Raw genomic sequence first — 71614 nt, 5'->3', positions numbered from 1 at the left:
TCAGTGTGTACGATATTGAGTATCAACCCCGAATGGCCATCAATCTTGGCAGACTTCGTGACCAACTTTGCACCAGCCCTCGTACTCGAGGTTGAAAAAGAACTATTATTAAAATTGGATACATCATCGGGGTTGTGGACCCTCTTCACAGACGGCGCTTCGAACGTGAAGGGGTCTGGTCTATGCATCGTTTTGAAGCCTCCCATAGGTAATACAATTAGGCAATCTATCAAAACTTCCAAGTTAACTAACAGAGGCCATGATTGCAGGCCTCGAGCTAGATAAGAGTTTGGGAGCAGAGGTCATCAAAGCCAAGTGTGACTCCTTGCTTATGGTAAACCAAGTCAACAGAACTTTTGAGGTTCGAGAAGGCCGAATGCAGAGGTATTTGGACAAACTACAGGTGGCCCTACATTGATTCAAAGAATAGACCCCACAGCACGTACCTTGAGAGCAAAACGGCGAGGCTGTCACTCTTGCAAATTTGGGGTCATTGGTCGAAGATGACGAGCTTATCTCGGGGAGTATCGTACAACTTTCGAAGTTAGTAATCGAAGAAGGTCACGCCGAAATAAACTCCACAAGCCTAACCTGGGATTGGAGGAATAAGTACATTGAATACCTAACCTTGGATGGACCTCTGCATTATGGTTGGGTCTCGGAGATACCGACTACATCCTACGAGAAATTCACGAGGGCACTTGCAGAAATCATTCCGGTGCTAAATCATTGGTTCAAAAAGTCATCAGAGTAGGATACTACTGGGCCAACATGGAAAAGGACACTAAAGAATTTATTCAATAGTGCGACAAATATCAAAGGTATGCGCCGATGATCCACCAACCCGGAGAGCAACTCCACTCGGTCATATCCCCATGGTCATTCATGAAATAGGGAATGGATATCGTCGGCCCTCTACCATCGGCCCCAGATAAAGGTAAATTCATTTTGTTTATGACTGATTATTTCTCTAAGAGGGTTGAAGCACAGGCCTTCGAGAAAGTCAGAGAAAGAGAAATCATAAACTTCATCTGGGACCACATTATATGCTGATTCGAGATACCAGCCGAGATCGTATAAAACAATGGAAAGCAATTCGTCGGCAGCAACGTGACAAAGTTTCTCAAAGACCAAAAAATAAAAACGATCCTGTCAACGCCGTATCATCCTAGTGGGAACGGACAGGTCGAATCGACAAACAAGAAAATCATACAACATCTAAAGAAAAGATTGAACGACGCTAAAAGAAAAAATGGAAAGAAATATTGCCCGAGGTCTTTTGGGCGTATCAAACAACATCAAAATCCAGTACGGGGGCAACATTATTCTCTTTAGTCTATGGTACCGAAGCTCTAATCCCGGTCGAAGTCGGGGAACCGAGCTTCCAGTTTTGGTATGCAACGAAAGAGTCAAATCACGAGGCTATGAATACGATCCTCGAACTGCTAGATAAAAGACGAAAAGCCGACCTCGTTCAAATGGTCGCACAAAAATAGTGGATTGAATGGTATTACAACCAAAGAGTCAATCTTCGACACTTTAAAATAGGAGACTTAGTTTTGAGAAAGGTCACCCTCAATACTTGAGACCCAAATGAAAGAAAACTTGGCCCGAACTGGGAGGGGCCGTATCAGGTCCTCGATATCATCAAGAAGGGATCCTACAAACTTGGCACAATGGACAGCGAGCAATTACCAAACAATTGGAACGTATCACTCCTCAAACGATATTACTACTAATACTAAGGTACGACCTTCTCCATTTTCATTTATATTTAATACCAAACAATTGCAGGTGTTCAATCGAATACATTGAAGGATTATTCATCACAAAGTCCTTAGGTCTGAAAGCACGCGTTGCACTCTTTTTCCCTTAGACCGGTTTTTGTCCCAAATGGGTTTTTCCAGTGAAGTTTTTAATGAGGCAACCATTGTTCGTGCTAACTTAGAGCAATTCAATAGTTTCTGAGGGTTCTTTACAATCAACCTCGAATACTAGGGTGCATTACCCTCTGATGTCAACTTTGTTACAAAGAAGATACTTCGTGTCAACTCGGTCTCGATAGGTAAAATTTTGTAAGGGTCAAACGGTCAAACAAATCATGGCCATGTAGATTACTCGAGCCCTAAAGACAAACATGTATGCATGTATAATCTATTGAGAGAAGTATTTTTCCTTGCCAAATATTTCATGACTTAGAGAAATTTTTACTTTACAATTTCATACTTTTGGTCTATTGTGGAAACAGGCTTAAGGGCCAATCACAACTGAAGCTCAAGCAACTTACCCCATACTCGGGGACTGCCGTCCCAAAAATCGACGTAATTGAATTATTAAAGTCTCGAGATCATAAGACCTTAAAAAGGCAACCCTCGTTTTTATAGGCTACGGTCCCTACTTGGGGACTAACACTTCGAACAAGTTCGAAGTGTAACAGGGAAATGAACCTAAGAGGCAAATTCCAAGCTAAAGGCCACGGCCAAACTGATATAGTTCGGAGATGTCCAAATTCCGTAATAAAATAGGCCTTCGAATATTTTCATAAAATTGATTTTAAAAAAAAGGCTACCCTCGGCAAAATTATAAGGGCTTATCAACCCTCGAAAACCATAAGGAGCACCGAATTGTTTGAACTCACGAACCATTTCATCTGTTTCATACTAAGGCATTACGAAACAAAGCGTTTCAATATCATCAGCCCTCGAAAACAATGGGATATGAATATAGATTTATCTCATGCTAAGGCATAACAAATTTTTGTTTGATTAACTTTTAAGCCAAAAAGGGTAGAAAGCATATGTATATTAAAACGATCGTTCTACAAAGGCTACATCAGCCTAATACAAAAGCCTAAGGATCATCTTTTGTTTTGAGTTCAAGGAACCGTCCTCACTCAATAAAAACCTAAGGGTTATCCTACTTCGAGTTCGAGCAAGTACTCACTCGGCACTAGTTCGGATTTGGTCCAAATTGCCTAAACCTCGAACCTATGAATGCAATTTCATAATGAAATAAAGTAAAAACAAGACAGAAAGGGAATGAAAAGACCTTTTATATATCAATAAGTTATTTACAAGGGCAACATGGCCCGATCAAAATTTACAAAAGGATCCTAAGCACTTAAACTTCTCCAGGAGCAACATCTTCATCCTCGGGGTCTTATCCGCTCTCGGACCCACTCATACTCCTGGAATCATCATCATCAAAAGAGACCAACACTTTGGTTTCTACTTCAAGCTCTTTTGAATTTTTGATCTTAGCAGCAAGATCGAAGCCACGAACGTGGATCTCATCGAGAGTCTCCCTTCGAGACTGGCACTTGGCAAGCTCAGCAACCCAGTATGCTCAATTCTGAGCAATATTAGCAATTTCCTTTGCTCGAGCTTGAGCGGCTTCAACGTCATATCAGTAGACAGCCAGAATTGCCTCAGCATCGGCCTTAGCCGTCTCAGCTTGAGATTTCGCCATAGCAAGTTCTGTGACCAACCGACCTGTAGCTCCTCAATTTTCTTGGCTTGTGCCAAGTTCTTCTCTTTCATTCCTTGGAGTTGGCTTTCAGCCGAGGATAACTAAGCTCGAGCATCCTCTTTCTCTGAAGCAAGGAGGTTCATATTTTTCTTCCACGCTATGGTTTCCGCCTTCACCGCATCTACCTCCCCACGGAGTTGCCCGATCATCTCGTGTAGCCGCTGAACCTATGAGATTAAATCTTTATCCATCACTTCCCAACCGATGTCGTAAGCTTCTAAGATTTTTATTACATGCTCGGTCAGTTCTTTTTGTTCACTCTAACCCGCGGCCAGCTCAGCTTGGAGGCCCTTGACTTCTTTTTCATTTTTCTCGCCGAGAAGCTTGAGAGCATTTTTCTCCTCAGTAAGACCTTGAATATCGGCCTCATATTGGCTCTGCTCTCCTCGATACCTAAAGAAAGCTTCATGATAAATCACCTCGGCCTACATCGATGGAAGGAAAAAATTAGGTAAGAAAAGAAAAACACAAGTAGGGAGATTGGTATTGGTAAAGAAAGTTAGGGCTTACCCGATTCAAAGCCTGCTGGGCCTCATTGATGAGACATGGTGCTCCCACCTCGTCTAGCAGAGCTTGGTCTTCCTCAGTGACCAGACTCCAAAGATAACTAGCAACCCCTACGGGGGTAGCAAAAAACTTGCACATCCTTTGAGATCAAAATAATGATTGTTCGTTTGCATTCGGGATTAACACTTGGGGCCGGAAATTGGCTGGTCAATCTGAAGCTCGAGGAAGATTCGCCCAAGCTCCTCCTTGGTATCTCCAAATCACTTAAGCCAGCAGCATCATCGACCCCAAAAAAATAACCTCGGAAAAGGTCCTCCCCTCTGAGGTCACCTTCTACTTGAGGAGTCTTAATGGCCCGAGCCTCCCGAACTTCTTCTTTGGAGAATGAAGGAAGCTATGGGGAGTCTCTGATTTCTATTGACCCAGGCAGATCCTTTGGGGCGCTCTCCTTATTTTGAGGAGCCGTGGGACTGGCCTCCACAGCTATTTCAGATGCCTTCTCACCCCGAGGTGAGGTACCTTCAGCTCCAGTCAACTTAGGGACTCCAACTGAATCCCCATCTTGGGCCTCACCAGATCGATGTAGAATACTTTCGGTTTTAATTGATCTGGTGGCCTTTTGACCCTCGATGTTGTCTCGTGTTAGAGCCAAACAGATCGAAATCATCCTTCTTTTCTTCTTCTTCCTACTCATCCCTTAAGAGTTGAAATGACTCCATGGGCAGGGGAGTCACATCCTTCTTGGACTTTCGAGCCGCTTTATTCTTAGGCCCTTGGAGGTCGAAGCCCTTTTTCTTGCTTTCCTTTGCCGACTTCGGTGCAGGGGATGAGTTTTCTTCTTCACCAGACGGAGGCCTCATTGGAGCATCTTTCCCAAGACCTACAGAAGAAGGATAAATGAGATCAAAAAGAAATCTGGACGGTAGTCGGAGTTATCAGATTACACGAAGACCTACCATGGTTTCGGGCCTCCTATCGACCCTTCGATAACTCGCACCATATGCGCTCGGCATGTTTCGATGTCGAAACAAGGCTCCTAATCTAGTTCTCGAGATGGGGAATCGCACCCGGCATCCAGGCAACAGTTGCGTTAAATAAAACGCTGATGAGAAAGGAGGAAAAAGTGAAGATAGTAAACAGAAGTTAAAAGATGGAATTAAACTTACGTTTCATAGTCCATTTCTCCGGAAATGGCATGCTTTTGGCCGGGATCAAGTTCGAGGTTTTTACTCAGATGAACCGGCCCATCCAACCTCAGTCCCTGTCCTTACCGATGCTCAAGAAGGCTGCCTTGTTGGCCCGACACTGAAGCTTCACAAATCCTCTCTGATAAAGTCGGGGGCTATACAGGCGAATGAGATGGTTGAGGGTGAAGAGAAGACCCTCGACCTTGCTCACAAAAAATCAAAGTAGTATCACTATCCTCCAAAAGGAAGGATGAATTTGGCCGAGGGTGACCTCTTACTTCTTGCAGAAATCCACGATAATTGGATCTAGAGGACCCAATGTAAAAGGTTAGGTGTAAATGTCACGCCTCGAGCCCAGGGGGCGAGACCGGCACCTAGTGCCTCATCTATCCTTGCGTACCACTTGTGACTAAGAGACTCTGAACATGTAATGTCATACTTTGGCTATGGGTCACATTACAAGATAATGTTTGATGCAAAATATAAAATTAAATGGAGACTAATACTGACTAATGTCAACATAAAGCTAGGTCGGTAAGGCCGTCATAATTACTACAACTGATAGGCCAACAAAATATACGTACAGGGCCTACAAGCCCAATATACTATACTAACCGACAGGATATGTCTACACGCCTCTACTGATAGATGAACTGTGATCGGAACAGGGCCCCTATCTGCCCATAACCTATATACATATATACACAAGATATACACCACACTACTAGACCTGGAAACTTCGAAAGAAGGGGAGCTTACCGATAAAGCTGAACTTGAGCAACACCTACTGAGGAGGTTGACCCGTCTGTCTGTCTGAACCTGCACGCATGAAATGCAGCGCCCCACAAAGGGATGTCAGTACGAAATAATGTACTGATGCAACGACCCGACTGGTCGTTTTGAGCAATTTTGCTTGATTCAGTAGTTTGAGGTCTCGAGCAGCTTCACATTATGTATATCGACTAGTGTGCATGGTTGGACTCGGTTTTCGGATGAATCAGAGTTGAACTAGAAGAAGGAACCTAGTTTTGGAAGTTTAAACAATGCAAATTTGATCAGAATTGGACTTTTGAGTAAACGGCCCCAGAATGGGTCGTGGGTGATCTCGACAGCTTTTTATGGTGATTTTGGACTTAGGCACGCGTCCGGATTCGGATTTGGAGGTCCGTAGGGTAAATTGAGACATTTCGGCGAAAGTTAGAAAAGTTGAAGTTTGGAAATGGAGAAGTTTGACCCATAGTTAACTTTTGTGATATCGGGGTCGGAATGTGATTGCAAGAGTTGGAGAAGCTCCGTCATGTCATTTTGGACTTGTCTGTAAAATTTGGCATCATTCCAGGTTGATTTGATCGGTTTCGGCACAAGTTTTCGAATTTGGAAGATTTAGAAGTTCATAGTTCGATTCATGGCGTGATTTGTCGTTTCAACATTGTTTGATGTGATTTGAGACCTCGAGCGAGTCAGTGTTAGGTTATGAGACTTGTTTGGGAGTTTAGACGGGGTCCCGGGGGCCTCGGGTGTGTTCCGGGTGTGTTCCGGGTGGGCTACGGGTATTTTTCCCCATTTTTGGAACTGCTGTTTTGCTGCTTCTGGTATCCTTCTTCACAATCGCGAACAGCCTCTCTCATTCGCGATGCCTTGTTGCTGACCATCTCGAAATCCTTCTTCGTGTTCATGCCCCTCCCTTCGCGTTCGCGAAGCCCTGCATTTTCCTTCTTCGCATTCGCGACATTCCCTACGCGTTCGCGTAGGTCCCTGCTTTTCTTCTCCGTGTTCGCGAGCTCATCATCGCGTTCGCGATGAGCGACCTGGCAGCCTTAACTTTTATTCTTCACAAACGCGGTCCTCTGTTCGCTTCGTGATGCACAAAAATCTGGGCAGATAGAATATATCCCAAAATCGAGGGTTTCACCATTTTCATCATATTTTGACTTCTAGAGCTCGGTTCTTGGCAATTTTTGGTGGGTTTTTCACGTAATTTGATTGGGTAAGTGTTCTTCAACTATAATTAAATATATTCTATGAATTTATCATTATTTTTATCATTTAAATTGTGTTTGGGGTTGGGGAAGGAGTTAGTTTTTGAAGAAAAATTCTAAAACAAAAAATCGTGATTTGAGGGACCAAATGGTATCGGAATTTGATAAAATTTGTATGGTTGAACTCATATCAGAATGAGTATTCAGTTTTTGTAAAATTTGTTGGGTTCCAAAGTGTGGGTCTGTGGGTCGATTTTTGGACCGATTTTTTTGAATTTGATCAAGATTAAAACTTTATGATCCGGAATGGTCTCTTATGTATTTTATTTGTACTTTAAAGTTAATTTGGTTAGATTTGAGCTGTCCGGAGGTCTTTTCACTCGAGAAGTGCATCTTAGAGTATCGGTTTGTCGTCTTTGAGGTAAGTATATTGCCTAACTTTGTGTAGGGGGCTTCCCCTTAGGAATTGAGTCTTCTATGTTAATTGTAGTCCATGCATGCAAGGTGACGAGTGTGTGCTCAGACTTATTTGTAGAAAATTTTCTTCTATGGTTCTTAGGTCCTTATGTGGAAAGTATCCGGTTATGATTGGGTTTCCTAGTTGCTTAAATTGCCTCTATATGCTCCATATGACGTTGTTAGCTTTCCTCTAATTCTTACGTGTTACATTGACCCTAAATTGCCTTATCACGTGCTTATTATGTCTTGTTGTGTAGTTGAGGTTTCATTGTGAAGTTAATTGTTGGTACAAGTTTGGTTATAGCTGATTCCCTTACTGGGACATATTTAATTATTATTGTTGGTTTTCTTGCCGGGACGTATTTTATTCTTGTTGATGACTCCCTTGCCGAGATACTATTGTTTCCTTATTATTCCCTTGTCGGGATTCTTTCGTGATTAGTGTTGATTTGTATATTGGGATCGGGCATGCCGCAACAATATTATATGGATCGGGTTGCACGCCACAACAATAATATATTGGGATCATGTTGCATGCCGCAACAATATTATATGTATCGGGTTGCACGCCGCAACAATATTATATGGATCGGGTTGCACGCCGCAACATCATTATATGATTTGGATTCGGTTGCACGCCGCAATAAGACTATATGTTTTGGATCGGGTTGCATGCCGCAACAGAAATATATGATTGGGATCGGGTTGCCCGCCGCAACAAGAAAGAATAAAAGTGAATATTGATTCTTATAGTGAGAACGAGAGTAAAAGCACGAAGGGTGATGTCGTGCACTTTCTGCTGCTGTGTTTATTTGTTGTTATCAATTCAAATGTTTAAAATGGTTAATTCCTTTATTGTTGTGATCCTTTGTGTTAGAACCCACAATGTTTTCAATACCTCACCGTATTTATATATATTTATTTATACGTTCCAATACTTAAAACTTCAACAATTGATACATCCTTAATTCAATTAGTTTTCTCAATCATATCCCCTCAAACCGTCTGAGGTTGTATTTTTTTCTTAAAAAGGAATTTCTACTAAGTTTTAAGTTATCAACGCCCCTGTTAAAGGTAATAATTCTTCCGATGTTGTATCTTAAATTTAAAGGGGTACTTTCTTACTTGAATGATTTCTAAAAATAACTTCATCTTTTCTCGCTGATTTACCAAACTTATTTAGAAATTGAAATTTAATTTATAGTAAATAGGACTTCTTGAACATGTTAAGTGCATTTGTAAGGATATTTTGTATTGTATATCATGTGGATTTTGTTGTTAGGAGTGAGACGGAAAACATGTGGGCACGAGGTGCCATATGTGTTGAAAGTTTGAAAGTTGAGATTATGATATGAGAAGTCGAGGATTGAAATGGTAGGGATGGTGTATTAAACATGATGTGATTGATTGAGTCGCCATTGTTTTCTTTAATTGGATACATTCTTACTTGCCTCCGTCTCTATTACGTCAGTGTTGAATTGCTTGCGTTATCTAATTTACTTGGTTTTCGTTTGTTACTACCCGTGTTCTTCCTTTATTGATTATACTGTTTGTACTTGGATTTTATCTTTGCGGTTGATATCGCTTCGTTATCTTCATCTTGATGTTTTATTATCATATCCTGTTCATTTTATTTGACCAGTAGGTGTCCTGACTGTTCCTCGTCACTACCCCACTGAGGTTAGTCTTGATACTTACTGGGCAATGCCGTGGTATGCTCATACTACACTTCTGTATATTTTTTTCGTGTACAGATCTAGGTGGAGTGATAGTAGTTGTGCGGGTCGTCGCGGTGGAGACTCAAGGTAAACCTGCTACAACGTTCGCAGGTCTCGGAGTCACCTTCATTTGTATTTACTTCCATTTACTCATTTGTTTCGGGGCAGTGATGTATTAATTTGTGAAGTTACTCTTAGATAGGCTTGTGACTTGTACCACCGGTTTTGGGAATTTTGATTTATTCAGAGTTGGTTAATTTAAAGTTAGTAAGCATCAATGTTATTTCAGTTTATGTTAGGCTTACCTAGTTTAGAGACTAGGTGCCATCACGACTCATTCGGAGGGATTTCTGGGTCGTGACAACTGAGTATGTAAGGCAATATACTAAAAGATGAAACAGAACTGATGATATAATAACTGAAAGCAACTGGGGATCAAAGATAATCTGAAGATATGCTCATCAGCTAATACTTACTCAACTCTCTCAATATAGTGAGTAAAGTAGTTGTCCGGCCCTATAAGGCTTAGTATAAATATATATTTGTTATGTCGTAGTAGGCTCGCTCATAAGCGCTCATCCATACTAGGCTCTGTATCTCGACCAACTGGGCTCGCTCATAGGCGTTCGGCCACAGCAGGCTCGGTATATGACTTACCATCTGATCAGAGATTGCCCAATAGGGGCCTGCTCATCGATTATAGCTCGATGGTAATGAAAATACTTTTAATACTGTATATATGTAAATTCTCTGATCTCTTGACTGGAAGAAGAAAATACTCAATTGAATATGAAGTCCCAATAAGGAGAATATTGTAACTTACAAAACTAAGAAAATATACGTAATTTGCGAGACTAGCCAAATATACGTAAATTCCGGGATATGAATTTTTCTTTATGGCTCATTAACAAAATCATATAATGACAAGATCATGCAAAATGAAATAAGGGCTTAGCCTTAACATACCTGGAGTAGGAAAAAATCTGTATGATATCCTTGGAAAAAGTTACACCGTACTCCCTTAGAACCGCAAGATTGTACGTTGCTAAAATTCTAAAAATCTTCGTTACTTCATGATAGAAATCTGATTTTTCTCCTAAGTTAATGCCTTTTTGAGAAGAAATCACGTTTTGGTCTTGAATGAAACTTTGAAAGTGTTTGCAAGATGCCTACCGTTCTGTCTTATCTTGAAACCTTTTTTGAAAATCAAATTGCATGGTGTATTTTAGTCTTTAAGTGAAAGACTTTGATTAGGCAAACTTTTGGAATGACACTTTAGCAAGGAATGATATTAGTCATTCCTTTAAACATGGCTAGCTGCCACGTGGGGTTGGGGATGGGATATTTAATTCTTATCCACTTATTAGTTAATTGGGTAATGTTCGGTTACCCGGTAATTAATTAATTACCCGTATAATTTAAAAATTGCCCCAAATTACTTAAAATTCTACTTATTTTTAATATACTTTGTACCTTATACTACCGTGGTCATATGGTACCTTGTATGGTACTAGTTTATAATTATCGGGTATTATTACTTGATCCGTATTTTATCCCAAATTGGTCATTTTCAACGAAACTCGTTTTCTCTAATTCGTGCATCCTTTATCCTTCATGACACTTATTTATCGCTTGTTATAAATAGCATAAATACATTAATGTCAAGATGATCTCACCCCCGAGTCTACGCCAATTAACTGAAGATGAAATTTTAACGTACGAAAAATGTGAGATGTAACAGTAAACACTCAGAAACCCTTCCTCATACGTGGTGATTGATTCCTCAGACAAGGGAACCACCACGTGCTTATTTGCCCAGTTGCAATCCTTCTTAACTTGATCTAGGAGATCACTAGTGATTGTACATATGTACCTCAACATTTCTTCGCATCGGCCTGGAACCGAGGGGGTCTTTTCAACCTTAAAGTCAGAATCGAGAACGCACGGCGGAGGAAGGAATTCTTCAGGGCGTGGCTCCACCACTGGTTTCTTGTCGGCTGGTTGAGACGAGGAAACTTTCTCTTTCTGTGGAACGGTTTTGGATGTTTTAGCCATTTTTCGTTTTTGGTGAACAAAGAAGAACAAAGATTGAAATGCTTGATATTTCAGGAAAAACAATCAAAGAAAGGCTTGAGAATCTATAAAAGGCAAAGGAATATGAAGATTGAAAGTAAAGTTTGGGCAAGAGAAGGAAGATATATTTATAGGTTGGAGACGATGGTTCAAAAATCGGTAGTGGCCGACAATGACAGACAGGCATTAAATACCTCGACATCCGAACCAATGGGACGTTTTGGTGCTCTATGTCGCTTACGTCACGATGATGACGTCAAGATAGATCGGGGTAAAGGTCGAGGGCTCAATTTGTTTCTTGTCATTTTACTCCAAAAAATGAAGGAACTATCTGTATACGGTTAAAACAGGGCCCACCCAATTTCGCTAATTGACTGAGACCAGAAGGATGAATCGAGAATGAGCCCTGAAGCATATCTGACTGTGACACAAGGATAAGGTACCGAGTTCGGATTTGAGATACCTAGCAAGATTGAAACCGATAATGATCGAGGTTGAGCTAACAGACATCGAGCAAGACCGAAGACAACATAATAACGGAAATGCGAGATATTCGTGACTGGTCGAAGATCATGGCGGAAATCTCGAAACAGATCAAATCAAGGGCGGTTATTTAGTAATCATGCGATTTACTTTTATAATTAGAATTGTACCATAGATAGGATTCCTCTACTATATAAAGAGGGTTCTTATCATTTGTAAGGGGCGTGGTTCACAGATATCAAAGCAATATAATACTTTCTCTTTCGTTTATATTCTCGTTCATCAGCTTGTTATATTTTTAATTGTTTTTGCACCAATCAGTTCGAGGGTATTCAAATTCGAAGGTTAACTTCCATTCAAACACTGGTTTGCTTTATCTTATTGTTAATTTCTATTACTAATCTTCATATTCATCAATTGGTATTAGGTGAAATCACGTATCCTTAAAACTACATTATAAGTTTAATTATTATCTAATTTTTAGGGTAAACACACTCATATTTGTAATAGTACGAAACTACTTTAACTCAAATAGAAAAACTTAGTCCTATACAGATTTGAGTACAAATTCAGTTTAGACATGGATTAATTAAACTAGCAAATAAAAAGTTTTAAATAATTTAAATTTCCTACTACAACTTTAAACTAATTTTTCAATATTTTCCCATAATTTATAGTTGTATAAGTGTGACTTTTTTGTTTTATGCATTTGGAGCGCGTGTCTCCTGCTTTCACTTGTTGATGCACTACTCATCAACCTTCAATTGTTGAAGCACTTTCTGTTCAATCTTCAATTATTCGAGCACTTTCTATTTAATCTTCCAATTGTTGAAGCATTTTCTCTTCAACTTTCAATTGTTGGAGCATTTTCTCCCCAATTTAATTGTTGAAACACTTTCTCTCCAACTTTCCAATTTTTCAAGCACTTCCTCTTCAACTTTCGCTTATTAGAGCACCTTCAATTGTTGTTCAACCTTCCAATTGTTGAAGCACTTTCTCTCCAACTTCTAACTTGTTATTGCCCACTTTTCTCCAATTTTTAAAGAAAAGCTTCTTTCTCCTGTGCAATGTTCGATTTGAACTTTTTTTTAAAATCTGTAATATTTTTTCTCAATTCTTCTCAGCATGATTTTTTTCATGCATATATCATTTGTCCGGCGGTCTCAGCAAGATTATTTTTCTTGCATATACTGAAAGGTGAAAAATTCTCTTTTCTAGTTATTTCTCTTGGTATCTTTTGCAACAAAGGCCTCTTTGGTTGTTTTTTCATCACTAATTGCCTTGCTTTGCTCAACAGCTTGCAAAGCATTAGCTAAATCATTAACCAAAATTTTTGAGAGGTCTTTAGAATTATCAAGTGAAGAAATTTTAGACTCAAATTTCTTTGGCAAGCTCACAAGAACTTTTTCAATAATTGTGTTGTACGAAAACTTTTCACTAAATACTCAATTTTTTTAGAATTATCTATGATTTTGTCAATATAATTCATGATCAGACGGGCGGCACATTGTTAGCGCCGCAACCAACAACAAAAATCAATTTTAGTCTCTACCAGATCATAGCGGCCCTGATACTAATATGAATGAAAACAAATTATTTGAAGGTTCTCTACAATTTCCATGTTTTCGCACACAAAAATAGTTATTAACACCCCTATTAATAATAGTATGAACTTACTTTAACTCCAACCATAAAAACTTATTCCTATATGAAATTGACTATAAATTTTATTTAGACGTAAATTAAATAAACTAGCAAATATTAAATCCTAAACAATATAAATTTTCTACTATAATTTTGAATTAGTTTTCACACATATCATATATTCATTTAGTTGACGTAAACTACGAGTAAATTTTTACCTGATCATAATCAGCCTGAGACCTCCAATGCTTCGTTTCAATAGGAATGTTGACTTAAGCTAACAATTTTTTATTTTTTTTAAAAAAGGAATATAAGTTGTACACGCGGAAAACCGATGCAGTTTAATAACACAATATCATATGTTATAGTTGGACCAATAACCGCATAAATGGAAAAAACTTGCAAAGTAGAAGGTATTTCACGCTCATAACATGCTGAAATGAAGGGAAAATACCAATACTAAGGAACTGAAATAGCGTATTTCTTTTTTATACACAAATTTTCAGAAGGGAATATTCTACTTTGAGAAATAGTCCTCAGTCCGTCCCTTGAATCCAATTTGTCCAAAAGTTAGGCAGATGAACAAGCCCAAGTGCCAGCACACCAACCATAGCCTGTCCACAACACACACATATATATCCAATTTAAAATTGCAACAAATTTCTTGAACTATAAAATGAACTTTTACTATATATCTTCCTCGATTTTCTTCAAAAATATGCAAACTTGTCTAGAAAAACTTTTAAGTAAGAGTATTACAAAAACAACTTAGTTTTGAGGTGCTTTAAGAACACAGTAGTTCTAAATCGAAAATTGATTTTCTAAAGAGTTTAAGTTCTATCGACAACCTAAGAAGTATATATATATATATACTAATTTTGTTGCACGTGCGTTGCATGTGTATACCAAGTAAAGCTACTCAGCTTGTTACCTTTTATGATGTATCTAATATCCTCAAATAGAAGTATTTTATGTGAATGTAAACAACACATACAAATAAAAGTACAAATCAAATGCAGTCCAATATACTAAAACTATTTTTAGTGAAATTTGATCAAGCCACGGCTGTCAATTAATCATAGTTTATTTTAAAATCATTAAACTTGAAACTATTTAACATCATTCCTACCTATAGTAAGTATGCTCAGAGTGAATGAAACTATGATTTCAGTTACAAAAGAAACCATAGAGCTACATTTTCAGATAGAAGTGCTCTTTCTTCTAGGGAATTGAATTACCCTAAAAGAATTTCTAATTTTCCAACTTAATATATGAAAGATAGATTTGGTAATTGACAAAGTCCGAGTCAGTACCAAATGGAGCAAGAAATAAAAACACCAAAAGGAAATACAAAATTTTACTTTAACAACCATGTAACTATCCTTCTTTGGAGAATAAAAGAAAGATTTAACTATAATTCCTTTACCATATATCTTACTATAATTCCTCTCTTTGCACCAATTATAGTCCCCATATTTTTCACTTCTATCTGCTTCTTTTCTTTAATCCACTAAATTATACTCCATATATGATTGTTTGATATCTAAAAAAAGAAGGAAGATTTCAGACGCGCAAGAAACATTGAGACAAAGAAGGCTCGTGCGAAATAATATTATTTTTTTTCAAATTATCACCATGTCCAGGAATTTAGGGATTTAACAAAAACTCTCGCTTACGTGTAGAAGCTCATCACAATTCACATAAGAGATCTACCCTAACATTATTTATGAAATCAAGTTTTAGAAAAATCATAAAGCACAAAAGTTCATAAACAGTTAAAGATTTAAAGAGTAGAACCTGATATTGTTATCACTTTCTCCCTAATTTATTACTTTGACTTTACTATTTGTGATTAGTCTCATAGAAATCTTCTAGCTCTACTTGCTTCTGACGTTCAACATTGTAAATTTAAGTGCCATAACATCAACAATATTAAAAAGCAATGTTCAGTTTGCTTTAAAGACAAATCAGTTTTGAACTTAAAGAGAATGACCTCAGAGTCTTAGCATGTTTTCTGAAATGCATATTTCTCCTATAAGATAAATATTCCAAGCTAATGAGAAATCTAATTACTCAACAAAAAAACAGAAAGAAAGAAAAAGGAAATCAAAGAATGTCATGTCATCAAATTTAGACATAGTGAAATATAAAATGAGGACCTTATGCGGTCTTATAATCCAATCCTAGAATTAAAAAAAAAAAAAAAAAAAGAGAAAGAAAATCATTTACTTTGTCAGGACTTAAAAGAAACTTTTATAAGCTAAAACCATTTAATTGCACTCCTCCAATTAAATTGTTTTCTGCCCATATAGTTTTTATTCTCGAGCTCGTACTCAAAATCTTTGATTAAGGAAGATAATCCTTACCACCCTATCACACTCATGATAAAATTAAATACACAAGTTACTACCTAATTTCTCCGTTCTTAAAAAATCCAATAATTTTAGGAACTTTACCTATGAAAATTAGCTATATAAAAAATTTTAATCTGAAATCCAAGTCAAATCTCTTCAATAAGTAAATTGGTAAACCCTTTTTTCTTACGTAATAAGAAAATCTGCTCTATCACATGTCCACCATTGGAAAAAAAATATTAAAGTGCGATCAATTATACATATGGAAAAACCCTTTCAATCTATTTCTTCTATTTTGGAACCCTAGTCAACTAAACAACAAAAAGACTATTATAATTTTATAATTAGAACGCTACATTTTTTATTTGATCTCCTAAACTGTTTTTGTTTATCAGTGTTTTGTTATGAAAAACTTGAGATGATTTAACTAAATAAAGTTAAATTGAATAATATCTTTGTATTATTTCATACATCATGATTAAAACTAAAGATTAAAGGATAACATGAGGAAATATTTTTGGACATTATTCTGATATTAGAAAAGATTAATTTATCTGAAGAGGGATTGATCAATACAAATTTATTTCTCTTAGAACGATAATATGAATGTATCAAAATGTATCTATAAAGGTGTTCAACTATTGTTATTATATTCTCAAATATTTTGTTTAAATGCTCAACAATAACTATAGGGCTTTGAAACAATGTGCTAAAATTTATTATATTGGTCACAGTGCCAATGGTAAACTAAGTAACTAAAGCACAGAGCAATATTCGGACTATAAAAATAAAATTACATACAAATAGCATAAACAAATTGAGCAGATAAAAACGTATCCATTATTTTGAGTCAGAAAGAATTGCAGAAACAATAATTCAAAGAATGAACGTACCTTAAATAAGAAATACTTTATCTTTAAATTTCATTTTGAGAATCTCTTTGGCAGAAAGGATAGTGACGAACATACCAAAAAGTTTAATGACAATCTTTCCCTCGTAATAGAGACATGAACAGAGAAACCCAAGCATGCACCATATGAAAAATAGGTGACACTTGGGCTGTTTGTAGACGTTAGCAATTTCAAACAGGTGTATGAAACGTTGGTGCATTAAATTTTTTTTATATTATTAAATAGGATAATTAGATTTTTAAGAAGACAAATTGCTTGATTCAAGAGAAATGAAAATTTAAAGTTTAATAACATTTTGACTTTGTGGAAGGATATAAAGGAGTGTCTTTATTTAACATAAGATTAATAAACAAATGAACAGGAAAATACAAAGAAGGGAATGTATCGTTTGGTGAAGGTTCGCTTGGACTCTTCGTGACGTTTGGTGACTTTGGCTTAGGACTCTTCGTAGGAGTTTCTTTTTTTATTTTTTATTTTTTTGGTTATAGTAAAAATAGGTCTTTAAGATAAGAGGGGTATAAAAGTAAATATCAAAGGATTAATATTGCACCAGTTAATAAATATCAAAGGGCACATCCATTCGGTTTGGGGTGTTTTGCATGGCATTTTTTTTTCTTTTTTTAACTAAAAATAATAATTAAATTATTTAGAAGAGTATTTAGGTAATTTAGCTTTTAAGTTAGGGAGTTCATGCTTTTAATATAGTATAGACAGATATATAAACAGTTAATTAGGTAACTGACAAGATAACTATAGATAAATCTCTATGATAAATAGTACTCCACTCATAACCTTATAATTATAATACTGCGTAACTAACCTACTATGTATATAAGCTATTGTATACCATGCATCAATATATATAATTTAAACTATATATACTTTTGGGAAACTCAATTAATAAATGGCAGAAATAAAATGTGTTGAGAGTAAATATACCAGAACTGAGAAGTGAGAGCAGGTCCAGTGGGGAAATGAGAGAGTTCAGTGCCAATGCTATCAAAGAAAAGCCCACTCAAACTCTTGCCATTGATTACTGGAATGCTAGAAGGAGCCAGCCATCCAATCAAACCAAATCCAATCACATTCAAGTCTCTCCTCAGCCAATCTCTTTGAAAATTACTTCAAAACATCACGTGGTAAAAACAATTAATCATCTATAAATACTCCCCCAGAGGGAAAAGAAAATGGAAATATATAAACCATTGTAATTGGATGGAACCTTATTTGGTCATTTACCATGTAAATTTGCCTCCTGAAGCTTGTGCTACCCTTAATGGGTTTCTTGCTGTCACTGGTGATTTCAACAAGCCTGTAAAGAGAAAAAAGAAGAGATATTATTATTCGTCATTGAAAAATTTACACCATAAGTTCAATTTAACTGGCTATAGCATGTTAATACCTTTTTCAGGACAGGCTTGTTACAAAGAATTACTACCTATCATTGTCAATCAATTTAAGGTGATGGAACAGAAAATCTATACCTGAGCTGAGGCAAGCTTTCTTTGGAGAAGAAAGAGATGAACTAACTAAGCCTACAACAGCGGACATTGTTGCTGCCATTTTTGCTTCTCTGAATAGTATTTCAGTTAGTGTCACTAGGAATAGAGAATGGAAGAAAATTATTGATAAATTATATAAGTGGACAGCATAGATATTTGGGAAATCTGTGGTGACAAGTATGATTGTCTCTTTCATAAAATTCATAGACCTTCTCTTGATCAATGCCTTATTGCCATGTGGATTTTTATGGATAAACTGGTCTGTGTTTTGGATAAATGGGCTCTACTTACTGCCTATTGGGAACCGTGTTTGGTTTCAATTTTTCATTCTCATATTAATAACTCCGACATCAGTTATTATATATAATTATTTTACTCCATATTTAAGATGAATAAAAATATGTGTATTACACAAATGCTTTAAATTATGACTTGCTTACATAATCATCTTGATTAACATCTCCCGTTACTTCTGATAATGTTAAAAGCGCTAATTTTGTAAATATAGGAGATTGTTTAAATAAAATATTCATGTATACATCATTGATTTTTTTCTTAAAATGTTTTATTTTATATAACTAAAATTTCAATTATAAATATTTTAATTTATAATCATGTTATGTTAATTGCTTTAACTACCTGTGATGATAAAACCAAACATGATACTGGACCAAGTGATTTGTCATGGGTAAAGCGTATTACTAGTAACAAATCATTGAAATCAAACACATTTTCTGGATGATACAATGTATTTAGATTTTGATACAAAAAAAATAAGCATCCACTTATAGATGTTAATAAAGAATATGGTTTTGATGTTTGAACTCGTAAAGAAAAATTTCGCTAAGTACCTACTAGGTTGTCTTTAGTTTTCTTAATTTTTTTGTACTGAACCGGACCAGGCTAAGATCATCATAAGAATAGTTTGCACATTCACATGGTTCTCGCTAATAGTATTACAAGGAACAAAATTGGAGTGTCCAGACAGGTAAAACCCACAAACGAAAACAACTATATATCAGAGAGGTTAAACTCCAAAAACTAACGCAAAAAATAAAAATAAAAAAAAAACAAAAAAAAAACAAAAAAACAAAAAAAAAACTATAACTATACATAGCGGGTCTCACACAGACACCATAAACAGAAGGAACCCCCCTATACACTTGATCACTTGATCCTCTTTCCGCTCCAGTAAACACAATGTATTTCATTAGACGAATTAGAAGAGTTCCACTTCATATTATGAATGATGAGCATTTAGCACTGCCCGGTATACCATGTCAATGAATTGGTCATCCTGTCATGGAAATAAAGATCATATCAGATGCACGAAAAGACCAGAAGAGAGCATATCAAATAAAGACTTGTAACAGGAAAGAATAAGCATAAGAATAATTGGAATAGGAAAAGAAAAAAAAGATACAAACATTACCAGCAACTCTATCAAGAATAGAATAACACATGAGCATAGAACGCTACTACAATAGCCCCTCATCTACTAGAGTCGCTCACTAGTTCATAATAACTGAATTCAGAATCTTTTCATTGTTCCCGCATCTCAAATTCTTAGAACTTTAGATATTGCTCAGCATGCTTGTATTTTACAGTTTTTCTCTGTTCTCCTGCAAAATTCTGTGGTTTTGGTAGAGCACAAGGAGCTAATTAGACATTCTTCTTAAAAGCCAACAAATTTATGGTTTCCTCTATGGTTTTAAGGAGTATCAATGGACTGCCACTATCAAACTGTACAGCAGTTAGAAAGCTTTAGTTTCCATTATATTTTGCTACTATTTGGGTCCACAAGCAAGCACATAGATGATCCTTCTCTTCTTCCCTTTCTTTTACCCCGAGGGTGTAGTGCAAAAAAATGTTCTTTCTTAATCTGCTTTTATGAAATATGCTTTTTATCCAGTTCTTTCATCAGAAAGAGGATGGGGTAGAAGTAAGGTCTGCGTACACACTACCCTCCCCAGACCCCACTTGTGGGATTTATACTGGGTCGTTGTTGTTGTTGCTTTTTATCCAGTCCTGTTCATTCCTGTATTATTGACACTACTTTCTTTCTTAAATGTTGACCAATCTCTCCTCCCTCCCTCCCTATTGGAGTGGTAAAGGACCAAAGACAATGATATCATGCTGATACGTAGCGCCATGCCAGTAATATTTTTATTTCACCAGCCACAAAGTGAATCATTTCAGACCTAGTACATAAAAACTGCTAGTTGACCAATGATTTTATGCAGAAAGGAACTTTAACATTTTTACAGATTGATGTTCATTTTCACATATCAAGAATTTTGGATTAAATTTTAACAGGCTTTTCAAAGCATCTGAATTGAGAGTTAATCCGCTGTAAGCAAGTATTAAGCTATCACTGAAATGCAAACATGCTTTAACAGTACCAATAAAATAGGACCATATATAATAGGAAAAATCTGATGAGGAGGAATTCACAAATAAATTCATATAATAGGGAAAATCTTGATAGTGGAATAAGGAGCTTCATAAAGAAACACAAGGTCATCAATCTTTTGATTTCCTTAAAGCAAAATGCACAAACTGTTGTACAAAATACCAACTATCCTATGTTTGTACTACTTGGTACTCACCAAATGCGCTTGAAGGACTACGCAGCCATGCAAACTATTCCAGACAACTTCCCCTCCAATTATCCTATGTTTGTGCTACTTGCACCCTCTTCAGCTCTTCTTGATGTGATTATTCCTAATCTTGTCCAATTTTGTATGACGCACATCCATCTTAACATCTACATTTATACGACACTTATCCAGTGAAGAAGCCCAATATTCGTCCATACATAACATTGCTGTACTCATAGACATTCTACACATATAAAGCTCCTGTATCACTTCTCCATCTTTCATGTCATTCTCTTGGAAGACTGAGCCTAGGTAACTGGAATTTCTGCATTTAGTCAACACAGATCCCTTCAATGTGACTTCAATTATTGTTCTTCTTGTGAAGACTAAATTTCCAATATTATTATTTACCTCACTTCTATTTATGATAAATCCCCCATTCTCTAGAGTGCTTCTCCTAGTACCAGGATTTAGTTTACCCCCTCGCTGGTTTCCTCAATTAACATGATATCGTCAACGAATAACATGCACCATCAAACCCCATTTTGTAGTTCCTAACCTAATCCATACTTTGGTAAAGAAAACCGGGCTCAAGGAAGATCCATACATAAACTCACAATTATGGTGAACTCCCTTGTATCTCCTCCCATTGTTCTCACACTTGTGACTAGGGGTCGGGTCGGGTCAAAACGGGTAATGCAAAAATGGATGAATTATTCGACCAGACCTATATTTAATACGGATAGAAAATGGGCTAACCGGCGGATAATATGGATATCCATATTATCCATGGCTTTTTGAATATGATCACTTTTGGGAGAATTCCTAGTCTCAAACTTGAGAACCCCCAATTTGAGTCTTTAAATGTAGAAGTTAAAACCATAACTATCCATTGGTTATCCATTTTTTAAGTGGATAATATGGTTCTTATCCATATTTGACCCATTTTTAAAAAGTTCATTATCCAACCCAATTTTTTAGTGCATAATATGGATAGCTAACTGCTTTTTCTATCCATTTTTCCACCACTACTTGTGACTGTCACGTCATACATATGCTTTTTCGTGAATAACAGTTTAAAAAGTATGTAACGAATCAACACCTTAGTGCTATGTGGTGTAAATTTCCAATTAGCTAGTCAAATGTCCAATGCAAGAGCAACCAGACGCTAACAGGTTCACAGATACACCACATATACATACACACACACACGTGTAAAAGGTATAAATATAGACATCCTGCACTGCGTAAATGTCTCATCCTTCTCAGTGGAATGGCATCCAGATATGCCTCCAGATGAAAGCTTATGTCATGTAGAATGAGAGGAAATGAGAGAAGCTACAAAAACCAAGTCCTAAAAGTGATTGCTGTGTATTCTTACTGACATTCACAATGTGACTTGTTACACATAAAGCTATGCATGTTACAACAATTGTTTTCCTTTAGTATACCCTCTCAGCACAGTGTCCTTACCTTGCGATACCAATCTCTCATTACAAGGACAAAAGCAATTAACTGTAGATTACTTAAAGTTGAATGCGTTCATCTTCAAAGGTTGTGGTGAGGTTGTGGTGGGATGGTAAGTCCTTTTTATCCTTAACTAGAGGTCTCAGGTTCGAGCCTTGAAAATGAAGTCGCCTTTTGATACGAACTGGTCCACCGTCCAGCGACCACCGTACATGTGAACCACCTTGATGACGTGGACGCAAGCATCACGTGAGCCATCTTGATGATGTGGACGCAAGCATGTGGACCTAGGCCATGCTTACAATGATTGAAATACTTGGGCTTCAAGTTTTCCCTTTAAGGCATAAGATGAGTTCATTTGTAGAGAGCTAGATTTTGGATAATAGAAGAATTACCTTGTTGGGTAAGGTTTTGGGGATTGTTCCCTAGTTTCTCTCTTTGAACCTTTCTTGGATTGATCCAATGTGTGGATTTCCATGTATGAGTTCATGTCTCTTCTCCCATGGATTTATTCTAGTAATTAAATTTTAGTTTAATTGTTAGTTTATCCCTTCTTTCTTCTAAGTCTCTTCCCCCTCATTTTCTATTTCTAGATCTACCCTTGCTATCTTATCTTATTATTTGATTATTTATCAATTTCTGGCTTCTGTGTATTTTAATTTGTATCATTTTGGTAAGAACCCCCCCCCCCCCCAAAAAAACCCATCCCAAAGGTGGGACTTTAAGGCGAAGGTACGGGACAGTGGGTGGGAAAAAAAATTTAATGTCTTCAAGAATGTTTAACATAGCAAACTAACCAAGGAATTCAGGAAAACATACCTGAACAAGCATTAGAAGTGCTTCCCGCACTTTGTCTCTGCTAACAACAGGTCCATAGTTTGGGTTAGGAGCAGAAGCAGGAGTGAGAGATGGAGGAGGAATCGGCGGAGGAAATGGTTGAAGCAAAGGAGCTCCATAAGGACGTTGGAGATTCCCAAGCGGAAGCAGTGGGGGAGCAGTGGGCACAGATGAAGAAACGGCAGGCATCAGCAGAGAGGAGGCGGTTGGAGGACCAAAAAATGATGATGGCTTCACAAGATTTGAAGACCATTTAGCACTGCTGTCTGATTCAGATGCATCAAGGAGGGGCCTCAAAAGGGAAGAAGTTGAAAGAGGCGGAGATGGAATCAGGGCAGGTGCTGAAGAGGGAGGAACAGCAGCAGCAGGACGAGGAGGAGGCAGGACCGGTGAAGATGAGTGGTATGGCTGCCCTGGAACTGTAGTACTCGGAGCATTCCCAATTGTCATAGCATTCTGCAGAAGAAAAGCACAAATTTAGTTAAGATGAGACATAGTAAAAATCAAAATTTCCAGCTGATTCTCTTTTAAGAAGTATTTATTACGTACGGACATGTGAAGAAGAGAGACACTGATGCCCTGATTAGGAGGTCTGAGAGGAGGGGTAGAGGGAGGCCTAAGAAGAACTGGGGTGGGGTGATTATGCATGACATGACTCTGCTCCAGCTTACCGAGGACATGACCCTCGATAAAAAGGTGTGAGGTCGAGAATTAGGGTGATGGATTGACAGACAGTCTAGAGTTTCGCCTTGTCTTACCAGTAGTATTAGTACTAGTCGTGTATTTTCCTATTCCTAGTCCCTTGTTTTTATACGGTTTGTCATTATTATCAGCAGAATTGGCACTATTCTTGTAGTTTAGTATCCCTTGATCTCTGTTATTACTCGTTGTATCATTTGCTTCTATTCTCTTATTATCTTGTTGTTGCTATTGTTTATCTATTGCTTCATTTTTACTTTTTTTGAGCCGAGAGTTTTTCGGAAACAACCTCTCTACCTTCATAAGGTAGGGGTAAGGTCTGCGTACACACTACCCTCCCCACTTGTGGGATTTCACTCGGTTTGTTGTTGTTGTTTTTTATGGTTTTTTTCCTTACCAACATACATCATTAACTGTTGGCGGGATATCTAATTAATGTTTTTAAGGAAATTACTGCACAGAGCAAGCTTGGACCATATCTTCTTTTTTACTTCAGGGTCAATTCATGGCCTAAGTTCAAGTCCTAGTACTCCTTGAGACTTCATCCAAGTCATTACCTAGAGTATAGACAGTGTTCTACCCTTGTATATATATTTTTTTCAAATAACGGTGGTGTTCGGCCAGCTTGCTCACACTCGACTAATTTCAGCACCCTGCTACCTCCCACCAGCATAGGTACCGAGTAACTCTGTCCACCATGGCAAGCCAAATGGGAAGAAATAACCTAGTATTTTTGTCTCCACTGGGATTTGACCTGAGACCTCATGGATCTCCACCAACTTCATTGACCCCCTAGACTACACTGAGTGCTTTAATTTTTAAATACAAACATGCAGCTTGCAAGTACCTATATGCCCTTGTATATTGGGGTCAAATATGAAATAACAGGTTTAGCTTGAAAATGCACAAGAGTAGCTATCACTTGTTCGACTAACATACTGAATGCATATTACATATACCCCACTAATACTTGAGAAAAGTTGTTCTACACAAAATTAAAGATCTGAAAACAAATGCCCAACAAGAGTAACTGAAGATCTTTAAAAGGCACCGACACATGGAAAAGATATTCCTCACTAAGATATCTTGCACAACAGACACGATATATTGGAAGAAGAGCAAAGAAAAGGGAGAAAAAAAAAAGCATACACTGAAGAAGTTCAAAAAGGCATTTTCCTCGGGGAGGTGCGGAGCATTTGAGGCAGTAGACGACGATGGCTCCAGAGGACCATCAATTACAGCCATGGTTGGAACTGCTTCCAGCTCTTCAAATTCACTGTAGTAAAATTGCAGATAACCAAAAGTTCCTTTCAGAAACCGATTAACAGCAACTGGCATCAGTCAAAAAAAATTGAGCAAATGGCTAGCAGTGAAAGAGATTACTCCGAAAAGTTAACATGGAGGGAGTGGGGAGATTAAAGTTGACCTAAAAATTTCCTTCTTCACCTTGTGGTTCATTACTTAACCTACCACCCTGGTTGCTTCAACCAAATATCAGGCCATTCATCAAGTTAATCAGACAGGTAAGCATCGAGTGAGAAGCAGACATGTCTACTAACACTTCTCCCAAAACCAGGCAGCTTACTTGCGGTAAAAAATTCTACTATTTGAAGAGTTGACTTGGGAATTGAAACATATCTGATTGACCAAGTCCCTTCATCTGGCTGTCATCAACATTTATCTACTATGCACCTTTTCAGTAAGATTTAACTTAGGCACAACTCTTCAAATGTCAAGATGAAATTCAATAATCGATACAAAGGTCAAGAAATCTATCACGAAAAGTGCAATTGTAAAAATGCTGAAGTTGTTTTAATACCCTAACATCTTAAATTTTTATTTTTATTTGGAAAAGCTCGCTAGAAGTATCTTAATTCCAGTAAGCATGAAATGAAATACCTTTTTGTCAGTGGTACTTTTGACTTGGTAGGCACCTTGGAATATGCACCGAGTATCCTGATCACCAGCAAACACTAAATTTATTGACAGGTTTAAAAAGCTAATCATCAAAGATAAAATGCATGGGATGATCCGAAAGGTACTTCTTTTAATCCCTTTGCTTCTCATTAGCCGGTTATACAATTTAGTTAACTAGTATGCTGTTGGAAGTGCTGGTTTGCAACACTAGGCACCAATGCTCCATGCATTCTCAGTTCCATATAATCCTCAATTAACAGTTGAACTTAACTTTATGAACTATTTCTTCAAAGCATCAAGTAGGCTTTAAAATATTTTAAATTTATTTCTGCAACTACGCTATGACCTATTAGACATTAGCTTATACTCAGGACTGTTATAAGTAACAATTTTTCCACTATATCTTAGAATCATCTACTAACCACAGATATTCCCACATATGCATTCCCCAAATCATGATCAGAAGCATTAACAATTGAGTCCTTCAAATGCTGCATCATGCAAATTTAACTACCTTTTGTCCTAGAATTAACACCCTATACATTTTGGAACCAAAAAGACAACCCAAGGCAAAAGAGAAAAGAGGGTGGGGAAGAAAGGGAGCATTTCTGGAGAGAAAAGCTGAGAAATATTACCTGTCAAAGAGATTTGCAACTTCTTCACATTCACGCTGATTATAAAACCATATCCCATTTACTTCTTGGGAAGCATTTCGATACAACAAATATGGAACCTGGACCTCATACTCAAAATCCCCCAGGAGATCCTCCACCAAATTATCTGCACACAGGAATGAACTCTTTGTAAGGCACAAAAATTGAACAAACGTACTCACGCTGAAGGCAAACTCACAAACGTTCTGTTGCAACTTATCAGTAAATATGACATTCATATGAGAACCTTTACACGCCAAATCTCATTTCTGCATGACTCGTAGAATTGGAACCCAGAGTTTTAGCGCCAAGACAGAGGCACTAATAGCAAAGTGTTGAGTGTTGTTTCAACTAAAGCTTAGTGGTGAAGCCACATATAGAAAGGCAAAGGAGGCTTGTCGAATCAAATCTCTCGTGTCTGTCAATTACCTCGGAACATGCAAATGTGAAAGGACACTTGGTTTTCTTTCTTTTATTAACTAAGTTAGAAAGAGTCCTCAGTGTTGTGCATTCCTTCTCGTTTATTGAATAATAATACATTGAATTGTTATTTCCATCTGCCAGAATATATATTTTGTGGACAGGGTTTAGTAATTTGATAACTAATTAGTCAACACCCAAGCCAGAAATTTTATTAAGAATATGAGTGACATCAGGTATCCAATTTTATCAACGGAGAAATCATTTGCCTGCTATTGGTGCGAGTTGTAAGAACCTCCCCCCCTCCTCGTAGTAGGCATTTTATGTTCTAAGACGGGGCCTCTTATTCAAAGATAGTCCAACTGCATTCTTCTCTCCTGCTTATTCAATTAACATTCTGTGGATCCGTACTGACACCCAATTAAATGACTTCAAAAGGAAAGACGAGCCTTCATATTAAAAATTCACATCTGAGTGAAGCAAGTGAGCGGTCCAAATGTTAAAGCAAGGATTTTATAAGTATCTTTGTGTACTTATTTGTTAAAGGATTTTTAACCTCCCCCACCGCCACCACTGTAACTCTACCTCTGACCCAAAGTGAATGTCATGTAATTTACATTGTTGTGATGCAGTAAAGGCTATAAATAGTATTAGTACAATCCGGGATCAAATAGTCAATCATGTATAACTTCATGAACATCTTTCAACAGGGAAAAAGCAAGATACTTTCTAATCAACCAAACACAAAATGCAAGTGGAGAGTAATTGTGAAACTGACCTGTATTTCGTCGGTTCATAACAATAAACTGAAACCGCGGTTGAGAACTCCTGTAACACCCTCTGTAAAAATTAATCATCACAAAATAGAAAAATACAGAACGCAAAATCAAAAATCAAACAAATAATCTATTAAAGATGAGTTTCCTAATACTCGCCTCTTGACAACAAATAGAGATCCTTCCACATCCTTTCGACTCTGTATAAGCAATTCAATTACAGATTATATTAAATAGAAAGAGCAAAATAAATAAATAAATTCGGAAAATTGAATTACCCATTGGCTGTTATCGATGTTGAATTCGTAGAAGGTAACATGAGCAGCAGTGATAAGAATTTCTTCAATGAAAGGATCGATACGCTGAAGAACGGTCAAGTTGAGGAGCTTGGTGCTGTTCTGGTCCAGATTCGGCATTAATTTTCCGTTCTGTGACATTATTTTCACCGAATCTTAGAACGGCAAAGTAGCTGTAAGCTGAGGTTCCGAGTGTGAGAGAAACCCTAGGATTGCTCCAGATTGAAGAAAATTTGTGCTTTGCTGTATATATCTGATGAGAGAGATGGAAGAGATGACGAACAGGGGTCAGGGTACAGACACATGTATTTAGTTTTCTTTTTCCTCTTTGTTTTTAATAAAAAGTCTTTTTATCAATATTTTTTTGTAAAAAAATAAAAAGTTCCTATAAATAATTTCTTTTCCTAAGTTAAGATAGTCCATCTCAACTTGTTTGACAGTGAAGCATGACTGCGGCTCCCCATTTTCTTTTTCCTCTTTGTTTTTAATAAAAAGTCTTTTTATCAATATTTTTTTGTAAAAAAATAAAAAGTTCCTATAAATAATTTCTTTTCCTAAGTTAAGATAGTCCATCTCAACTTGTTTGACAGTGAAGCATGACTGCGGCTCCCCATTTGGAGTGCTAGATGGATTCCAAATACTCCCCTTCTGTGTAGAAGTGAGGAACTCACTTGTTGTGAGATTGAAGAAAGGGTAATAGAGGGGGAGTTCTCTCTGACACTAGAACCCACTGTAGTTTTTCCCAAACCACTCCCCATATTCCCCCAAAACCACTAGATATAGCAACTTCTAACGCCATCAATAGTGATCCAAGGGAAAATAGTGTATCCATTCTTCAGGAATCCCCCTCCTTTAAAGATAAATTACTCAATGATACTATTCTACACAACACTGCACTCCTTTTTGAAAATCAAGTAGAGCAGTCTTCAGAGCCTATGAACTACACCAAGGACTACACCTCGAGTGACTTGAATACATTAAATGAAAGCTACAAGGTTAACCTATCATTTGAGGATATGCAGGTATTTATTATCCTTGGAAATACTCGATAATCATAAAGCTCTTAGGGAAGCGTATTATGCACCACTACCTAAGGAAGAAAGTTCAAGAACAATGGAAGATAACTGAAAACTTCCCCTTAATCGATTTGGGTGCAGATTACTACGTTGCTAAATTTACAAAGGAAGAAAACCTAGCTAAAGTCCTGCACCAAGGTCCATGGTTCATCAATGGACATTTTCTTTCAGTTCAAAAGTGGGTGCCAAACTTTGTGACATCAGAAGCTAAGCCCCTCAATACTGTTATCTGGGTTCGCCTCCCACACTACTGTTATGATGGAGTGATTCTTAGGAAAATTGGGAACACCATTGGAAGATTGCTAAGAGTCAATGCATGTACTTCGGCTACCCTAAGAGGTGGTTATGCCAAAATCTGTGTGGAAATCCCCATGGAACAACCAGTTAAATCTTTTATATTTATTGGGACACACAAGCAATCCATCCAATATGAAGGAGAGAACTTTCTCTGCAAAAAATGTGGTAGACTCGGTCATATTAGCCCACACTGTCCTCATTCCATGTCAGCAATGGTTCCAAAAGATAAGGAATTGCAGAGTTCCCAGAAGAACCATCAACATCCATGCAGTGAAACTTGGGAAAAAGTATCGTTTAGCAGGCCCAAAAGCAGAGGCACACGACCAAAACCAACTGCTTTTAATGACTCAGAAACACCAGGTATTAGTGTAAAGATCTTTAATGCAGACACGGGTAAGTTCCTTCAAACCTAGAAATTAAAGTTTGTAGAGAAAGATACTTATGATAAATCTTTAAAATTAAAAGGTATCAATAATACATCAAACGTTATTAACAAAGATAACCACATTCCCACTAATAATAAATTCCACTCCTTATTCTTAACGCCCACAGATACCATTGATAACCAAGATCTAATGGTTTTGGAAGAAAAATCTGACCATTGCATGGAGGGTAAGTTGTGCTCAACCACCCCATCTAGCTTACACGTGAAAAACACGGATAACCCACCCTCCTTCATGTCTCAATCATTAGTTAAGTCTACAATTAGCAATAATCAACCGATAGGTAATAATCCTAAAAAAGATCAATCGTCTAAAATCCATCACCAAAGCCAACCAATAATCGAGGCTCTTCCACACCATACCATCATTCATACACACCCATTGGGTGATACAATGTTCAACCCAAATGCATTACCACAACACTTGTCCACTTCCTTAGTAGAATTTGAACAAATGGACACTACCCTAAAGACGTGGCTACTACTAAATCTTCAGATAATCCCTTACGCTTCCCCACTCCAATCCCATGCACATAGATCCTAACCCTATAAAGTTATCTACTGTCTCACCTCCAATCAAGTGTGTAAGCAGTATAAACTCCCCTATAAGTCCCAAAGAGCCTCAAGATGCCAAGATTTCTTTACTCACTGAGAAGGAGAAACAAACTTATCCAAGTTCTCCGTCAAACTCCACGCTCAACTATGAACAACCTACCCCCACTTCCCTCGCAACTTTCAAATCCAACAGTTTACTACACCTCACCACCACTACCCCCAAACTACCAACCCCTAAGTTGAATGGAAGCAGGCTTAATAGACCATGCGATCTTCTTCAATATGGAGATCAATGGTCAGGACACTGTCATAGTGATCCAAAACACCCCCTACCTGGCCCAACTTATATCAGAGGGGGTGAGATTAGCCATGAACAACTTCATGACTCAAACCTGGATCAACGACGTGCTTCATCCACTTGCACCAACTATGAATGCCAACCTGCTTCAAGCCATGCAAAGCCACTGAAATCTCCCATCACGAGCAAACCCACATATTCCAATTCCCCACACTCTGGATCTTCCTTTCTTTTTACTAGAGGAGATCTCTCCGCTCAGTCCCATCCTCATTCCATGGGATTCCCATGCAAACTAGGATCCAGTCAACATGCCAAAGAAGATGGAGAACAATCCACCTCCCAACGAACAAGGTCAAAGAGGAAATCAAATGGAGGATGAGGAGGAATTGGATCCCCTACGGAGCTAAGTGTAGAGTTTGCAAACCTAAACGAGGTAAAGGTTCTGCTCTTCAAGGAAAACATGAGCAAGAAATTCATATTCAACTGTCCTCCCTCAGTGTACAAACGCTCGATGGACATAAGGCCACCAAGGGACCCAACGGTGGGCTCTCATGTAAGTGATCTTAGTGCCATGCAACAGAATGAACCCCAACCCCTCTTTGGAGGCAGTGACCAACTCAAACCATAAAAATCTAATGATGATGAATAGAACCACAAGCATCATTTTCTGGAACGTACGTGGATCAAACAATGAAGATTTTCGTAGGAACTTTAGAGAACTCATATATACTCACAAACCCTGCTTAGTAACCTTGCTTGAGACTATGATGTCATCCAATGCAGCCTTACTTAACGATTATAACTTCACAGAAATGATCGAGGTGTCAGCTGAAGACCAATATAGTGGCTTAGTTGTTCTCTATGATCACAAGATTGTTACTGTGAACAACTTTACTAGAATGGGACGGGAAATCCATGCAATGATTGAGGTAATCCCCTACAAATTTTCTTGGCTTCTTAGTACTGTTTATGCAAGTACAAATGTTTATATAAGAGAGTCTATGAGGAACTACCTAGAATATATTGCTAACAACTTTAATGGAGCCCGGTTATTAGGAGGTGGTCTTAATGATATAACTATGACTTCTGAAAAATTTGGAGGTAGGACAATAAATTACGCTAGAACCAATAGGATTTGGAACCATATAAATAACTGTAAACTAATTGACTTAGGATTCAAAGGGTGTAAGTACATTTGGTCTAATCACAGAAATAGGCACAAAGGCCTTATCATGGAAAAATTTGATAGGTTTTTGGGCAATGAAAATTGGTTAAGTCTCTTCCAGGCTCCTCAGTAATGCATTTGCCTAAAACCTACTCGGATCACAATCCCTTACTTCTTAAGCTCAACTCTTTTTAGGGTCCTCTACTCACAAACCCTTTAGGCTAGAAAGCATTTAGTGCACCCACCCCGACTTCACTAGTATAGTTTATTCTTACCGGGATAACAATAACTTTAAATCGGCCACACACGATTTTGTTCTCAATATTACCAACCGGAGTAAAACTACTTTTGGGGACATCTTTAAGAAAAAAAATTGGCTAGACTCAATGGTATTCAATGCTCACCCCATTACGCTACTAGTGTATTCCTACAAGTGCTTGAAATATCCTTACAAAAAGATTATAATAGCTTCCTAAAACTAGGGGAGGACTGCTGGAAGCTTAGAGCAAGGGTTAATTGGCTTAATGATGGAGACGCCAATACAAAAAATTTCCATATTAGTGCCACAATAGAAGAAGGCGAAATCACATAAACTACTTCAAAAATAATTACGGAAACTGGATTGATAACCCTAACAATCCTTCTACACGTTCAAAATTACTTTGAGGAAGCTTTCACTACATCCCATATTCTCTCAGAAAAATCTAATCTACCAAAAAGTTTTGATCACCAAGACCTATCCAGCCTAGACAGACCTCTTTGTGATAATGAAATTCAAAAAGCCTTATTCTCCTTTAAACCATATAAAGCCTCTGGGCCGGATGGCTTCCACCATTTTTTCTACCAAAATTATTGGAAAACAGTTGGCCCTAGTGTTATTACATATTGCCAAGAGATCTTTGCTTCACACCATATCCCCTTGGAAAATAATAGCACTTTCATTTGTCTCATTTCTAAAATCTCTAATGCCACAACCTTAAAATTTTTAGGTCAATCAGTCTTTGCAACATCATCTATAAAGCGATTACAAAATCATTACTAATAGACTGAAACCTTTTTTTGGATAAAATCATTAGCCTTTATCAAGCTAGCTTCCTGAAAAATAGGCAAGCTATTGATAATGCTATTTTAATTCAAGAAATTATGAACCAATTCAGGAAAAGTAATAGTAAGAAAGGCAAAATGATTCTCAAACTTGACTTAGAAAAAGCCTTCGATAAGCTTGAGTGATCCTTTATCCATAAAACTTTAATATACTTTAAGTTCCCTCCTAAAATTACCTCTCTCATCATGTCATGTTTTACTACTAGTATTATGTCCGTGCTAGTTAATGGTACAACCACAAAATGATTCACCTCAAGTCGTGGTATTAGGCAAGGTAACCCTATGTCGCCATACATCTTCATTCTTTGCATGAAAATGTTTAATAGATACATAAACCACCAAATGGACATTAAAATGTGGGATCCTATAATCTCTCTGCGAATGGTTTAGCTCTTTCTCACCTCTTTTTTTGCAAATGACCTCACCCTAATGAGACACATTAACAAAAAGTCTTGTAATACTATCCTCCCAGGTATTAATCATTTTTGCAACATGTGAGGACAATACATAAACCTTGTTAAGTCCAAAATTATTTTTTCAAAAACTGTCCTAATAACTGTATTAATGAAATCTACAACTTATTTGGGTTCAAAAAATGTGATTCATTCGGCAAATATCTTGGTTTTTCAATAACCAATTTTAGCCCAGAAGCAAAGGATTTCCAGTATATTCTTGATAATATGAGATCTAGATTAGCCATTTGGAAATCGAGCTGCTTAAATATCGTTGGTAGAACCACGCTTGCTTGCTCTACTCTTGCAAGCATTCCTAGTCACGTGATGCAATACACTCTCCTCCTCATTAAAATCCTAAACTCTATTAATAAAATACAAAGGGATTTCATATGGGGTACTATGGAATCTAAAAAGAAACTCCACCTTATTAGCTGGGAAACAATTACCATGGCTAAGGATAAAGGGGGTTTGGGATTACGTAAGGCAAAATCCAAAAATATAGCCTTACTAACTAGTACGGCTTGGAGGTTTCTTAACACACCTCAAGCCCCATGGGCCAACATCCTAACACAGAAATATGTCGTCAATAACAGAAAATCAAAGCACTCTCATAATTGGAGAAACATCCTTAAGGGTTGGCACATTTGTAACAAAGGGAGCCTATGGTCAATCCATAGTAACTCCTCCCTCCCCATTTGGAGTGCTAGATGGATTCCAAATACTCCCCTTCTCAGAAGCTGTATAAAAGGCCCCTTAAATATTAATGATCACAAAATAAAAGTTAGTGATATTATAGTGAACAACACATGGTCTTTTGATAAGCTTTCCTTTACTCTATCACCTAATATCATTAGAAACATCACCAACATTTCCATGTCCATTAATCGTAACTATGATTACCTTCTTTGGGAACCCAATACTGATGGTTACTTCTCCAAGGCATCATGCTATACCCTAATAGAGAATCCTGAACCTAACCTAAAGAAAAGCATTAACAACTTCAAATGGGTATGGGACGCCCACTGCCCTAACAAAATAACATTCTTCCTCTGGAAATGTTGTCACAATAAACTTCCCTCCCATTCCTTCCTTTATCATATCGGAATGAATATTGATAAATCATGCATTGTGTGTAGGTCAGGTGAAGAAACTCTTCCCCATGTTTTTCTACACTGTGAAGTAGCTAAAAACCTTTGGAAATCCCTTAATTAGGATATCATTGCCCCAAGCTCCGATAACCAAAGTTGGATAGATGCCATCAGACACAGTAACCCACTGATTCTCTCCAACATAATCAATTGGAATCGCTTGCTCCCATTCCTTCTCTGGAACATTTGGATAAATAGAAACTATAATTTGGAAAATAATACAAACAAATTTATTTCATTACCCCATATCATCAACCAAGCAACTGAGTTCCACTATCTAACGGAAAGGGAAAGCAACTATGAAGTGATACTCAGCTGTAGCACGAATTGGAGGAAGCCACAGCTAGGCTGGTACAAACTTAATCTCGATGGTGCTCATAGTAAAACTACGAGTGAAATTGGTGGAGTGGTGCGTGACCACAACGGCCACTGGATATTGGGTTTTAACATGAGAGTTCAAGCTGCTTCTTGCACCCATGCAGAACTTCTGGCTTTTCAGTAAAGTCTGAAGTTTGCAATAGAAAGAAACTTATTTCCTCTGGAAATCGAAACTGACTCGATACAGGTATTACAACTCCTTGAAAATGGCAAAACTACATTTGACTCTATTGTTCATAATTGCAGGTTATTGTTGTCCACGAATGAGAAGGACACAGTGGTCTGGCATAGCTTCAGAGAAGGAAATGGAGTAGCAGACCTTCTGGCCAAGGAAGCTAACAGTCAGACTATCATCAATAAGCTAGTTTATTTTGTTAGGCCTCCCCCATATGTCGTGGCCAGGATGCTGGCAGACAGAGATAGAGGTGGTAGTATGGAATTAGTGCTTAGAAGCACTTGTAGAACTCTAGCTGCTTTTGGAAATCTAAATGCCATAGACGGAATTAATGTTGTGTGTAATGATCCAGTGGATCAATGTACTAATGTTTCCTATTATTAAATAAATAAAAAGTTCCCCTTGTCAAAAAAAAAAAGAAGCATGACTGCGGTTGAATAAAAAATCTTTACTTATATATATTTCTATTATATTTTACGTGAAAAAACATGGAACCGGATATTGTAACATAAAGATAGTTTTCCTTTTAAGCCATTAAAAATAAATTTTGCAAGAAAAATTGGATACATATTAATTGAAAATATTTTTAGGCGTATAAATTTTGTTGAAATTAAATTCTTAAAATAATTTGGACTATATTTTAAATTCAAGACATATTAGTTCAAATAAACTTATTGGACTAAAATAATTGAATTAATTATATAATCCAATATATATGGATTAAATAAATAAGTCTTAATCCATTGGGCTAGCCCATTTAATCGTGCTAAAGTGATGAGCCCACTACATTAAGCCCAATATGCCATCTTCCTAGAGGCCTAGTGTCACGTGTCAAATGACGTGGCACGCCAAGTCAAACGGAAGAGCCAATAGGATCATGCTACGTGTCAAAATGACAAGGCATGCCAAGTCATATTAAAAGGCAATGATCGCGCCACATGTGCAAGTGACATGTTCTGGCTAATCAAATGCGGCCTTGTCACACTTCAATTTGGTTGGTCGTTTATTCTTATCAACTCTTCCCTCCCACAACTATAAATAGGGGCCTTCATAACCCAGAAAAGACACCAGAAGTTATAACAAGAAGCATGAAAGAGCTTGTGGATCAAACGCTGCAAATTCCTCCACAAGTTTCAAGCTTCAAACAATCAAGTTCAAGCTCAAGAACGAAAAACAAATCAAGCTCAAGCTCAAGAACGAAGAACAAATCAAGATTAAGTTCAAGCAATTAAACTCAAGCTCAAGAACAAGATCAACGTTCATGGCAACAACTACATATTTAAGATCAAGCTCAAAGGCCCTTGAATTTATTTAATATTGGAAAGACGAATCAGAGGATTCATATAGATTGTACACTCATATCATTCAATATTTTTTGGTCTTGATTTTGTTTTCTCGATGCAATTTTATTGACTACAAATTCTGGTACGCCCAGTGGGACAATCTCTATCTCTCATCTCAACGTTTCAATCACTAAAGCTCAAGAACATCGAAATGGATTCAAAGAAAATCAAATCCAGTACAACTTCCACCAAGGCTGCTAATGCTAAGTTCTATGCTGATGTGGAAAACCTCCTCGATGTTACCTTTGGAAGCTTTGGACCAGTTACATAGGAGTAAAGCAAGTTCGTTAGGACAACAAGCACCCCAAGTGTCGTCCGTATCTATCCCTATTTTCAAATCTTCATCGTCAAAAGGAGCAAGATCTTCCACAAACACACCTGAAGGAGGAAGCAATGTTGCTGAATTGATCAAGAAAACTCTTGCTTTGCTTGACCTCTTCGGATCCAAGCACTCTGTTGTGAAGGAAGATGATGATGCTTCAAGTGATGGATCCTCCCCATTTACACCACATAGCATGAGCCAATCAAGGATCAATATGTGTGACAATCCATACTACTCTCCATCGTCCACAACATCATGCAAGCCATAATGACAAACATTTCATCTATAGAGGAGCAGTTGGCAAACTTGACGGAAGTAATCGCTGGCTTGACCAAGTGCATGGAAATTCAAGATGCTAGAATCGACAAGCAAACAGATAGGTTGGGAATCTTGATGGAAGAAGAATTCACCCACGCACCCGGCAACCTCCCAGAAGTTCTAGAGAGTGATTCTCCCCCAAGACAAGTAGCATTCTCTAAGGCTATCCCTGTCTCATCTGAAGGGATGATTCTGATCGATCAACTGAAGGAGGTCTTTGAAGGAACTATTAAAAATAAGTATGAAGTTGTTGCCAAGTCCTCCCTTACATATGCAAAACCATACATTTCAAGGGTCGATATGTTGAAGATGCATGTTGGTTATCAACCTCCAAAGTTTCAACAGTTTAATGGTAAAAGTAATCCAAAGCAACATGTGGCGCACTTCGTAAAGACGTGCAACAATGCTGGGACTTATGGAGATTACTTTGTCAAGCAGTTTGTCCGCTCGCTAAAAGAAAATGCTTTTGTCTGGTACACAGACCTCGAAATTGGATCTATTGATAGCTGGGATCAACTAGAGCAAGAGTTCCTCAATCGCTTTTATAGCATGAGATGTACTGTGACTATGATAGAACTCATAAATACTCGTCAATGAAAGAGTGAATCAGTTATTGACTTTATTAATATTTGGAAGAATGCAAGCCTCAACTATAAAGAGAGGCTTAGTGAAACTTCTGGCATAGAGATGTTCATCCAAGGCATGCATTGTGGACTATGCTACATCTTGAAAGATATCAAGCCTATCACATTTGAAGAACTTGTGACTCGTGCCCACGACATGGAGTTAAGCATGGCCTCCGCTGGAAACGAAAGGCTGCCTAACTATGAGCCTCACAAAGGGAACGACAAGCAAGAAGTCAGGAAATGGAGCAAGTTGGTACCGAGGTCTGAAAACAAAGAAGCCATAAATGTCAACACATCACCTATAAAGTTAACGACGAAGGTGAGCAAGAAGCAGAGTATGAAATTCACTTCTTTTCAAGATAAGCCAAGTGGAAAGTTGACTATAATAGAAATGCAAGAGAAAGAGTACCCATTTCTGGATTCTGATGTGCCAGCTATTTTTGAAGATCTCTTCGAGTTAAATCTCATTGAGCTTCTGGAGATGAAGCGACCAAATGAAGCTGGGAAAACAAATTACCCAAATTACTGCAAATACCATCGACTTGTGATCCACACTCTAGAGAAGTGCTTTGTTTTCAAGGATAATGTTATGGACATGGATCGCGAAAAGAAGATCGTGCTTGAAGATGAGAAAGCAAGCGCAAACCAAGTCTCTATCACCTTTGGCTCATTCAGTCCGGATGATTTATGTGGTTTTAAAGAAAGTAAAGATGAAGAATTATTAGAGAACGACAAATTTGAAGTCAATCAACCTGATGATGATGAAGGTTGGACGTTGGTGACTCGTCGTAGGCACCACAAAAGGAGCCCACGAAAAAAATAAATAGAACAACCAATAAGGAAAATGATGGTGAAAAGACCAAGGAGATGGAATCCAGTTAAGCATTTAAAGAAAGTAGGGGTGTTTACGGTTTGACGGAAAATCGAACCAAACTGATTAAGTAAACCGATATTGTTTTTTGATTTGGATTGGTTTTGGTGTTAAATTTTAAAAACCGATAATATTTGATTTGGTTTTGGTTCTATTTTAAAAGACCGAAAAATAAACCGAACCAAACCGATTAATTATATACAAAATTTAATAATTATTTATATACAATATAATATCTTTTTATAAATAATTTTAATTGTTATTTTGAATTTTGGTTTATCCTGTTATATCTTAAAAGATTGCCTAAGCTCAAAACAATAGGATTCGACCAATTTTCTTTTCATTAATAGACTCTAATTCTCTAACCCTCCGCACATACTTTTGCCTAACATAAGAGTTTAAAAAAACCACCATAAGAGTAAAGAAAGCACATTCAAATTGCAAGACAACAATGGCTAAAGCTTGAGAAAGCAAACTTTTAGTTTGTTTTTTGTTCATTCTTTTCATATAAACAGGTAAATAAACTTTCAGTTCTGAAAGAAATATATAAAAAAGCATAAATTTAGCAAATTATTTTCAGATTGTTGTCTAGCATTGTTTTACTATTATCGACTTATCATTAGCTTACTAAGAATTGAAAAATCGAACCAAACCGAACTAAATCAACAACAATCAAACTGATGGTTTGTATTTAATTTGGTTTGATTTTGGTTTTAAAATTTTAAAAACCGATCAAAATGGTTTGGTTTTGGTTTTAATCAAAAACCGACCAAACTGAACCGTGAACACCCCTAAAAGAAAGCAAAAGTGGAGGTGCACCGCCCTCAAAAGCCTCGATATCTAGTGACCTTGGAGGAGTTTCTACCAAGTTGGTTATGCATGAAGATTTCCCATGGGGGTGTTGATGCCTCTTGTTGCCACGCTGACAAAGGGGAAAAAAGAGTGATGACCTATTGTTGCCACCATCTTCGGAAAAGCTCATCAAGTCCACTCCTCAAGAAGTTAATGCTTGTGAGGAAAAAGTTACATTCACGAATGACGATTTTCTACTGGGTGACACTCTTCACAACCGCCCATTATACCTGGTTGGCTATATGCGCGATGAAAGAGTAAATCGAATTTAGGTTGACGGAGGATCCTCAATGAACATCTTGCCAGTTCGCCCTATAAAAGAACTTTGCATTCCCATGAACGAACTCTTGGAAAGTCGTGTGATGATTCAAGAATTCAAGCCAGGGGGGCAAAGATCCATAGGTGCAATCAGGTTGGGAATCACCACTGAAGATATGCAATCAAGTGCATGGCTGCATGTGATCGATGCAAAGACTCCATGCAACGTCGTGCTTGGAAGGCCTTGGATACATGAGAATAAAGTGGTTCCATCTACCTACCATCAATGTTTGAAATACTACGAAGGTGAAGTCGAGAAGAAGATAATTGTTGATGATGAGTCATTCACCGAGGCTGATTCACACTTCACCGATGCAAAGTTCTACTTGAAGAACCGCATTGTAAAGGAACTAAAAGTTGATAATGTCATGAATAACAAGGATGACGAGTCCACGGGTAAGAGAGATGAGGTGGTTGCCAACAAAACCAAAGTTGTTGCTGTGAAGGTACACCCAAACCAAAATAAGTCTCATAAAGGGAACATTGTGTCTCACGGCAAGAAAGTAACTCCTCCGCTCCAATACGTCCCTAAAAAGAAGAAAGATGAAGATGAATCATCTAATCTCAAAACTAATATGCTAAAAGGGTTAAATCTTCCGGTCAAATGAATTGAGGCAGTAAAGTCATCCTCAATGTCGCTTGCAGGGTTTGTGGCCCAAAATCGTCAACAGAATATGGCACTCCCTACAAAGTGAATAGATGAAGGTTTTGATCCTAACGCTTACATGCTATTTGCAAAAACTGGATACAATCCCAATGAGCCATCGAAGTTAGGAAAGCTCTCATCGGAAGCTGTAACGAGATAACCACGTAAAGGTTTGGTATACAAGAAACCATCACCAGTGCGCATATCTATAAGAAGGGTGAGCAACAATTATATCACTGTAGAAGACGAATTTGTCGCTTCTAACAAGCCTTCTGTCTTTGATCGACTTGGGAAATCAACTGTGAGGGCTTCCGTGTTTGAGAGATTGGGTCCATTAAAGAAGGGGAACAAGTTCCAGAGAAATTATCAAAATACAAGAACACATGCTTCGCCCAAAATTCAGAAGATCTCTAAGGATTTCCAAAGTCTAGTTCCTCCTAGAATAAGGCGACAAACAAAAGTCATGGTTTCGTGTGATGAGGTACTAAATGTGAAGCCATACATGGTGGTCTACACTAAAGAACGTGATGTAGACGAAGAAAGTATGGGTTCTCCGTATCATGTTACTGTACAAGGTGAGAATGGTGTTCCATCTTCAATGGAAGATGTTTCACTGTGTTATCACATATCCTTCAATGGTGGGGACCCTCAAGAAGATGAAGATGTAAAAGATTCTCCGCCTGAACTTGAAGAAGGGGTAAAAACAACAATGGACGCTTTGAAAGAAGTAAACCTTGGCACTAAGGAAGAACTTAGGCCTATTATCTAAGTGTTTTACTAGCAACCGATGAAGAAAGCACTTTCATGGAGTTAGTCAAAGAGTTTAAAGATGTCTTTTCTTGGAGTTACAAAGAGATGCTTGGCTTGGACCCTAAAGTATCAGTCCATCACAATGTAGTCAAGAATGGCACTCGCCCTGTTAAACAAGCTCAAAGGCGCTTTAGGCTGGACTTGGTTCCCTTGATTGAAACCGAAGTTAACAAACTCATCGAAGCTGGCTTTAATCGTGAAGTTAAATGCCCAACATGGGTTTCAAGTATTGTCCTTGTAAGGAAGAAAAATGTCCAGATTTGAGTGTGCGTTGACTTCAGGGATCTCAACAGTGCGTATCCCAAAGATGAATTCTCGCTTCCTATTCTAGAGTTGATGATCGATACTAATACTGGGTAAGAGGCAATGTCGTTTATGGATGGTTCGTCAGGCTATAACCAAATTCTCATGTCACCAAAAGATGAAGAGCTTACTGAATTCCGCAACCCCAAGGGTATTCATTGCTATAGGGTAATGCCTTTTAGATTGAAGAATGCTGGTGCTACTTATCAAAGGGCTATGCATAATATGAAGACCTTCTCCGCAAAAATGTCGAATGCTATGTGGACGACTTGGTGGTTGAATCAAGAAAGAGGAGCGACCACTTGAAGGACTTGAGAATGGTGTTTGAGTTGCTCCGGAGATACCAACTTGGGATGAATCCATTAAAATGCGCCTTTGGAGTTACTTCTGGAAAGTTTGTTGGTTTCATTTTCCGACATTGAGGGATTGAAATTGATCAACCCAAAGTAGATGCAATCTTAAAAATGCCCGAGCCTCAGGATATTGACGAATTGAAAAGTATGCAAGGAAAGTTAGCGTACCTTAGGAGATTCATCTCAAACCTAGCTGGGACGTGCCAATCATTCAGTTGCCTTATGAAGAAAGGTGTCCCTTTTAATGAGACCAAGCGTGTAGCAATGCCTTTGAGAGCATTAAATCCTACTTGATGAAGCCTCCAGTTTTAGCAGCCCCTACCTGGAAAGCCATTGATACCATACATTGTCGCGCAAGAAAGGTCTGTTGGAGCACTGTTGGCCCATGATAGTGAGGGGAAAGAAAACTCTCTTTACTACTTGAGCAGGATGATGACACCAAACGAGTTGAATTATTCACCCATTGAAAAGTTGTGTTTGGCGCTAGTCTTCTCAATTCAAAAATTGAAGCACTACTTTCAAGTTCATTCTGTTCATCTTGTTTCTAAAGCAAATCCCATCAAGTTCGTGATGTCAAAACCTGTTCTTAGTGATCGACTAGCGAGATGGTACCTCCAATTTTAATAGTTCGAGATTTTGTACATCCCTCAAAAGGCTGTAAAAGGACAACATTGTAGATTTCTTGGCAGATCACCCAATACCTGATGATTGGGAGCTAACTGACGAACTACCTGATGAGGATACAATAGTCATTGAAGTTTAACCTCCATGGAAGATGTACTTTGATAGTGTTGCACATCGCGGAAGAGCTGGTACTGGTGTAGTATTTGTCACCTCTCAAGGTGAAGTTCTGCCCTACTCTTTTATGTTAACGCAACTTTGCTCTAACAACGTTGCTGAGTATCAAGCACTAATACTTGCACTTGAAATAGATGTCGAAATGAAGTGGTTGCAATTGCAAGTCTTTGGTGACTCTCAGTTGGTGATCAACCAGCTTTTAGGTAGTTACGAGGTCAAGAAACCTGAACTACGCCCATATCATGATTATGCTAAAACTTTAATGGGGTGGGTCGGTGACGTGACTATTAAACATGTGCCAAGGAAAGAAAACAAGAAGGCTGATGCTTTAGCTGCCCTAACTTCATTGATAACTCTGTCTGATCAAACGCAAGTTACTGTCTATCAAAAATAGGTAGCACCACCACCAAATGAGGCTGGAAGTGAAGAAAATGATCTCAAGCATCTTCTCACGGTTTCTGAAGCTGAGAAAGAAGAATGGCGACAACCCATATCGACTACTTAAGCTATGAGATACTTCCAGAAAATCTAAGAAGAAGGACTGAGATCCGTTGTCGTGCACCTCGCTTTCTTTACTACAAAGATACTCTATACAGAAGGTTATTCGAGGGAATACTCTTGCGATGCTTAGGGGAAGAAGAAGCATTCCAAGCTTTGCAAGAGGCATATTCTGGGGTATGTGGATCACACCAGTCTGGAGCAAAGCTCCAATTTTATATAAAAAGGATGGGATATTATTGGCCAACTATGGTAAAAGATTGCTTGGACTACGCTCGAAGATGCAAGGCTTGTCAATTCCATGTGAATTTTATTCATCAACCTCATGAAGTGTTGCACCTGATTGTGGCATCCTGGCCATTTGACACTTGGGGATTGGATGTGTTGGACCACTGCCAAAGTCCTCTGGTGGGCACCTATACATCTTGGCTGCAACTTGACAACTTCTCAAAATGGGCTGAAGCTGTTGCTCTTAAGGAGGTAAAGAAGGAAAGTGTTGCAAGTTTCATCCGAGTAAACATAATCTGTCGCTTCGGCATTCCTCATTACATAATATCGGATAATGGAAAGTCATTCTATAATAGGTTGATGGACAAGATTTGTGATCTCTTTGGCTTCAAACAACGTAACTCTTCGATGTACAATGATGCCGCCAATGGTCTAGCTGAGGAATTCAACAAGACTTTATGCAACTTGTTAAAGAAAGTCATCTCCAAATCCAAACGAGATTGGAATGACCGTATGGAAGAAGCTCTATGGGCATATAGGACGACTCACCGCACGTCAACACAAATGACCCCTTATTCACTCGTTTATGGAGTCAAAGCCGTCTTGCCACTCGAGCATCAAACACGTTCATTACGACTAGTTATTCAAGAAGGGATCACTAATGAAGAAAATGCTCGACTTCGATTAGCAGAGTTGGAGTCTCTTGATGAGAAGAGGTTGGAAGTTCAACAGAGTCTTGAATGTTACCGAGCTCGATTGTCTCGCGCCTTCAATAAAAGAGTTCGCCCGAGATCCTTTCTAGTAGGAGATCAAGTCAGTGCCATACGAAGACCAATTATTACTTCCCATAAACCTGTAGGGAAGTTTACTTCAAAATGTGATGGGTCATATGTCGTACAAGAAGCTTACTCAAGTGGGCTTACAAACTGGTTGATGCATATGGCATGAGAATTGGCCCTATCAATGACAAGTTTTTGAAGAAGTATTATCCAAGTTGCAACGCTCCTTGACGCATGAGCCTAAACTGCATGTTCCTACACTCCCGGCCCACATGAGTCTAAACTGTGTATGCCTACAAAAAAAAAAGTCTGCTAGGTTGAAAACCTCGAAAGAGACGGCCTAGGAAAAAGTTAGGACAATCACCAATTCTGAACTGCGGTATGACTTGATCCTCTTCACCAAGGTACGTAGGCAACTTAGAGTTTCATTCTGAGTTCAGTCGCATAAGTTCAAAAGATACATAACCCCCAATCTTTGTCCGGTTGAAGTACAATGTAGTGTAATTCATTCAATCAGCACTTGAAAATCGAGTTGAGATACCATTCTTCTGTTAAACTTTGGATCCCATTTAATTTCAAGGGGGCAACCCTCCATGGTAAATTGTTATCTTCAATGGGATGATTTTAGGAGGATGCCAAGGATTTGTGCTGAAATGCGGGGGTTCACTATGTCTTCGTGTTCGCCAAATCTTTAAGTCTGCCGGTCTTCAGGTCGAAATATTTAAGCCTTCAAGTCTTCAAATTGAGGTCCTAAAACTCGCCGGTCTTCAAGTGGAAGTATTTGAGCCCTCAAAGTCTTCAGGTTGAAGCGTCAGAGTCCGCTGAATCTTCAAGTCCATCAAATCTTCAAGTTTGTCGGTCTTCAAGTTGAAGCCTGCAAAGTCCGCCAAATCTTCAAAGTTTTCCAAGTGTTCAAGTCGACGTCGTCAAGTCCACGAAGTCTCGAGTTGAAGCTTTATAATTTTTCAATCTTATGGTGGACATATAAGTCCCTTTGCACCTCAAGTTGGCCTCTTCGTGGGGTTGCCCTTAAAAGGAAATTATAACTTTCCATTCTTAAGGTGGACATATAAGTCCTTTGCACCTTAAGTTGGCCTCTTCGTGTGTTTGTCCTTAAAAGTAAAACTATACTTTCCAATCTTAAGGTGGATATGTAAGTGTCTGGAGAGTAATCTCTCCGATAGTCGAGCCACATTGAGAGTAATCTCTCTGATAGTCGGTGCACATTGAGAGTAATCTCTCCGATAGGCAGGGCCACATTGAGAGTAATCTCTCCAATAGGCAGGGCACATTGAGAGTAATCTTTTCAATAGTCAAGCCACATTGACAGTAATCTCTCCGATAGTCGGGGCACATTGAGAGTAATCTCTCCGATAGTCGAGCCACATTGAAAGTAATCTCTCCGATAGTCGGGGCACATTGAGAGTAATCTCTCCGATATTCGGGCAAGGATGAGTACTCATCCCCTCAAACCCTAAAATCACCATCTTCATGCAAGAACTCATCCTACTATTCTTGGCCTAAAAAATTCAAAAGAAAAAAAAAACTAAGGAAGGAAAGCAAAAGTAAAGAAGAAAAAATTACCTTCGTGTCAATGCTTCCGAATCGTCCAGCTAACCGTAGCTCGCCGACGTTGTTGATACTAATTGAATGAAAGACATTTGGGTATTTATATAGCTTCTGAAGATGGATATTGAAGAATCAGTATCGATGTGGGATCCGTGATTATTAGTGTTGAAAAAGAACTAGGTATCCTATTCCCAATTCAATTGGAAAAGCTGAAGGCGGTGAAGGTCTCTTACCTACGTATACGTTTGGTTGAGATGTAAAGATTCAGTACTACTAGAATTTGAGACATTGCAATAACTTGCTAATATGTCCACAACCGTAGGGTGTACATGTTTAAAGATTCTTGCATTTTCTAGGCTTAAGTGGAAGGCATCGAAGAAAATCCAATTCACTTTAACTTTAGCAATATTTGCTATCAGTTAATGTGACAATTCTTTGCTACTTCACGTGACCATTTTATACTTAGAAGTCTGACAGCGTTGTGAGGTTTTATCTAACCTTGCAAATGTATAAGTTCTAATGCGAACATTGGAGGATGTATACTCAGAGGCGGATTCAGGAATTAAATCTTATGGGTTCAATTTTAAGGGCTTTTAACATTGAACTCATTGTATTTTTAAATTTATGGGTTCATATCTATTATTTATGGGTTCAGTTGAACCCGTAGGTTATACGCTGCATCCGCCCCTATACTTCAAGTCTCGTCCGCATAATTCGACAAGCCTATATCTCAACAAGTCTTCAAGTAGGAGGCATTTATATGCTTATAAATTTTGTTGAAATTAAATTCGTAAAATAATTTGGACTATATTTTAAATCAAGACATATTAGTTCAAATAAACTTATTGGACTAATATAATTGAATTAATTATATAATCATATATATATGGACTAAAAAATAAGTCCTAACTCATTGGGCTAGTCCATTTAATCGGGCTAAAGTGATGAGCCCACTACATTAAGCCCAATATGCCATCTTCCTAGAGGCCTAGTGCCATGTGTCAAATGACGTGGCACGACAAGTCAAACTAAAGAGCCAATGAGATCATGCCACGTGTCAAAATGTAAAGGCATGCCAAGTCACATTAAAAGGCCAATGACCGCGCCACATGTGCAAGTGACATGTTCTGGCCAATCAAATGCGGCCTTGTCACACTTCAATTTGATTGGTCGGAAAGAGTATATTCTTATCAACTCTTCCCTCCCACAACTATAAATCGGGGTCTTCATAGCCCATAAAAGGCACCAGAAGTTATAACAAGAAGCAAGAAAGAGCTCGTGGATCAAACGCTGCAGATTCCTCCACCAGTTTCAAGCTTCAATCAATCAAGTTCAAGCTCAAGAACGAAGAACAAATCAAGTTCAAGCTCAAGAACGAAGAACAAATCAAGGTCAAGTTCAAGCAATCTCAAGCTCAAGAACAAGATCAACATTCGTGGCAACAACTACATATTCAGGATCAATCTCAAAAACTCTTAAATTTATTTACTATTGGAAAGAAGAATCAGAGGATTTATAGAGATTGTACACTCATATCATTTGAAATAAAATACTACGATTGTTACAATATTTTTCGTCTTGATTTTGTTTTTTGACACAATTTTATTGACTACAATATCACTTTCTAGCACCTAATATGGATTCATGTTCTTTTAATGCTTTTAACTATTACCTAAGTGTAAATCTACCTCGTACTTTTCTTTCTTTAATCGGATGTGACTACCTAGAGTACTTCACCATTGTTGTATATAATATTTCTCGATAATAAATTGAATGTTAGACAATATTAGCTAAAATATGTAAATACTTAGGTGGCATTTGTTTCAAAAATTAAAAGAAAATTACTGAAAAACAAAATCACCATTTTTCAAACAAACGCGAAGTTTTCAAAAAAGTATGCTCCATACTTTGAAAGTGAGTCAAAGGCCACTACAACAATATCTAACTCTTGAGAGACAGGTTAAGCAATTGTAATATTCAATGATCTTCAGGTTTTTAGGGTAGAGTTTTCCTTTTCGCACTCGAGTAAGAGTTGTGATATAGGATGTACAGAGATGTAAATATATTCCCTCGTATTCTTCCTTTTGGGGTATGAGACCAGTCAGTCTTTATCTTCTTGTTTGACAAGTCTTCGTATGATGTAAAGTTGTAAACTATTACACTACTTTTTACTAATTTGGATATTTCTCATCTAGCCTGGAATATAAGATAAAGAGGCATATGACAACCAGCACTGGATGATTTTGTTTTCTGATAGTCTCTAAACCACTAAAGCCAAGGACTTATCAAACAAAAATTAAGCGAAAGCCTCGCACAAGTTTTCCTCTTTAAAGTTACAACAATAAAACCCATTGTAATCTCAGATTGTGGAGTTTGGGGGTAAAGTGTACAAATAGAGAGACTATTTCCGAAAAACCCTAGGCTCAATTTTCGGCAAGTTTGAACAGAAGAACTTTCCTCTCTAAAGTTGCATGGCATTATTCACATACATAAGTAATCGACATACCAACAGTAGCGCAGCAGCACCACAAGTATTACTAAGCTTCAAAGTTGACTTAGAAATATATTGGACGGTCCATACAAGATAGAAATCTCAAGACAAAGCAAATACTTGTACTTGGAAAAACACAAGATACTGTCATCCATTTAACTCCGGACTCGGTTCGTCATTCAGTTGCTTTTCCTTTGCTGCGTCTGCTGCTACTGCTGGTTTCTACAAGATAACAAACCATAGAATCCACATCGTCCCCAAATAAGCTATAAGCCTCAATTACTCGTGGATAGCTAAAACCCATCGACAGCATAATCTGGATGCAGTCGCTAAAGGTGGAATCTGGCAAGCAGAGCCCATCTTCCTGCCGTTTCTCACTTCCAGATGACCCTACAATTCAATGTTAAAATTTACAGTTCAAACCCGCAAACTTATTGATCTTACATCGATAGAGGTGCAACCTAGAAAATAATGTAAGATACTTTAAACTTCATCAAATGTAAGCTCAAACTTACTAGCTCCTGAAGATGACGGCTCAGCTCCGGATGTGGAAGACTCTTGACAACCAAGCTGTTGTCTAAACCTATCACGAGCAATATACTCAGCCCTAGAAGCTTCGATCACCATGCGTTCCATCTCCTTTTCAGTGAGCTCAAGATCTGAGTAGAAGCGTCCTTCAGCTAGAAGCGCCTGAAATGGGACCATTTAACCAAATAAAAGACCACATGAGCATCTAGTTTTTGGAAATCATTCCATGAAATTGAACTTTCTAGGTACTTAACGTTATCAATCTGTTGGTCCTGTTGAGCTTTAATTGCAGCTTTTACTTTATCCTTGTTGACGTTTGTCTGCAGGAGAAATAAAAAATATATTTCTGAAACTAACATATAGGTTTGCAAAGAAACAACATATCATATATAAAAGACTAATGATGACAATCTAAAGATAATATGTAAAGAGAAACATCAGCTTCACTAAGTTATCTCATTACAGGACCGCAAAGCGATTAACATGTTTGTTTGCAATTCGAGAGTTTACCCCTTGCAGAGAGCTAAACCCAAGCCCAGCACCAACTGTTAATCGGCGAGGATCAACAAGGGAGTTGTAATGATTTCCATGATGATAACTGAGACGGATAGGAGGGCTGTCTGAGTTATAACTTCCATGGAACGTGTTCATTGGTTCTGCACCAGCAAATTCCACAATTTAATGCAAGCAACTAACAGAGACAAGTTCACAAAGCTGAGCATCACGATCATCACATCATCTCATTTTACAAAGAACAACCAAAAGTCAGGAAGCGAATTTACCGTTGCTGTAAGAATATATATGGATAGGGCGGTTATACATTTCAGATAACGCTTGGATTTCCACATTGTTGCCGTAAACCTCCAACGCAGTAATGAAAACATTAGTCTGGTTAGTCTGACAAAGAACTGACAAACAAAGAAGGATAGGCACACAGATAAATGGATGGATAATAGATAAGCAAAACACGATCCACGAGAGCGACAAATAGCAGAAGTCTTTAAAAGAAATGGATATTTGCAGTCCATATGAGTCCTTTAATCTAATCTTTTCCTAGAAAGTAAAGAAGTAACCTAAGAAAAATCAAGCAGCAGAAACCAACATAAAATGATCGAAAACAGAAACGCTGGTGCAGGTAGACTGAACACCCCATTTTTCTCGGGATAGGTAAATAGAAAGGAAATTTTAAATATTCATTTAAGGGGTAAAAAACACAAAATTTAACCACCGTCCTCCACTCAAACGAAAATAAGGAACTGAAGATACAATGGGCAATACAACATACGAGATAATCATATGCATCATAAAGAAATTAGCAAATAACTAACAGTAGAATATAAACGTTAGAGGTTCCGATGAGAGTAGTATACTTAGCAGTTTGAAATTATTCACCAAACAACTAAAGAAAAGTGAATTCACATCGCAGTAACCAGATATTTTTTCTGGGTAATCTCTTCATCATTTTTGTGTTGGATTTGACATAGTTCCGAAAAACACTAAAACTGTCTCTAATGACCATCACCTAGAAAATGTATCATCCTGCATCCTGAGAGATTCTATCAACAGATACCAATTTTTTCGGTTATGCGTAATGCTCCAATTCTGCTTGCGCCAAGATAGGACAGAAGCAACATAATGACTCGGAGAGAGAATTTCTGAATAACCACATAACATACCTTGTCTCTCCTTTTTCTCTTGCAATAGGATGTGAATCCTTCAGTTATAAACTGAGAAAAGTGGTCTCTTTCGCGCTCCTACAACAGAAGATGCTCATCGAATAAATAAAGAGACAGTAAATAAATTATAAGGCTGTGCAGAAAACCATATAAATGATTAAGAAACAGACGCACCAACAATATACACAAAGGGAACAAAAGGATACGAGATTATGCATCAAGCCCATAGATTTTAACCTCTATTCAGCGGAACTTCCAATACTGACTTATGCAAGAAGACGACATCATGAAACGGAAACCAAACAGTAACAATATGCACTTTTACATCTTCCATCCCCCATGCCCCAACCAGAAGCGAATAACAAGGCACCATAACCTTAACTCTAGATAATGTAACTCTAGATAATGTTTTAACCTCTTCTTTTTATTATATTAGAGCACACCAAACTGTAGGATAACTTTCAAATTTAACCGTCACTTGGCTAGATGAGGTTTAGTACCTTAGCTAACTGTAGAGAAAGGTCCCTCAACTTCTAATGCTAAATGAACTGCAGGCTTCCTTCCACTAAACCATTAAAATGATGGAAAATGGTTACATATCTTGGAAGAGAAAGGAAAAATGGAGTCTGGCACGAAACTTAGAACATTTCCTCTTACAAAAAACCACCACTATTTACACATCCTAATCCCTATAACCAGAAACTAAACTAAGCCTGCCCTGCCACCCTCAAAGAAAAATAAAGCTCATCTTTGGCACTGCCCATCACATTGCTTCAGGAAGAATCATACACATACCATTGGAAGGATATCATACTGAGGATTATTGTAAAGACAAAGAAAAGCTAAGCCGACCAGGTAGCTTGATAAAAAGCGGATGCCCGCAAGGCTCAGTTCAAGTGGCAAAGGTTGCAGGGCTTGTGACTTAGGTCGCAGGTTCGTGCCCTGCATCATGCGAACTAAGCCTAGTATTTTAAGTGGAGAAGTAGAGGGGTGGGCTCATTATCCCCGAGTTTCGAAGGTGGTTGGTCCAGACGAAAAGGGAAAAAGCTTGATAAAAAGAAGCTGGGGAACAAAGCATGGGAATTATCATTGGCAACAAGACAGGGAAATATTAGCACTATTAAAGAGGCAATGATTTAATGGCTTCAAGAAAATCTAGAAGGGAACAATAAACTAACAACAAACACTAAAATGCTACGAATATCAGTTGTTCCTATTTCTTCTCTTGGGGTAAATCATTCTGTTACTTTTTTGCATTCTAATCAGTCAATTAATCAACCAACCAATTCATCCCAATTATATGTGCTGGCTATATGAAGACTTTACTTTATTAAAAAAAAAGCTCTGGCTATATGAATCCTCCCTATTCATTTCGCTCTATTCAGGAGGCAATATTATGGTATGTCTATTCCATTTAATACTAAACCTGAATGCCGATGTAGCACGTCTAGATTAACATGCTCAAACAAATTTAACGTTTAAGAAATTCATCAAGGATTGATTTTTTACATCGACGGTCAAGCTACCGCAACCCACCCTCTCTTGATTCCATATAACAAATTTCTTCTCTAGACAGATTTTTCAAATTTACTTGACATTCGTAATTTATATCATGAATTCCAATCACTAACTTAAATATGCCTCAGTGAAAAATTAGATAATCAGACAGAAAATGTCCTTTCATGATAAAACAAAAGGTTTCAATATTCTCTAGCTAGAATAGTGAGAGGATATAGATGGGAAAATCTGAAAGAACAATTTTGGCTCTCTTAAATGTACAGGGAGTGGCTATAGATGGAAAAATAAAAAATTTATGTCCATTAACGAATTTATGAAATGCTCTCACCATCTCTAGAACACAGCTCTGCGCAAGTGCAGGTGCTTGGAGGGATTTGAACATCATAAGACTAGTTTTAAATTACACATTAAGAATATACCGCACAAACCATAAATGACAAATGCTGTCAGTCAAGGGGAAAAGATACTTTAGTTCAGATATTAAAAAATATGCAGCAAAGGATACCCTGGCATGCCAAGAACCTACTATAGATAGGCATATTGGAAACTACTTTAGCTCTCAAATTAGCAGATTCAGTATTTGATTCCAAAGCAGAGGCTTAGGAACAAGTTCAATCACTTTTCTGAATCTACCTCTGCGTCAAGCATAACGTACTATGTTTATACTGTTAGTGCACCTTTTCTACTGTCAGTCGTACCAGGTCACTGTCGACCAAATTTCATAACTAACAAATCAAGGGAAGAGCTGATATAACTGATGGCCCTCTGATGCACAAAACAAAATCCTAGCTTCATCTCCCTATCTAATGGCATGTTAAGAAACAGCGTTTCTACAAGAAACTAAAATCAAGTAATAAATTTCTCGACCTGCAAAAGAAAGATAAATGAAGTAGACAAATAAAATCGCATTTATAACAGAACGTTTAGTAGAATCATTACCATGTAGTCGATGCACATCTGCCTGACCAAATCATAAGCTTCAGAATCACCATATACTTGGTCAGCAACTGCACGGAAGAGGCAGTTCCCATCTTCCAGCATTTTCTTAACTTCTAAGCCTTTTGCTCTTCTAATATCACTTTCAAACTGGTGCTCTCTCTCCTAAAACAAAATTGTCAAGTTTGCAATTTCAGATATGTGCAATCTGCTAGTCAAATCAGTGTACTTGTGAATTACTAGATAGATCATTCTTCACTCATGCCAAATTACATGAGCGGAATGACCATTCCACTTTGTGCTTGCTCAAGCTTGCCATTCCGCATACGGGATAAACAGCCACTAACTGTTTAGAATGCACGATTTGCACAGGACAACCATTGCTGATTGTATGTGCTTAAGAAATAAAGTTATAATAACCTTCCAAAAGCACATGCTTGTAAAAAAAATTATAAGCAATGATCAACTCTACTCCCAAAACAGACAAGGGGATCATAAACTGCAGCCTTGATCAGTTTCTAGTAGATAATTTTGACCTTACCATATCATTGTGTGAGGATCCAAATTTGGGGTTCTGCTCATCGGCACTATTATAACCTTCACTTTCGCTGTGTGACCGCGGAGAGGATGGCCTAGATCCCGCAGGTGAAGTCCTAGTTGACACATTAGGCCGCCCAACAAGTTCCCCAGATCCTAACAGCACTGCATTTGAACTACCTGATGAAAATTTCCTTGGACTACAGCTTAGAGACACAGGTTTAGGAGGTGGGACAGGAGGTGGAGGTGGACACGAACTACTTTTAGCCCCCTGCACAGAAGTTCCCTCATTTTCCGCTGCCTCAACACTTAAACCACTAGATCCTTTTACAGAGTCCCCACAGACAAAAGCACCATCACCTATCTTCTCATTGTCAATAATCTTTTCTTCAAGGTGGCTTCTGTCACTGCTGAAGTTTTCTAATGAAGCATCATCACCTTCACCTTTGTGGTTGAAAGAACCAACTGAAAACTCATCCAAGACAATAGATTCTGGAAATTCTCCTACCAACTCGTCATCTTTCAGAGCTGATGGTACCTGACTAGTGCTAGAAGCCTGTGGCTGCAATGGAGCTGAAGAAGATGCAGATGATTCAGGGAGTGAAACTGATGACCTGTTCTGGTTTGACAACGACGATGAAGACCCTGTAGAACCTCGCTGAACAAGTATCCGTGTCATTATTGTTGCCCTTCTTCAACTACAGAACCACAAAATAACCACTCTGCCTTTACCCAAATTAGAGAAACACTTTCAATTTGTCACGCTTTCTGGCTTTTGGGGCGGTCACACCAATACCTTTACTGAATGATTTCTTGCAGCAGCCTACTTCCTTTTGATCCTCGCGAACTACTTTCTGCATTCCCGTATATATTCTCATGAGACCTTCAACTCCAAAAATCTTCTTTGACACAACAAAGCTTCTTCTCTTTATGTTCCTTGAAATTTCCCAAAAGTAAGCCACGTGCTTAAAACTGCAATTACGACCAACTAATCATCACCAAATGCTAGATAAAAGATAGTAATTTAAAAGTAATCCTACTCCATCAATTACACCACAGGAACATATATATGAATCAACTACTTCTCAATCCCAAAACTAATACAGACAGATACATGATCCTCTTTAACGAATCCTCCCTCCTCGGACCCAATTTATTCCAATGCTAAACAATTTAGGGGTTCTTTAATTTAATTAGATATCACATTTATCCCACATACAATTCTCTAACCCAACTAAAAACACTGATGGTAAGTAAATAAAATAACTAAAAGAATACATCAAACCAAGGGTAATTCACGCTAAAAACCTCTATACTATCACTCAGTTTCAGGCACACGTGTATTTCTATTGTAAATCAAAGACTTAATACCCTGTACTATTAAAAATTTTCAGAAACATTAAATAAATTCAAAATCCAAGTAGACAAATTAGATTTATCCTACAATGAGATCATCGAAGGCTAATTTTTCTTAGAAAAAATTTAAGTTACAACCACATTTTTTTGAACAAGTTGAAATTTTTTAACAAAGGCAAGTCAATAGTAGAAAAACTAAATCCCACAGACACAATCAATAAAGATAAAGATGCATTAAACAAGGAACGGCGCCAGAGCTTACAAATGGGAAACCCTAAAGTTGACTCAGGGAGAATTACGTAACTCAGTTGATTATGACAGACCTAATTGAAGCAGAAATTCCCACTGGCTAGGGTTTAGTATATAATCTGCGAAGCGGAGGAACGAAAAGAGAATGCAATTTACCTTCTAGGCGAAGGAAGATAGTATATATATGTATGTATTTGTGTGTGTTTTAGGTGGCGAAAATGGGTAAAGTTTGAGAGAAAATGGGAGGCTGGGGAAGAGAAAGAGAGGAGGAAGGGACACGTGACTTAAGAATTTTACTGCCGACTCCGTTGGTCCCGTCAGAAGCGCATTATTTGCACGTGTAGAATGGAGGAAATGTTTCTTCTTTTCCCTTTTATTTTAATCATGGAGGAAATGTTTTCAACATATGGAGTTTCATTTCCTCACTAATTTAACTATGAAACCTTTTAGGATTTTATATAGGAATTTTCATTGTATAAAAATTAAGGTAAGAGTCAGTAGATAGTCGAGTGTATTTCTTTTTTTTATTTGTAGCATTAATATTATTCTTGTATTTGCTTGTATTTAGATTAGATTTATATTACTTTTCGTTGTTTCTTTTTCTTTGGTTATCTTATTATCTTGTTGTTGTTTTTGTTTTTTGTATTGTTTTTTTCCTATGGCTTCTCAGTTACTGTATTTCTTTTTAACAATGCTGTGAATATGCTTTCTTGAACCGTGGTTCTATCGAAGATAGCCTTTCTGTCATTATAAGGTGGGTGTAAGATCTGCGTATACACTATATACTCTCTCCAGACCTCACTATATGGGATTTTACTGAGTTTTTTGTTATTGTTGTTAAAAAAAATAGAACAAATATTGAAATAACAATTAAATTGGTAGTTTAATTTTGATAGAAGATAAAAGCGCCTCAAATTGACTTTCCAAACTTCATAGTGATATTTTCAGTTGATTAGAAGCTTGTGTTAAAGAGCTGCACATTCTTCTTCTTGCTCGATTTCAAATTATATAAATTTATCATATGATTAAATGATAGATTAATGAAAATATCGATTAACTAAATTATCTTCATCAATCGCCAAAACAAGAAAAACTTTTGATTTTCGGAAGATATGTGATGGAAAATAAAAAGGAGGAAAAACTTTTGAAATATTACCAAAAGATACTAGAGACAAGATTGAAGTTAACATAATGTCAAGTTCCTCACTTGAGGAAAGAATGAAAAAGTTAACCTCGTGAATTTAACCGTGTCAGATCCCATAGGTTGATAAAGCCAATTAGTTATGAATATAGATAAACCATCCTACTAGATTAAAGTATGACTAAAAGTATGGATGGACATAAAATTCAAAAAATCGAATTTCGAATCGAACCGATTTAATTTGATATTTTGATTTCGGTTTTTTCGGTATTTCAGTATATTTTCGAAATACCGAAAAATTTTAGTCCAAGTCCAACTTTATTTTTATTTTTTAGTCCAATAGTTACTTGTCTTATTAATTATTCCCTCCGGTCCAAAATAAGTGATTTTTTTGGATGTTTTCACACAGATTAAGAAATTCACCTTTTTACATTAATTAGCAATGGAATTGACCATATTAACCTTTACTATCTCACATAAACACTCCTAACACATATTCCAACACTAGTTACTCCAAGGACAATGTAGGAAAAAAATAATTAATTCATTCTTGAAATCTGGAAAAATCACTTATTTTGGACCATAAGAAAAAAGCCAAAAAATCACTTATTTTGGACCGGAGGGAGTACATTATTAAATTTAATGTATTCCGTCCTCATATTCTGCAAAATATTTTTTTCTAACTTAGATAACTTCTTCCTAAATACTAATTCAAGATAAAAAAGCAACATCTTAATTATTGCTCTATTCGAAATTAAAGAAAACTTGTGTACTTATCTAATAAGAATTAAATCGACTCATTTTAACTTGCTTTTAGACACAACACATGCTTGATTAACTTACTGAACTTCAACAAAAGGTACATACTATACAGTATACTCATTCCTAAGAAATCAAGATGATATTGCTAATATTCAATTTTATTTTGCTTTGTAAAATCCTAGACGATTTTACTACCATCCTTGCAATAATGAAGTGAGAGGCTTAACCGTGTTATGCTACCACTGAACATAGTAATCCTGCATTAAGAAGAACATAGTCATGTGTTAGCACAATGATCAACATGGATTACATTAGTTAACGGAGTGGGTGTGAAGATAGTGAAGATTTGGTTTAAATCGAAACCGTATCGAACCAAAATAAGAAATACCTAACCGTACCGATATATTTTGATACGGTATTTAGTATGCACAATTAATAAACCGAATACCGAACCAAAATTATTAAATACCAAACCGAAATATCGAATGCCCACCCCTAACTAAAAGTAGGGAGGAAACAAGAAGACTTGGAGAAAATTTAATCCAACTTCCTAGTACTTTTCATTTCATTTTTCTTTCTTTTTTTGGTTAAAATAATTAGTTGGAGATACACACTGCAATCTGGATTTGAATTTTTCTGTTTGGAATCCTCATTAACCGTATTAGAGAAGTGAATAAGCAAATTGACGTCCAACAAGTCAAAAGCAGATGTGTGCAACTTCATTACAACAACTCAAAATGAAAGACAAACCAAATCCAAATATTTGCGAAAGTGAGCACATCATACGATAAGATACTAGTACATTCCATAAACAACAGTGGCGACTCCAAATGTCCATTTGGTCTTAGTGTCTTCGGAGAGACAAGGCAGAGAAAATGACAAGGAAGATGAAGATGACTGCCGCAATGAAAGAAGCCACGACGGCGCCGCTCGCTCGCTGGCAGAAATCGCCGAACTGCTGGCATATCTCCAGCCATTGTGTGGTGGAGTTGCCGTTTTCTGCTAAGTACACTATGGCAGCCGCCGCAGCTGCTCCAGCCGTGGTAAATGCCACCATTACCTGCACCATTTTTTCTTAATCATAAGCTTAATTCATCCTGTTTCCCCCTTATATATTTTCCAAATGACGGTAGTGGTTATAATTAACACTTAGCAGGATTTACACAGTAGTATTAAAACTCAAATCTTATTCTGTACTGTAATGCATGTTATTTTTCTTGTAGTACGACTCAATAGTTAAGAGCATCTAAAGAGGACAAGCCTCTGAATTTATTTGTTACCTCTTTATTATTCAAAAGGAATCTAAGGCCTCATTTGTTTGTTTGCACTTAATAAAGGTCTGAATCTTAATCATTCGGATCTCAGATATTAAGTGCGTTTGTTTTTAAAGTCTGAGTCTTAATTATTTAGATCTTAATCGTTAAGCGTGTTTATTTTTTTATTTCACAACCACTTAATAGGTCTATATCAGTAAGATCTATAATATAGACTTAATTTCATTAAGATGTTATCATCTATATTCATTATTAACTGCCGCCACCGCCTATCATTATCAACTACCACCGTACTCAACCATCACCACCATCATCCTCAATTATAGCCGCCACCATTGTCGACTAACACCACCCACCATCCCCATCACTCCTACAACCATCATTCTCAACGACAACCAACATTCATCCCCTCAACTACCACAACTAACCACCCCATCACCATTAACGATCATAGCTGACACTAGCCATCATTATAAACTACCACCACCCACCACCATTTTCCTCAATCATAACTACCACCGCCATTATTAACTATCACCATCCTCAATCACAATAGCTATCACTACCAATCACCACTAGCTACCACCCTAAACTGACACCATCAACCAAATCTACCACTAACCACCGCTTTTAGTCAGCATTCACAAGCAATACCGTCAGCCAATCATCACCAGCAACTATCATATTTTAAAAAACTATATATTTTAGTGATGGAATATTAGGTTAATTAGTCTTTTATTTGAATTTTATGTTTATTAATTTTCAAATAAACGTAAATTTTATACATTCAGATGTAAAAAATCAAACAATCTTAATCATTTAGTATTCAGATCTTAATACACATATTAATATTCAGATGTGTATTCAAATTCAAATATTTTAATCTTAATACACATCTTAATATTCAAACGTGTATTCATATTTAGACGTCTTAATCTTTAAAAAAATGAGGCCTAAAATACATTAAAGAAAAGTTTGTTTATTCTGCTTACTGTGTCAAGAATTAACAGAAGAAGTCTAGCTCCAACAAGATGTGGTCGAACAATGCAAACAATGGAGAAAGGTAGAGAGAGGACAAGGTATCCACTTGCAATAGCATTTGCCACCACAAAATACCTGAAAATCAATCATATATAACAGTTTCATCAACTTAGAATCAGAATTAGTAGAAAAGAGAAAAAAAACTTACTATAACTAATTATTGGGCAAATTTAAGCAAAATAGATACTGTAAATAGTGTAGTGCTGACAAGGTAAATTAGGACTCTCTCCGTTTTAAAATGATTATTTTAGTTTGACTTGACACAAACTTTAATTGAAAAGGAAAGACTTTTAAAATATGTAGTCTTATATAAGCCATAACATATGTGTGACTCTAAAATTTTTGAAACTTGTGGTCTGAAACATGTCATAATATTTGTGTGGCTAAAAAAGCTTCATATTGAGGAAATATTGAAAGGTGAAACTCTTTCTGGAACAGACTAATAAAGAAATAGTGCCAATCTTTTTGAGACAGAGAGATTAAATAAAAAGTGTGCTTTTCCAACAATTTAGTAGGCGTTTAGACATAAAAATTATAATTTTTGAAAAAAAAAAATAGTATTTGGAGTTAAATTGAAAAATAATATTTGTAATTTGAAATTATGTTTGGACATTCATTTCACTTGAAAAAAATATTGGTTGTTTCGTGAGTGGGGAAAAAATTGAAAAATTTGAATTAGTGAGGTGGTCACAATTCAATAATACGTACGAGAAAGCAGGGAGATCATCATAGCTAGCTTCGAACTGAAAGAACTGAGTAAAAAGAGGAAGAGTTTCATCAGTAGTTCCCATGGTAGTTGCAGCAGCCAGAGCAGCCACAAGGCCACAAAGTCGCAGAATAAAGTCGAATATGGCAACCCCTCGTAGCCATCCTCCCTTGTGATTATGAGGAATAGCTTTTGTGGTAGCTACAATGGTGGCAGCAGTAGATTTTCCTTTGTTGGACTCTGTTTCAGATATGTTAATGGCTGTTTCATGGCTATGGGATTTTGAATCCATTATACTAATTAATATATGCAGGGGAGAGCTAGGGGATGTATTTGAGAGAGGTCCTTTAACACAAGTTATAAGCGCTTTTTTGCGTTATAAAAGAAGTAAGACAAAGGGTTGGAATTATATAGAAGGGGGATGTATGTGAAATGGTTCTTTGATAGAAGTTACAGCTATTTGCGTTATGAATGAACAGGGCTGAAATATATACTCCATATATCAGTGTAGAGGTTTTTTTTTTGGGTGAGGTGGGGTGGGGGTGGGGGTGGGGGGGACATGGATTAGTTTGGATGAAATTGTTGAGAATACTTTTCCTTAAAAAAAAAAGGCATTGGCGCTTGTATGGAGGAGTGGTTACAACTCAAACTCTTCATCTTTGGAAATTTTCAAGTACGTTTCTTGATTGGATATGAAAAGCAAAACCTAATTCAATTTTAGACAGAGAAAAGTACTAGTGTGAAAACTTATGAGATCAAATTTGTTTAAGGTTTTTTCATAATTTGCAGCTGACCAACAGATACGTAAACCTATGGATGGGGTTCTCGCACTAAGGCAATAGTATTCAAGGATGGTAAATGCTCATTCCTTCCCTTGAATTACATACTAAACATTGTTCTCAAAAGATATGATGGAGCAGCTCCGTTTTCTGGTGCCTGGCCGTAGGTTGAGGATATTAGAGGGTCATTGTGGAGCAGTTCATAAACCAACCTTGATTAGAGAACTTGATTTGCACAACCCACTCCATTAGACTAAAAGAACATTTATTTTAACTTTACTAATAGTAGTTCATTTGTTGTCTGTCAATGATTAATGAGACTGATGCTTTTCCTGTTTATTGTTATAGAAAAGATATTATCCAGTTAATTCATTGTGTTTGGAAACTATAGCGATTAGTTAGTCCTGTCAATCAAATGCACACTTGGTATCACATGTTGCCTCTCACCTTTTGTCCTATATACTTACATATCTGAAATGCAGCATTGATCGATAACTTAGCTATACAACCAGATTGTCTGAGTTATCCTATTTTCATGGATCCTAAAACTTATGCAGGACACAGACTTCTCTACGTCTATAAATACCAATCTCTTGAGCTCGCACACACCTCAGACTATTTCGTTAGCTACTTACTACCTCTATTCAACAGTGGTTCAATCCTAATTTCTTTTCTACAGCCTTTAGTGAAGTTTCAATTTTTAATTTTAGACCAAAATATTTTCTGACAGGATATCGGATTTGTGAACTAGTCCAAGTTTGACCGATAGTGATTACGATGCTATTTTCCTAGCCAGGTATCTTGTATAAAGTCATATCAGCACGAAAATCAATCTTGATCACATATATTGAATCCTTGATACGTAGGGAATAGTAGCTTCCATTTCTTCTTTTACTTTTCCGCTAGACTTCTGTCCCAAGTAAACTACCATTACAGAGACCTCTTTCATTTTTTTCATTTAGAAAAGATGAAAATAATCTAAAAAAACTAAAATTATCCAACCATTCACATTCAAATGGTCTCTACTGCTAGATTTCCAATCATTTTAACCAAGGGCACCGGGCATTTTGTAACAATATCCAACCTAGCCAAATTTGAGGCATGCCCAAAAAGGTACAAGCTAAGCATAGCAAGTTCTTTGACAGACAACCTTGAGGAAAGGAACCCTTGCCAGTATTTGGGATCAAGATCAAAGAAAGCATCAAACAATCTCCTAGTCCCTTTCAAATCAAGCTTCAACAAAGTCTCCATCCCAAAAGAGTAACATTCTCTCACACTTCTTCTCTCTAGAGGCCACAAACCATTCCAAACTTTATGGTAAAGTGGAGATCCTCTTATCATTCTGGTTGTGCCGAGGCTCTCAGCAATGGCCTCAGCCAAAACTGGTGCCAATGCCATGCTCCGAGCCACCATGTACCCTGTCGATGGATGAACTATCCCTGAATTTCCACCAATTGCCATAACATTTTGAGGGATCCGCGGAAGTGGTCCTCCCATGGGGATCACACATTTCTCATCCTCAATAACACTTGTCACTTTGATCCCCAAATGCCTTAACCTTGCCACCATCCTATTTTTCACTTCCCTATACGATAGCACAGGCCGACTCACCAAAGAAGTCTCTTCCAAGAATACCAAATTCCTATCAAATGGCATCACATACAAGAATGTTGGTTCTTTAGTATTGTTCACCCTCAAATATGGCTCATTTCCCAGATGAGAATCCCTCCAATCCATAAGCACCATTTTATCCAAATCAAATGGATGATTATCCACTTGTGCTAAAATCCCATGAGCTATTTGATAACCATGGTTTCTTGGCTTGTCATATTCTATAAAAGGACTAGCAAAACCACTTGCATCTACAATCAAACTACCCCTTATCTTCCTACCATCATCACAAACAACTGAAGACTCAAATTCTTCATGCTCCACTTTCCAAACCTTGGCTTTATAAAACTTCCCTCCATTATCAACACAACTATTCAACAATTTCAACTTCAACTTTTTTCTACTGACTCTACCATATGGTCTTCCCAAATACTTAGTCTTGTTATCATTTATATGAACACAAGTCATAGGCCACTTATGATCTAAACAATCTTCCAATCCTAACTTCTCAAACTCATCAACCCAAACACCATAATTATTTGGCCACATGGAAAGTGGTGAAGGGTCAACACAACATACCTTAATACCATATCTTGATACTTGCTCAGCTAGCCGGAGGCCCGCAGGACCAGCTCCGATGATGATCACGTCGAATAGAGCCCGGCCCGAATTAGGATCAACCCATGAGATGTCAACATCTAAAGACTCTGGTTTTGATGTGGGTGCTAAGTCAAGAAAGCTACAAAATTTGTTACTACTACTTTTGTTTCTGCGATGAACTTTTCTTGAAAAGTTCTGGGTGGTTGGATTCAGAAAAGTAGAATTCAGTTGAAAAATAGACCTGTGAGGTGTAGGAGTGAAAAGTAAAGGAGATGGAAAAGGTTTGAGAAGAGTTTCCATTTAGATTTAGAGAAACTGTAACATGGAGAATGGCTACTTATGGTGGGAGGTAATATAGTTTAAGGAGGAGGAGTTTATTGAAATTGAAATCGAGTAGAGGCAATAGGATATATTGATGCTTTTGGGTACCTACTTTGGCTCATATTACAAAACAATATAAAAAAAAAATAGAATATGAAGAAAAGGAGCTAATCGAATAGAATCTTTTATAAGGTTAATAAAAGCATTTTCCCACAGTCCCTGCTCTTCACCTCTCTCTTCCATATTTTCTTTGTATTGGCCTCCCTTTTAATGATAACAAAAAAAGAAAAGAATTGAAGAGAGCATGACAAATTATTTCTACAATTTTGAGGGAGTTCTTTTACATGCCCAACAGAAAAACTAATCCAAAAAAAAAAAACGAACTAAAATATGAAAGCTGAAAAATCGAATTGAACTAACGAAATGAAGTAAAGATTTAGTTACCAAATAAGATTTCATGTTAAGCCAGCCTTTTAGTAGATATTATAAACTATTTTGTATATAACTTCTCTCTCTTAAATGAATCATTTTCCTATTGCAAACTTCCAATAACTTAAGGTCATAATTTTGTATGAAACAAAATTCTTGGTGATTACAAAGTCCACTGATAAAACCTCTATTTGATTGAATATCTCCAAAGTTGGGTGAAAATTGGAACTCGTCCCGAACAAAGTTACCCAATACACATAATTGTATATCCAAATAGTAAGTACCTCATAGAATTAATTGAGATACGTGTAAGCACCATTAAAACCTCGTCTATTAGAAAATTAGTGAAGGTTACAAAGAGGGAGTTAAAAGCCAATATCCACCACCTATAATAATAGTGCTCTGCCACAAATATAAAATATTTTTCGGTGGTACGTTACAGAACTTCCTCAGCAAAACTTCTACATTACAAAGCACTAGGGTGTACAAAGGAAACTGATAAACCGTACCACCCCAATAATCCGAATCAACCCGAGAAAAAGAATTCGACTATGGTTTGGTGTTGGAAAAAAAAATCCAACCATACTTGGCTTGGTTTGGTTTTAACTAAAGAAAGTCAAACCGAAACCAAACCAACCCGACATTACATATATAGAAATTTTAGATATATTTAATATATAAATATACTTATTGTGATGTAATTTATAAATATTTCTTAAAAAATTTCATAATTTTATCTTTTAAGGTATTATTTCAAGGTTGGACTTAGAACTTTTAAATGTTCCAATAAGTTTTATAGCCATTAACATTAGTAAATTAAATAATGCTAACAAAAGCCCAAACCAAAATCAAATCAATAATAATGCTAACAAAAGACATTCAATTCAATACTATGAACGGGAATGTATTGAATATCTATTTTTTGTTTTGCAATAATTTAAAAAAATGCATTACCTATTTTTATTTTTTCTTTAGCGTTTAGTCATGTAATTAATACTCCCTTATTAATCTACTTATTTTAGCATGACTTAGTACTTTTAGATTATGTTTATTTTTATTATGGCTTTTTAATTAGCAATATTCATATTACATAATTTTATTGTCTTTATTGTTGAATATTTTAGGATAATGCCATGACACATCTCATATTTTGTATTATTTTCTTGGAAAATACTTTATATAGTTGTATCTTACTAGGATTAAAGAAATATTTTGAGCACAATTTGTATGTTTTTTTCTACGAAGATTTTACCCGGAAAAAAAACTTCGAGATATCTGAATAACCCAAAAACCCGAGAAAAATCGAGAGTGAAAAATCCGAGTTTTATTGGTTTGGTTTGGTCTTTAGATTTAATAACCCGACATAATTGGTTTGGTTTGGTAATTGTAAAATCCGAATCAACCCGACCTATGTACGACCTACGAAACACCAACGGATAGTGGATTTGCCTTGTAGTCAGTGCATGGACGGCAAGAAATTTGTGCAGCTATTAAGCGTAACTGGGGCCCATATGACCTTCTTCAACCTAGATCTAATCACCACGTGGCAAAGTAAGTTAGAGAGCCCAGATGAGCTATATGGCCTAAACGTGCATTTTGATTAGACAATTTGGCATTATCCTAGTAGTTGGAATGCTCATTGTGGAGAGGCACAAAGGACGCTAATTTGGCATCATACCGTTCGGCCTAATAAAAACAGCACCAGCACAAGAAAGAATAATGAAGTCATGATACTTTCCTACCAAATTAATACTTAACCTTTTCAATGGGCCCCAGTTAATCTTATATAGTAATAGTTATTCACAATATCAAAATTTTATTTTATATTTTATCTCTATGTAACAACTTTTTACCTACAAAAGCAACATTTATTTTTCTAGCAGTACGCTTTTTGTAAAAGTACCCTTCTATATCAGCCATATAGAATCTCTAACATCACTAATAATAAGTTTAAAGATTTTGACTTCAACCTACTACTACTTGGACTGAGATAGAAAATTCAACTGTTAAACTCTTATAATCCTTCAAGAATTTAATTCTAGTAGTTTTAAAATATGCACATTAAAGTTTAAATTTTTGTACATTTAGTTATGAATTTATTACTAATGTATTAGCTTTCTTTAATATTTAAATAGTAAATTATACATATCTTTTGAATATTTAAATTTAAATATCTTATCTTTTATATGTAAGAGGAAAAAATCAATTTTTGGATGAATTTTATTTATAACAACCAAAAAGTATTTAAACGCCAAATGCTACTATAGGTTTATAACAGTCATTCACTATAAAAGCCAATAAATATCAGAACAAATAATGGTGTTATAGAGAGGCTTAATTGTAATGATTTTTATGGAAAAAATTGCACAGGCGCCCTATTTGGTCGCCCCCATTTAATATATACCCATTTTTTTAAATTTTTTTAACTTGTACCCCCTTTTTAAATAACTTCAGCTCTCTTTCTCCTCCTCCTTCATTTTCTTCTTCTTCTTCTTCTTCTTCTTCTTCTTCTTCTTCTTCTTCTTCTTCTTCTTCTTCTTCTTCTTCTTCTTCTTCTTCTTTATGGGCTCTCATTCTTATTCAATTTTAGAACAATATAAAAACCTACGATTTTGGCATCATTGAAATTTCCAAGTTCGTTGTTATTCCTCAATTGACTGGTTAGATGATGGCTGGTGAATGGTGATAAAATTGCATTCGCTCTTTCTGTGTGATTAAATGTGTCGTTTAAAAAACTAATAGTACTACCTAAATGGTTGTTTCTTTAGAAAAAAAGAATGATGAGCAATGAAGAAGCAGTTAGGTTTCCCTCATATTGATCCTAATTCATGCTATGTCGTGTGTTGCGAATAGCTAACGAGCATATTCTTACTGCCCAGATTGCTCAGAAATGCTTAACAGCAAATGGACAAAATGCTATGCATGTTGCTATATTGAACACTCTATAGCTGAAGTTTCCCTGTTACAAAGACAAAAACTTCAGCTCTAGAGCTGATGTTTTTGTGTTGTAACTGAAAACTTCAGCTCTAGTATATAATATTAATAGGTGGTAAAAAAACTTCAACTCTAGAGCTGAAGTTTTTGTGTTGTAACTGGAAACTTCAGCTCTAGTATGTAATATTAATAAGTGGTAAAAAAACTTCAGCTCTAGTATGTAATATTAATAGGTGGTAAAAAAACTTCAGCTTTAGAGCTGAAGTTTTTGTGTTGTAACTGGAAACTTCAGCTCTAGTATGTAATATTAATAGGTGGTAAAAAAACTTCAGCTCTAGAGCTGAAGTTTTTGTGTTGTAACTGGAAACTTCAGCTCTAGTATGTAATATTAATAGGTGGTAAAAAAACTTCAGCTCTAGAGCTAAACTTCAGGCCCGCTACTAGAATGCTGAAGTTTTGCGTGATTGTCTTTGCTACTTCAGCCCCGTATGCTGAAGTTATGCGAAAAAGTGGGTACGCTTGCAATTTTTCTTGCAAAGTGGCACAAGTTAAAATGTGACAAAAAGCGAGTATCGATGCAAATGCCCCATTTTTATGTCTGAGAAAGAGTGATCCAAAACTTGGATTTTACAAATATCCAATTCTCGTAGGATAGGAAGGGTCATCTACTTCCTAGGCAATAGAACTCTTCCCACAAACTAGAATTATTGGTATGCAGTATTTACTCACCGATACAAAAGCCTCAACCACCCCATATTTGAAAAAGGTGAATTGACATGGTAAATATTTGAAGGTGGTGAAGTCACAGCAGAACGTTACAATTACAAACAGGGCGTTGAACTTATCAAATATCTACAAATACATAATATGGAAGATCCAATGCTTTAGAATAATCTAAGGAGTTTACTGGAGCATTTACAACATGGTAGAGGGAAAAAAGACAACAACAATACAAACCTTATCATTCTTTTAACCTGTACTCTGAAAGGTGCCAGAATGAGAATCAACACGGTTGATTATACAAGAATCTTTCAGAGTGATTTATAGTTCTTATCCAAATCCATTTGAAAATCTGAACCATACTACAGGCAGCTATGGTGTCCCTTACCAAAGAATTCATGATCTGCAGGAAGGTAGAGTGATGCCTCCACAACAAGCAGCAATTATCAAGTAAAGGAACAGCACAATCAGGCATGTTAACAAAGCCCTGTCATTAGTAGAAGTTACAAAGCTCAAATGGACAGAATATAAACTTCCAATTAAGGACCTACTTAGACAAGAAATGCCACCTTTTGCATACACTGAAGTAACAAGAGTACTAGATTACATGTAACAGTTCTCAAAGCATGCTCATCAAACAAATAGATCTGTGAAAAATGGGAAGACCACAAGCCTAGACCAAGGGCTAAACAATAAACCTAGTGTCAGCAGAGGGAGTCATGTATGTAAAGCTGCTTTATCAAGATGATATAATCAGTGATGTACATGAAAAATGAATCAATTTATGTTGTAAAGACCGCCCCACCCCCAGGGAAACAAAACGAGAGAGAGAGAGAGAGAGGAGGGCGGGGGGGATTAAATGCTAATTTAGGTGTTGTTTGCTACCAGTGATACATATGCTGTTTGCCCAACTATGCACATCCACTCGCAATAGTAAATTAAGCATTTCCTGTGACAGCGGAGAATATATACCTCTATGTTAATATACTAAGAGAAAAACATAAGTTTTAAAATTAAAGTTTCCAAATATAGAAATACGTCATTCTTTTTTGGAATAAGACTAAAAAGGAAAGAATGTCATATAAAATACTAGAACACAGAGTATTAACCCATTTTCTTAGACTAAATATTTTTCCCCTACATACAAACATATTCATCCATGTGTGTTGTTAACGATTATAAAATTGCTTTACCAACTATATATTCTTATTGTTTAGTAGAGAACTTTTCAAGACAACCCATGGCTGCTGAACAAGCCTTAGCGCCTCGGTGTATACACTGAAATGTCACCTAAGAGAAGAACAATGCCAGTTTGCACTGCAACTAGATTTAGAGCTTAAGCGAATTTCAAGCACAACTTTAACAACACTGATGTCAAGGCATTAATAGAAGAGAAAGCTGGCATTGAGTAGAGCAAGTATTGTCATGGTATATGTCATTGCATTAACGGTGTTCTGAGCTTGACATAAGTCACAGTAAGAGTGTAGTCACTCTCAGTTGATGCGACTAAATCTATAATATTTTGTAAAAGAGACTTACAGGAGCTTTGCGTTTTTCATCCAAAGAGCTCTCCTAAGGCGCTTTGACTGTTTCCTGAAATGAAATGCACTGTCTTGCATCGTTGCTGTTTTGTCAACAAGGAGCTCAATCCGATCCCCTCTTTCAAGTATTTTCTCAATATTATCAACCATGATGGTGCGTATCTGGATGTACATTGAAGTAGTTTATTTTACTTTTAGAATAGTTGCACTACATGAAAGGAAGGGCTGGGGGAAGAGAAGGGGGATGTGGGAAGGAGGAGGCAGCAGTGGCATATCACGATGTAAATACACGATAAAGTTCTTCAGCCAAAAGGGGAACAGAACACGTGTAAATGATGCAATACAACCATAATCATATAACTAATGCTATAAGGTGTAATATTTCTTTCCTTTTTCTACAGAAACTTCTATTGTAAGATAAACTGTCGCATTTTTTAGTTAATACAGCAAAAATCAAGTGGTCATAATGGTATGCAGTTCACAATGGTAGGTGATTGTTTGGCTTAGCATGAGACATTAGGATCACTAATTGCTTCTTGACTTTTATGAAATGGAGGTACAGGATCATAATTTGAACCTAAGGCATTCAGATATCAAAGTAACTAGACAAGGAAAGGAGCTAAGTTGCTCCGACATAGCAGTTTAGGTGCCGCACCCATGTCGACACGACACTAGTATGGGTATGGGATCCGTACCGAATCTGGTCAAACAATTTTGGGTGCTTTGACCGCGACGAACAAAAAAATTTGAGACGAGATACAATTTGATTCCCGAAATCAGAACTAACACTGGGATAAATTTGAAGAAAATAGCACACCTTATCTAGGAAATCAATCCTTTACTTATCTACAACTTGAGAATAAAAAAGAAATCCACATTTTACAAGCTATATATAAGTATTCCACAAAATTTCTGATAATTTAGATATATTTTTATATTTTTGAATTATTTTTAGCCGGATCCTCGCACCGTACTAAGATCCGTATCCCCGAATCTTAGAATTTACGTCTCGAAGGATCTGACCTCTAGATCCGCACCCATGTCGGACATCCGCACTCGTGTCAGAGCAACTTAGGAAAGGAGTAGTTATTTTGGCATGAATGAGCATTGAAAAATCATCACTAACGATTGAGAGTTTAACGGTGCAATCATTTCTAAAAAAAGAGTTTAGCACTTCAAAAAATATGTTAACTCATTTAGGCCTCATTTGTTTGCACTTAATTAGAGCTGTCAAAACGGGCTAGCCCAGCCCAATCCAGCCCAAGCCTCATGGGCTTTTAAATTTGGTGGGCTAGGGCGGGTCGACCCTTCATCTATATGGGCCTTAAAATGGCCAGCCCAGCCCAGCCCAGCCCTAAGAGGGCCACGGGCTAGGGCGGGCCGGCCCTTCAATTTTTTTAGAAAAAAATATTTCTTCAAATCTTTAGATACTTTTTCGTGACATAATCTCTTAATCATATGAATGACTTCTGTTTATTTAGAGCGTACAAGATCTTGATATTTGACAAGGAATCTCGTAATTGAAATGCAAATTCTCTATATCTCTAGCTCTTCTTTTTTTAACGTTACATGAATATTGTTTTAGTACTTTTCTTTCACTTTTCTTAGGTTCACGAATTGCTTCAATAAGTTTATATGTTAAGGTTTTACAATTTAGGTTTAACATTATTTGTTGATTTCATCAATATAGTCCATAAAAATTTTACAATTCATGAAATTTTCTAGTTGTCAATTTTCTTTGGGTATTAAAACTTAACCTTTTACTATATTGAAGAACAATTTAATAATTAATAACTAATAATATATTAAAGTAACCAAACTGATCATTGGCCACTTAAAGTAATGTTTTCTTTTGAAAAAAAATATTATTGGCCACTTAAAACTTTCCTAGTTCGTTGTTAATTAAGCAAAAGAAAATTAATCTTGTCATACTACATGCATATCAAAAATATAAATTCTAGTTGATATGGAAGGATAAATGATCAATCTAAGGTTGAAAAGTTAATATTTTTTTAGTTTTTAATTTTTTTAAATATTTAAATTTGAATTTAATTAACTTTTGGCCCATAGGCCGGCCCAGTCTCTATCAAGCCTCAAGGGCCAGCAGACTGACTTGGGCCGGGCTTATAAGCCTCACTTTTAAATGGGCTAAAAAAAATCCCAACCCAGCCCTACCCAAGTAGCGGGCTGGGTTGAGCTAGCCTCACGGGCCAAGCCCATTTTACCGGCTCTACACTTAATGGAGGTTTGAATCTTAATCATTCAGATCTCAGACATTAAGTGCGTTTGTTTTTAAAGTCTGAATCTTAATATTCAGAACTTAATCATTAAGTGTGTTTGTTTTTTTTACTTCACAACCACTTAATTGGTCTGAATTGATCAGTATGATTAAGATCTATAATAGAAACTTAATTTCATTAAGATGCTATCACATATTCATTATTAACTACCGCCACCCCAACCATTTATCAACTACCACCATGCCACCACCACCATCATACTCAACCACCACCACCACCATGGCACCATCATCCTCAATCATAGCCGCCACAATTATCGACCATCACCACCCACCATCCCCACCACTCCGACCATCATCATTCTCACCCATAATCCATACATATCCACCTCAACTACCACAACTAAACACCCCATCACCATCAACAACCACAACCCGCACCGCCTATTATTATAACCTACCACCACCTTCCTCAATCACAAACCACC

At 37.1% G+C, this 71614-nt stretch overlaps 6 protein-coding genes across 11 annotated transcripts in view; all 6 read right to left on the bottom strand.

Annotated features, from left to right (window-relative positions):
* Positions 1–14018: 14018 nt before the first annotated feature.
* Positions 14019–18553, bottom strand: LOC104237017 (photosystem I subunit O-like). The gene is made up of 4 exons (XM_009791082.2): positions 18328–18553; positions 18083–18155; positions 17783–17965; positions 14019–14192 (listed from the first exon to the last, which is right to left on the bottom strand). Exons 1-4 carry the CDS (start codon positions 18548–18550, stop codon positions 14096–14098), a joined length of 576 nt encoding a protein of 191 aa, XP_009789384.2. The 5' UTR covers positions 18551–18553; the 3' UTR covers positions 14019–14095.
* Positions 18554–19254: 701 nt separating this feature from the next.
* On the bottom strand, positions 19255–28305 carry LOC104237016 (mRNA-decapping enzyme-like protein). 2 transcript variants are annotated; one of them, XM_009791081.2, is made up of 8 exons: positions 27993–28305; positions 27874–27914; positions 27717–27766; positions 26501–26645; positions 25848–25904; positions 25098–25224; positions 23232–23705; positions 19255–19642 (listed from the first exon to the last, which is right to left on the bottom strand). In XM_009791081.2, exons 1-8 carry the CDS (start codon positions 28149–28151, stop codon positions 19586–19588), a joined length of 1110 nt encoding a protein of 369 aa, XP_009789383.1. In that variant the 5' UTR covers positions 28152–28305; the 3' UTR covers positions 19255–19585. The 2 variants fall into 2 exon arrangements, with proteins under 2 accessions (XP_009789383.1, XP_009789380.1); XM_009791078.2 differs by having other exon boundaries at positions 27717–27778; positions 27993–28269.
* Positions 28306–48164: 19859 nt separating this feature from the next.
* Positions 48165–55327, bottom strand: LOC104237015 (OVARIAN TUMOR DOMAIN-containing deubiquitinating enzyme 6-like). 4 transcript variants are annotated; one of them, XM_009791072.2, is made up of 9 exons: positions 55042–55327; positions 53428–54395; positions 52890–53051; positions 50433–50510; positions 49539–49617; positions 49267–49412; positions 49011–49076; positions 48744–48918; positions 48165–48618 (listed from the first exon to the last, which is right to left on the bottom strand). In XM_009791072.2, exons 2-9 carry the CDS (start codon positions 54100–54102, stop codon positions 48404–48406), a joined length of 1596 nt encoding a protein of 531 aa, XP_009789374.1. In that variant the 5' UTR covers positions 54103–54395; positions 55042–55327; the 3' UTR covers positions 48165–48403. The 4 variants fall into 4 exon arrangements, with proteins under 4 accessions (XP_009789374.1, XP_009789376.1, XP_009789375.1 ...); XM_009791074.2 differs by having other exon boundaries at positions 55084–55327; XM_009791073.2 differs by having other exon boundaries at positions 55103–55327.
* Positions 55328–57552: 2225 nt separating this feature from the next.
* LOC104237014 (casparian strip membrane protein 2-like) lies at positions 57553–60396 on the bottom strand. The gene is made up of 3 exons (XM_009791071.1): positions 59955–60396; positions 59198–59321; positions 57553–57991 (listed from the first exon to the last, which is right to left on the bottom strand). The coding sequence occupies exons 1-3, from the start codon at positions 60242–60244 to the stop codon at positions 57776–57778; spliced, it is 630 nt and encodes a 209-aa protein (XP_009789373.1). The 5' UTR covers positions 60245–60396; the 3' UTR covers positions 57553–57775.
* A 1151-nt stretch (positions 60397–61547) lies between these two features.
* LOC104237013 (neoxanthin synthase, chloroplastic) lies at positions 61548–63371 on the bottom strand. The gene has a single exon (XM_009791069.2). It carries the CDS (start codon positions 63240–63242, stop codon positions 61743–61745), a length of 1500 nt encoding a protein of 499 aa, XP_009789371.1. The 5' UTR covers positions 63243–63371; the 3' UTR covers positions 61548–61742.
* A 4011-nt stretch (positions 63372–67382) lies between these two features.
* The window catches only part of LOC104237012 (vesicle-associated membrane protein 714), a 7081-nt gene continuing 2849 nt past the window's right edge, over positions 67383–71614 (bottom strand). Inside the window, exons 3-4 of one of the 2 annotated variants that reach the window (XM_009791067.2) lie at positions 68886–69049; positions 67383–67833 (exon numbers count right to left, since the gene is read on the bottom strand). In XM_009791067.2, coding sequence (XP_009789369.1) covers positions 67743–67833; positions 68886–69049 — 255 coding nt within the window. In that variant the 3' untranslated portion in view covers positions 67383–67742. Of the gene's footprint in view, positions 67834–67868; positions 68296–68885; positions 69050–71614 lie in introns of those variants that run through there. The other variant, XM_009791068.2, reaches the window with a different exon arrangement.

This window comes from Nicotiana sylvestris, chromosome 6, assembly GCF_000393655.2.
Source record: "Nicotiana sylvestris chromosome 6, ASM39365v2, whole genome shotgun sequence".
Lineage (NCBI taxonomy): Eukaryota > Viridiplantae > Streptophyta > Magnoliopsida > Solanales > Solanaceae > Nicotiana > Nicotiana sylvestris.
The sequence above is the reverse complement of the archived record's forward strand: the minus strand, read 5'-3'. Positions and strand labels throughout refer to the sequence as shown.

Coding starts and splice junctions, on each gene's coding strand:
- LOC104237014 (XM_009791071.1), bottom strand. CDS start 60,244: ATGGATTCAAAATCCCATAGCCATGAAACAGCCATTAACATATCTGAA. Junction 59,322..59,954: donor GATGATCTCCCTGCTTTCTC/GTACGTATTATT, acceptor ATTGATTTTCAG/GTATTTTGTGGTGGCAAATG. Junction 57,992..59,197: donor TTCTGTTAATTCTTGACACA/GTAAGCAGAATA, acceptor AAAATGGTGCAG/GTAATGGTGGCATTTACCAC.
- LOC104237016 (XM_009791078.2), bottom strand. CDS start 28,151: ATGTCACAGAACGGAAAATTAATGCCGAATCTGGACCAGAACAGCACC. Junction 25,905..26,500: donor GTTGCAAATCTCTTTGACAG/GTAATATTTCTC, acceptor GCTGGTGATCAG/GATACTCGGTGCATATTCCA. Junction 19,643..23,231: donor CACTTCTAATGCTTGTTCAG/GTATGTTTTCCT, acceptor TTTCCATGACAG/GATGACCAATTCATTGACAT.
- LOC104237017 (XM_009791082.2), bottom strand. CDS start 18,550: ATGAATTTTATGAAAGAGACAATCATACTTGTCACCACAGATTTCCCA. Junction 18,156..18,327: donor GAAAGCTTGCCTCAGCTCAG/GTATAGATTTTC, acceptor TTCTCTTTACAG/GCTTGTTGAAATCACCAGTG. Junction 17,966..18,082: donor TCAGGAGGCAAATTTACATG/GTAAATGACCAA, acceptor GATGTTTTGAAG/TAATTTTCAAAGAGATTGGC.
- LOC104237013 (XM_009791069.2), bottom strand. CDS start 63,242: ATGGAAACTCTTCTCAAACCTTTTCCATCTCCTTTACTTTTCACTCCT.
- LOC104237015 (XM_009791072.2), bottom strand. CDS start 54,102: ATGACACGGATACTTGTTCAGCGAGGTTCTACAGGGTCTTCATCGTCG. Junction 53,052..53,427: donor GATCCTCACACAATGATATG/GTAAGGTCAAAA, acceptor ATTTTGTTTTAG/GAGAGAGAGCACCAGTTTGA. Junction 49,413..49,538: donor TATATATTCTTACAGCAACG/GTAAATTCGCTT, acceptor TTGCTGGTGCAG/AACCAATGAACACGTTCCAT.